The sequence below is a fragment of the Thunnus maccoyii genome, chromosome 2, assembly GCF_910596095.1.
Source record: "Thunnus maccoyii chromosome 2, fThuMac1.1, whole genome shotgun sequence".
Lineage (NCBI taxonomy): Eukaryota > Metazoa > Chordata > Actinopteri > Scombriformes > Scombridae > Thunnus > Thunnus maccoyii.
In genome coordinates this window covers 1,997,125-2,060,797 of record NC_056534.1, presented here as the reverse complement: position 1 = coordinate 2,060,797, position 63,673 = coordinate 1,997,125, and the positions used below count along the sequence as shown (strand labels likewise).

The window sequence follows — 63,673 nt, the reverse complement described above, 5'->3', positions numbered from 1 at the left end:
CAGTCATACTCATAGGCAGTTGTAGGTAATACCCACATGCTGTACAGGTCTTCTGGGTTGTGGTGGATTTTTAGGATTCCTGATCATCTCTATGACATTAACATCAACCAGTTCTATTCAAGCCTTCACTTTTAGAGTCTTTATAGCAGCATAAAGCCATCCATTCTGAAAAGGTCGTGGATCCTCAGGGGACATCACGTCAGCGGACAGGAAGATGACTCGCTTTTACCCGTTTAGGCCAGAGTTTACCCAGCGGGATTCTGAGATAAACAGCGAGTCGATCCAGTTGAAGTGATTAGCAGCTTCCCGTCAGCGGCAGTAAGCTGGACTGTCTGAGTTTATTAGTGTCATTGCTTCATGTTCTCTTACTAAGTTCTGGACAAAATGTTGGTAACTACAAATTTCGTCATCTTCAAGACCGATATTTTGCTCTGACTGGTCCTTGTTGTTGGCGAGTTGCAGTGCACCTATGTAAAAGTACCAGCAATGTAAAAATACTCCATCACTGCAGTAAAAGTACATAAGTATTAGACCAGTGATTTGTTGAATCTTTGCTCCACCCATCCTAGTTATCTCAGGCCAGTCGAAATCATTGTTTCATATAAAGGACATTTGTAGCAACAATGCGATAACATGTTTAGTGATTGGCTGCTAATATTTAAAGAGCTAAAGATGTAAAACCTTATTTGTCCCATTTTACCTGACTTCACCTTAAAGGAAAAAAAAGGTGTAAATGGTTGAAAATACGCCCCACATGTTAAAATATCACAAGATTCACCACAACTTGGAGTTTCCAAAAATTGGACTTCAACCTCACAGCGTGGAATCAACACACAAAGAAAGGAGACGCTGCAAATCCTTTATTTAAACATTATTATTTGTGATGTAAATGATATTATGTGACACACTCAGGTTATATGTTGTTAACACTGAACAACACTGTTCGTTCAGGGAGAAAAGGTCACTTTAGTTAAAAGATTGAATTGTCATCTGTAGATTAAACACGTTTCAGTACAACAGGAAGTGTGTTATTCAGACTTTGTCTCTACTGATGCAGGATGTTTTATAGCTGGACTTTATCACCATCTAGTGGAAACAGCGTCGAACTGCGACTGACTTTCCCTCCTGTTCTCCTTTCACATTCTTCTTCCTTTCCTGTTTCCACTTTCTTTTACTCTCATCCGTTTCTTTTCCCTCCATTTTCATATCATTTCCTGATCTTCCTCTTAACTTTCTCTCTTTTATCAGCTGATGACAGTGAATTGTTTCAGTTTCTACTGAGGACGGTTCATTAACTGGTTCACAGATGTAACTCCATCAAACCTTTCAGCCCGTCCGGGTATCATCACCATAGCAACGGTCGCTGAGGATCATGGGTAGGCTAATGTAGCCGCTTCCGCTATCGTACAAAACTGACAAAAAATACTTGATTTCTAAACCAAACTTGCGCGGTCTTTTGAATTTGGTTTTCTGGATTTTTTTTTTGGGAAATAAAAAGGAATAGATCACGTGATTTTGTTTTTGGTTTAAAATGAAAAAAAGGAAAAAATCACGTGACTTCAGTTTTTGGTTTCAAACGCAAAAACGACTTGTCTGAATGTCCGCAGACCTGCTGGATGTTCAATCCAAAAACCAACAACAGACCGGGTTTGATTGGTTTTTAATTATTTGATTCTGACACCAAAAACAGTTTTTTTTTTAAACAAATAACAGATTTACCGTTTTTTGGTTTTTGAATTATGAATAAATTACGAATTATCCGATGATACCTGGACCATAAAACTACTGTTAGTGTCAGTCTGAACTTCACCTCTGACCTCTACCAGCAGCTCCTCAGTCTGAGTCACCTGCTGCAGGTATATGTAGGTTAATAAAGATCCAATTACATCTGATTATTCAGTTGATAGAAAATGAATTGGGAACAAAACAATTCTCTAGTAGCAGCTTCTTACTTGTGAATTTTTTTTTTGATGTAAAAAATTCATCTTTTAATACATCACTATCATTGTGCAGTTCAAAATATGACAGTAAGTCAAAAGGATAAAAGCACCATCTCACATTGAGCTGTTGTTACCTAATATGCTGTCCAAAATATATCTCCTTAAAAACTTGTATTATAGGAAATATTGTAACTTCAAGGAAATAACCACAAAAACAAGTTTTATATAAAAAATGGTTTTAACAATTTCTTTTTTCAGTATAAAACATAACAGAGTCTGAAGCCAATCAAACAAATTCACTGTCACCATTTGAAATAATCCCCAGTCGAACGTTCTACAATAACATACAAAGGGTTTTCTGTCATTTTTTTTCTAGTTATGGGAAAATATAACAACACAAAGTCTAACAATCACTCTTCATTTGCTATAATATTAATAATAAAAAAGAACAAATGTGAACTCCTGGTCCGATCGAAGCCCAAGCCCTGAAATATCTGGTCAACATGGCATCTATGCAGTCTTCTGCTGGCCCTTCGTCCAACTCCTCCTCACCACTGACGGCCAGCTGCTAATGACGGGGAGTGATACGCTTCACCTTCAAGTCTTTGGAGGCGTTGCTCGCCAACTCTTCAGCGGTGACACATGTGTGAATATTTGCAATATTTTCACAGTTTTCTATGATAATAAACTGAACATCTGACTGTTGATCAGACAAAACAAGTCATCTGAATATTTTCACTTCATTTTTCAGTATTTTCTGACACTTTATACACTGAACAGTCAACGGATTATTACATAAAGTAACAGTTGGTTGCAGTTATCAGTTCTCTGTGTGCGGTTTAATAATCCTCAACCAGAGTCCTTCTTCAAGACCAGGACCAGCAGACGGAGGATGGAGGACGTGTCAGACTGGACTTCACTGCTGCTAATTGATAATTCATTAATGATGAACTAGATAATGTAGATCCAGATGATATGAAGTCAATGTGACTCTGGAAAGGGAACATTTTCTAAAGATCTGAATATTTTCTTTATTACTTTTCCTTTCATATGTGTATTTAGTGTTTATGTGTTTGGTTTCAGGCTCAATATGAATATGAAGGTTCAGTGAGTTCAGCAGCTGAGTTTTACAATATTTATGATCTGTCAACATGCATTTAGTCCTGAAGGTTCAACCACAACAAAGGAAGAACATCCTTTTATATTTTTACATTTGCTAAAACTGTAAAACACTTTGCAAGATTTCTTTTTTTTTTTTAGCTGCATTACAGAAACAAACAATTCATCATCTGTTCTTTGTCTCTTCACTTGTGATTCTTGTATCTAGTTGGTGGTTTTTTATTCTCTTCTGAAGGTGCTGCAGAATTTACTGATTTGACTCATTTTAATAACTTTTTTTTTTTTGTGCGGATTCATACAGTTTTATAACTATCAGAAATATTTGTTTCTTTATCAAAGCTCAGGTTAAAAATAAACAACTGTGTGGACACGTAGATGCTAATCATGATCACATTTTCATACTTTTAACCCTTAGTCTGCAAAAAGAAGCGATGACAAAAAACTAAAAAGGAGCCTCACAGTCTTAGACAATGGACCCACATAGTGATGATGATGATGATGATTATATGATGTAAAACTGGAACATGAAGGAGACTTTCCCAGACTTTCTCGTTTCATCAACTTCTTTATTCAAACAGCATTTGAACATTTATTGAAATGAAAGCATGTGAGAAGTTTAGAGGGAAAAATCGCTATTTGGTGGAGCTGTTAACAACTCATAGACATGTGAAATGTGACCCCGACTACACACTGCTTTTTGTAAGACGTCAAAAGCCAAAAAGGTTGGAAACCACTGGTTTCATCTTTAACAATGTGTTGTATTTTAAAAGCTTGTTATATTATCCATTGTGTCAAATCTTCATCTGAAAAGTAACTAAAGCTGTCAAATAAATGTAGTGGAGTAGAAAGTACAATATTTCCCTCTGAAATGTAGAAAGTAGCATCACATGGAAATACTCCAGTAAAGAACAAGTACCTCTAACTGTACTTAAGTAAATGAAGTATAATCTGATTATCAGGAGGACATTCAGTCACTACATCCTATAAAACATGACGGTGGTAATAAATAATCACATTCATGCTGCAGCAGGACAGATAAAAAGCTTCATTAAAGGTGTTTTTAATAACCGGATCTTTGATTTTTGTTTGAAGCCAAATATCTAAATGATCAGACGTCATCTCGCAGCAGGAAAGGAAAACTAGAGCTGCGAATAAAATCGGAGCTGCAGGAGTGTGTGCGTCTTTGTCGTCAGATGAGACGAGCTGCACAGCATCCCTGATTATCTAACACGACCTGCCTGTTATGTAACAGCAGAGAAGAAGAACCGCAGAGAGAGAAGAAGAAGAAGAGGAGGAGGAGGAGGAGGTTTATATTAGGGTTAGACTGATATCAGGGCCGATACCAGTCATTCACTGAAGCAGAGAGGATGATATATTTACTACACAACTGATCAATACTGCACCAGCTGGGAACTTTACACATTCTATATATTTTAGAAAACACTCAAAAGCTTTAGTTTATGATTTTTCTGCCATGAAAAAGGGCAAATTTTAACATGATTTTCTTCTTCTCGTTGCTGTTTTCACTATAAAATATAAATATTGTACGAATGCTAGAAGTATGTAAGCAAATGTAAATCTACATAAAATGCACTTTGATGCAAGACTGTGGATATTCAAACTGGAGGAAACTGATTCCAGTTCCTACCATGTTTAGTGATAAAGCCTCGTGTTAAAGTGTGTGGGCAGTAGTGAGCTAGCATGCTAGTTAGCAGCATAGCCTTGACAGACTTTGAGCTACATCTTAATTCTATAATTCTCTCCTTTCAGCTGATTCTAGTTCCTACCATGTTTAGTGATAAAGCCTCGTGTTAAAGTGTGTGGGCTGTAGTGAGAGAGCATTGAGCATGCTAGCTCCAGTTGTTGAGCTAGCATGCTAGTTAGCAGCGTAGCCTTGACAGACTTTGAGCTACATTTTAATTCTATTTCAAAATCAGTTATATATATATATCAGTTATATTGACATGTGCAAACCATGACATTGACCGTACTTTTTATTTTAAGTGGGCAGGTGAAAATAATTTTTTGGCTACTTGTTTTCCACTGATGAGAAGTTGGACTGAACCCTCGACTCACGTTGAGCAGATTGAGATGAACAGACTGATAAATAGCCATATTAAATTAATTTAACTGATATACACTCAAATAGAAATAAATTGATATAAATTAATATAAATAGCTAATTATTTAACCCATTTCACTGTTATTGTGGCTGCCTCTGCCGCTACCGCCGTCACAGTACACTATCAAACAAGACTATTATCATTATTACATTATATTGCTGTATTATTATTATTATCATTATTATTATAATAATTATTGACGCTCTCACTTTTTCTTTCTCCCCCTCCTCTCTCTCTCTTCTTCTCTCACTTTCATTCACCCCCCCTTCCCCTTTCCCACAATCAACCCATATTCCTTAGTTGCTTTCTACACTTTACTATCTTTTTCATTGTAATATGATGTTGTCATTGCTGTTGTTTGTCATTATTTTTGTTTGTTTGTCTATTTGCTTGATTTGTCTTTTATTTATTTATTTTTTCCTTCCCACTATGTCTTGTCAACAATATCACCAATAAAAAAAACAAAACAAAAAAAAAAACAGACTGATAAATATATATGTGTGTGTGTCTACATATATATCTGCTTTGTTTTAGTTGCTCTGAAGGCAGATTTTTTTTTTCTCACACTGACAAGTTTAAAAAATGCAGGAAAATTCTTGTTTCACTTAAGAAGGAACGAACTCTTTAAAATAATTTATAGATGAATTAATTCATACATTTGTTCATTTAGTCAATAACTGATTTTCTCATTTAGTCTTTCATAAATTCATTTCCTGTTGTTCATTCACTCAATCATTGAAGTTCATTCATTCATTCATAAATTCCATATAGTGGTTTCACTCATTCACCAGTTCAAAATAATTAATCAAGTAATTAATTCATATATTTATTCATTCAGTCATCTGTTTATTCACTCATTCATTATTAATTAATTCATGTATTCATTCATTCTCTCACTCACTCATTTATCATTAATTCATTCGTTCTCTCTAATTTGTTTGTTTATTCATTCATCAATTCCATTTAAACATTTAATTCATTCATTCAATTTTCAATCATTGTTCACTTGTTCATTTTTAATTTATTCATTTCTTCATTTGTTCTGACATTCATTCATTCACCATCACTTCTGTCACTCATTCGTTCATACTCTCCCTCCTTCCTTTATTCTTCAGTCATGTTTCATTCAACACGTTAATCTAAATCCACCAGTATCTGTGTGATACTGGCCATTTAAAACCAGTATCAGTCAAAGATGAATGACGCTGCTGTGTGTGTGTGTGTGTGTGTGTGTGTGTGTGTGCATGTGCATGCATGCGTGTGTGTGTGTGTGTGTGTGTAGGTTTACCTCTCTCTCCTTCCAGATCCATCTCTCCACCTTCCTCTCCTCTCTGCAGCATCCCTCCTCCTGCTCAGCCAATCGCCTGCTGGGAAGCAGGATCATGTGACCGACAGCCACCAATACTCTCCACCAGGCACCGGCAAAAAGAGGGGCGGTGTCCCTCCTCCTCCTCCTCCTTCTCCTCCTTCTCCTCCTCCTCCTCCTCCTCCTCTCTGAGTCAGACGGTGTGTCTGGATGTTGAAGGATCCGTTTAACGAGCTGAGACACGTTTCTGCTTCTTCCTCCGGAGGTCGAGGGCCACCGGTCTGTCTGTAAGCCCGCTCCCTCCCTCCCTCTCCTGGGGAAACACCGGGGAGATGAATGGGGAGGCGATGGAGGGGAACCCGGCGCAGCAGCAGCAGCAGCAGCAGCAGCATGCCGGCAACGGCACACACCTCCCTCCCCCTCCCACCATCACGCCGGCCATCCCCCCCTACGTGAAGCTGGGTCTGACCATCGCCTACACCATCTTCTACTCGCTGCTCTTCGCCTTCGTGTACGCTCAGCTCTGGCTGGTGCTGCGATACCGACACAAGCGTTTCAGCTACCAGACGGCCTTCCTGTTCCTGTGTCTGCTGTGGGCCGCTCTGCGCGCCCTGCTCTTCTCCTTCTACTTCAGAGACTGCGTGACTGCCAACGCGCTCGGACCCTTCGCCTTCTGGCTGCTCTACTGCTTCCCCGTCTGCCTGCAGTTCTTCACGCTCAGCCTTATGAACCTCTACTGCGCACAGGTGAGGGCGGCACCGGTACTGGTGCCGGTGGAGGAGGTGCTGGTGTAACTGGGTCACTGGTTCTTTAAAGAATAACTTCACAGTGGCTACAAAATCTTGTTTTTGCTGACCTCTGGTGGTCTTACTTCTCACCTTGCTGCCGTGATGTAGCAGCGTACTTGAGGGTGTGGTCAGGACACCGTGACATCACCGTCGGGTGTGGTTACAGGTGCGACAGAGCACACCTCTTACCACAATGACCACACGATGTGAAACCAAGCGGCAGCAATCACGGCTTGAAATTGAAGCCAATGAGGAAGTCCACTGAAGTGCCACCGACAGCTGTTAGCTGCTCCAACTGTCTCCCATTCAAAAAGCTTCAACTTCTCTCTAGAAATAATAAGTCAATCAGACGCTCTAATAAGTGTGCTGGTGGTCATTTTGGAAATTATTGCTCCGTTAATAAGATTTGAAGACTTATAGTAGCTGTGATGTCTGCCGTGTGGATGTTGATTGACAGCTGTGATTGACAGTTGACTCACCTGCTGCTCTCCTCGGCGCCAGGACTCACACTGACTCAGACTACAAGAGTTTAATGTTACTTAATTTACCCGTTACTTGATACCTGTTAGCATAATTTCGCTAAAGTAGCTAACGTTAGCTCAAATGTGCAGCGCTCGGTGTTTCCAGTAAGCTAGCGTTAGCTTGGGTCCGAGGTAGCGGGGCGTGTTTCCAGAGCAATGTGTGACGTCACACCTCGTTACGTCCATCTTTACATACACACTATGTGTGAAACAGTGTTTTTTAGCCTGGTGTTAAAGTTGCCATAATGAATGTCTTCATACTATATTGGTCTGAATATAAAACAATATTCTGGAAATTACATTTGAAAAATTGTGGTCATCTTATATTCGCGGACAAGACAATTCACAAGTTGAGATCTTCTTTTTGAACGGAGAGAGTAAAGCTTGATTTATGTAAGATCAGAGCTGGTTGTGGTCCATGTCAGAAATCTAATGGTGTGTTCAGACAGATCATGAAGCAAACCTTTCGAGGAAGACTACTGTCTTATCTTTGCATTAATAGTCTGTCAAGGAAACCTTCACAGGATGAATGTGTAATGTGTTGGTTGTGGCTCGTAGTGATGAACCTACAGAGAACTATCAGAGACTCTGCAGCTCCTCTCGGCTTTACGGAGCTTTATAGTGAGTTTCAGCTCATTGTTTATCTGTCCGGCTGCAACTTTACTGTTCTGGTTCACTCTCAGCGCTCTATTAGCGCCGTTTTCAGAGAAAAAGCTGTAAAAAGTCACTGTACACTACCTGCTCAGCACCAAACAGACACAGTTAGCTGTAGACTAGCTGGTGAACATAGTGGAGCATTTAGCAGCTAAAGAGCCAGATATTTCCCTCAGGAGTTGGTAGAGAGTAAAAACAGAGCTGAAAGAGAGTGAATATTGGACTTACATTCACCAGGTGGACTGATAAAAGCTTGCTGCAGATGTAGATTCATATGCAGTTTGCCATAATGGCCGCATGCTCTGATATACATAGTTTTATGTTATAGAGATTTCCCAAATCTCTGCAAAGATAATGTGATCCATAGAGCAACAGCTACATTTATGACAGGTTGAAATAAACTGTGGTTTCCTTCAAGCCAAAAGAGTTATGCAACAAAATGGGTCATATCCGACTCAAAACCCAATACTTGGGACCTGTTACGTTCCGGTCGGGTAGCAGAAGACTTTGTAAACTTACATCTTTCAGGAGTGAGATGGTGAGAACTTGAGATTAATTGTTGTTCACAGCACAAACTTACTGCTCCAAGTTGTTTATTGTTGGTCACCTCTTGTGGTTTTGTTGCAAGACGTTTGTTTTCCAGTGGACCAACGTCCCTACATGGTTCTGAAGTTTGTTAAACCCTCGTGATTGACATTACAGATGAAGGACCAGCAGCTTCGCCCTCACAGTGCATTACATTTATTTCCATTGATTTTTAAAGTGAGGAGTGTCTGTTGTTCACTCAAGGATAATGATGCACCCGTCAATCAGATTTCCGTCCGTGCTGAAAGACACAAATGTCAATGCACATGAAGGTTTTCAGGACAAACAGATTTGTGACAGATCATTGCTTTCATTTGGCAGATGAATTTGCTCAAAGCGAGATACATTTTTCCTGCACATATGCATGTCAACAGCAGGGCTGGATTTACCTCCTGTGGGACCCCCCACTACACATGGTAGTACTAAAGAGCTGAAATGATGGTTAATTATGAAAGATGCTCTGAAAGTTCTCAGGTAGAAGCTTCTCAAATGTGAATTTTTGCTAGTTTTACCAGTTTTCCATTATGTAGTCATCTGAATATGTTCACTTGGACTTCAGGGAAGAATGATCCACATTTTATACACTGAACTATCAATGGATTTTTAAATAAAATAATAGTTTGTTGCAGCCTTACAGCACTCCTCTGTTGGAACAATACAACCTGTCTCTCTAAAATTACTAACGTCATGAGAGTCCCTCTTCAAGACCAGAATAACAAGATGTTCAGATTGGACTAATTTGTGATTGATCAGATTATGTAAATCCAAATGATGTGGGGTGAACCTGGGCAGTGCCCCGCTTTTCCCAGTTGGTAATCCAGCCTTGGTCCAGAGTCATTTGGAGTTCAGTGTCTTGCTCAAGAGCAGTTTGACGTGTGGACAGCAGGAGCCAGGGATTGGACCACCAACCCTACGATTATTGGACGAGCCCCTCTACCTCCTGAGGTACAGCTGCCCCTGTTGCCATTCAGCTAATGTTAAGGACTTTATCTCGGGCTAAATGGGAACCAACAGAGTTGGATAAATCGTATAACACTGAACTGAGAGTTCTGTCATAAATTCTGTCATTTTTTGGGGGGTAATCAGTGGAACAGCTGCCTCTCCTCTGCACCCATTTATCCACAGCAGCTGCTGGATTCTGAAATAGACCCAAAAATAAAGACAAGCCTCTTCACCAGCAGCTTTAAATCATGAGAGCTGAGATGACGCAGAATCTTTTCCCAACCAAATACTACGGTGTCTTTTTTCTCTAATGAGGGCACCTTCAGGAAGTGATCAATGAAATGAGTGTTGGCTCAGAGGCAACCTTCTGAAGTGAATACCCTCCACATTCATCAGCCTAAAAGTTGATCTCCACAGCTCTCCTGTAGAGGACCTGGCTCACAGTGGCCCGTGGAAGTTTTTCTAGGACTTTACAGTTAACGGCATCCTGTCACATCTCTCACACCTCTTGCGTACAAGGAGGAATTAGGATCTAATGATTGTATGACAGGAAAGTCAGGGCATCTTTAAAGTCCTTAAAATTAAACCTCTGGGGAGCATTAATATGGGGAGTAGTAGTTGAATTGTCTTGTCATGAACTAGAGCTGTTGCTTTTTCAACAAGTATGAACAAATTCTAACCAACAATTTGTTCAAATTAATTGGAACAAGACCTACATACCGTAATGTGTCTGTGACTGTCATAAGTATATATGGCCAACGATGTCCATCTGTCAGTGGACAGAGAGAGCGTCTTACTGCTCAGTATAGTATTTATATTTTCCTGTGTGGTGTCATACGACCGCACTATGCTGCACTGTGTCAGACGAGGTTGTAGAGTTGATGTTGCTTTGCTCGTTTGATGCCTCCACTGACTCACTTGTTGTCTTGTAGATTAAAGCAGCTCTCTAGAAAATACCTCCACACACTGCTTCCTGCTTCTCAGATCCTTTAGTGTCGTGATTATCCAATCAGGACGGCTTTGCTCCCTACTGTCCTTCTCCATTTTTATTTATTAGCTTTACTTTACTGACAGATCAAAGGCCGTACGATAGGTCAAACTACTTCAAGTGGTCCGTTGCACTTACACCTCATCATGACCCGATGGTTTGAACCACAGCGCTACATCATTACAGGAGAAACACTGTTAGCTAGTTGAGGCAGCTGGAAATTGAGCTGCCCACCTGTACAGCAGGTGTGATGGGGGAAACCTGTGAAGTCTGCAATGTTTTACAAGTCAGAAACAAAATCCTGCAGATGGACTGTGAGACAGTCATGGTCTGTTAACATCCTGCTTGTCATCTGGGACAACGATTGGCCTGAAGCCACATGACCATCTACCCAACCCATCTTTGTGGACGCCCCATTGGTTCATATGTGTCTGGATGTATATGACTGGTTGTCTTTTATATTTTTTTTTAACCTTTTTTCATACCTAACTCACTCTATTTAAATGTTATCTGTAATGTGTCCATAAAAAGTCAGAAAATGAAAAAAACAATAAATTATCAAAATACTTGGTGATTCATTTTTATTGCAATTGACTAGTCGACTAACCAGGAACGAGAGCAAAGGTTTGGAGGTCTGGAACCAGACTGATGTATACGAGTATAATCAGTCTTTGTCTTTCTCACAGGTTTACTTCAAGGCGAAGTCCAAATACACACCTGCACTGCTCAAGTACAGGTAACTTCCTTAAACGTATTGATGAATCAGACCAAACATCATGTTAAAACTGTTTTAAGCATGTTTAAATACCGTTTTTGCTTATAAATGGTACTGTTTGGTTTCAGAGATCTTTCAGAACTGTATCTCATCTTTTCTCATGCAGACTTCCTCTGTACCTGGTCTTCCTGGGTGTCAGTCTTCTCTTCCTGGTGGTTAATCTGGTCTGTGCGTTGTTGGTCAAGATGACCGCCGCCGACGTCAAGACCATCGTCCTGGTGAGGGTAACCATCAACGACAGCCTGTTCGTCCTCTGCGCCGTCTCGCTATCCGTCTGCCTCTACAAGGTCGCCAAGATGTCGCTGGCCAACATCTACCTGGAGTCAAAGGTCAGGCCAACCACGACAGACTTCTCTACCACCTCTGAACCACTAGATTATGTTTACAGCTCCATTCTTTATTAGAGGAGCCATATTATGCTTTTTATGATTTTCTGTTATTTTTATACTGTCATGATGCCGGATGTTAAACATGGACAAAGGTTCAAAACTGCTGCCTGCAAGTCAAAAGTCAGGGCTCCATCCTGCCTTAAATGCATCGTTTGTAACGTTGCCTCTACTTCCTCCTCGTGATGACGTCAGGTTGTTCGCGTAGCCTTTGTTGCTGAGGTTTTTCCATGTCTTTGCTTTGTCCACTCGCATATTTGGGATCAGATTTTGGCTCCAACCATAGACTGTATATAAAGACGTATCAGTCTACAGCTCCAACCTGTACGGATGGATGTGAGAAGTTTCCATTTGGAGTGAAGAAGGAGAAAAAGAAGTGAAATCCTGCTACTATAGTTTGTTTACGTAGCCTCCGGAGCCAGACGAAGCTTCCTGAAGCTGACCAATCAGAACAGAGTGGGCTCATCAGGAGGCGGGGCCTTAAAGAGACAGGAGCTAAAACGTCCTGTTTCAGACAGAGGCTGAACTGAGGGGCTGCATAAAGGACCAGTAGAAGATAAATAAGGAGTTTTTAACTGGAAATCATGCAAAGATATTCCAGTAGAGCCACGGGATATAAATATAGAGCTGGAAATGTGCAATAAATGTTAACTTTATTATATAAAAATATTGTAAACAAACAATTAATCCATTACTGACTGTTTTTTGAACAAAACAGGGAATCTGATAACATCACTTTGGGCTTTTAGGAAACTGTGACAGAACTTTTTCACTGTTTTCTGGTGTTTCATAGACCTAACAATGGTGTATCGATAATGATAATAATAATAATCGTTAGTTGCAACCTATAAATTCAAGATTCACTTACCATCTTTTTTCCTGAGCTTTTCAGGAAATTTGTTCAGGTAACTCTGGGACACGGTTGGAAGCTCTGGAAAAGGTTTGTAAGTGAACCTTAAGTTTACAATATTTTCTCACACATACAGTTTTTATTCTGAAGGAGACGACTGAACCTCCAGCGCAGTATCTCTCTGTATCACGTTCATATCGGACGATTGCGTACGTCACAATTGTGCAATTAACGTCTGACGTGTTATTAACCGTTGCCATGATCTTTCATTAACCTTAACTATACTTTAGTTGCTGTGCGGAGATATTGCAGAATTGTAAAAAACATTGGCAGTGGATGTAAAAAAAACACTTTTCAATCAATTGTCAATTATGAATCTGGGTTTTGCGGAATATCAATGTTCTTGTCCACCATTAAGTTTAATAAGCTGATTCAAAAGGTCCAGTTTATGGCAGAGCATCTGATTAAGGTTTACCTGCTGATTGAATGTCTGTGCTGGATGATAATTAACGATGATACCTCTCTGTGTGTGTGCAGGGGACATCAGTGTGTCAGGTGACTCTGATCGGCATCATGGTGGTGCTGCTGTACTCGTCTCGAGCCTGTTACAACCTGGTGGTGCTCGCTCTGACCGACATCGAGACCATCAACTCCTTCGACTACGACTGGTACAACGTGTCCGACCAGGTGAGGTCTGCTCGTCGACAATGCGTCAACATGAAGAGAACGTATGTAACTCTTTGTTCATTGGCCAGCATGTTAGACGAGCATGGCAGGAGCCAATCAGCTCCTTTGATTGGTTACTTTGTCAGCTAGTCCAGTCCAGACAGTAGCACGGATATGTTTGGAGATGTAAGTGTCTCTCTGGTTCTATAGGAGGTTATTGTGCATGAATGAATATGTAAGTATGCTTTATAGTTTGTGCCATTGTTGTAAATATAAGATCGGTGAGTGTTCAGTGTTTTTATATGTGTAATGTAAAAGAAAACTGAATAACAGGTTATCATTTGATGTATTTCTTCAATATATCATACATGTTTCAGACAGTGTTTCAGTTCAGTTTAGTGTTAGTTTGTGTGTGCTGTGTCTATTCTAAACTTAGTTCTTTGCTGTGTAAGATGAGGCAGTTGTGTGTCCAACAGTTAAGTTTATTCTGTTATACCCTTACCTGAGCCAGTGATAAGATAAACTGTAGTTATGTAGATGTTTATGTGTAAAACTGATAAGCTTTAGAGGATAGTGTGTCTTAATATAGTAGTAATGTTATTTTGTGATGCTACTTGGTGCATACTTATGTACTGTCATATATGGTCGTGAAGAAAGTCTGTTCCTAGGTTAGCTGAACTTTTGACTTATGTTTCTATCTGAGGGTTGCTGACCTGTAAGGTTAGTAAACAGATGTCTTAAATTCTGTACGAGTAGTATTTAAGGGACTGGTTAACCTTTCAGACAAAGAAAAGATATCTAGGTGGTATCTTTGTCTCCAGAACTATGATGCATTATACTTCTGATTGTATTATTTGATTACACTATTTCATAAACTGACAATGCTCTCTTTGTGTGTTTATTGAGTGATCAGCAATTTCCCATTACAGTAACTTGACTTGTTATTGTACATTAACAAAGGTTGCAGTCTTGTTGTTTATTGCTAGTGTGAAAAGTTACTTTGAGCTATACGTTGGCTGTCCACTTAATTCTCTTTGAGACCGTGTGGACAAACTTTATAGGACTTTAATTAACTAATAGTGATTTTCTGTAAATCTCTGTTCTTCTAGAAACCACAAACATTTACCGAGTGTAAACCTGTACAGCCTTTATGTAAAGTATAAGAGACAGTTTTCTAGTCTTCTAGTGCATTTTGACAGATACAACACAGTGATATTAACCATCTTAACACCATCACAACATTTGACCCCTGAGCCCTGACCTCTGACCTCTGCCTGCCTCCAGGCGGACTTGCGGTCGTCGCTGGGAGACGCCGGTTACATCGTGTTCGGGGTGATTCTGTTCGTCTGGGAGCTGCTGCCCACCTCCCTGGTTGTCTTCTTCTTCAGGGTCCGACGGCCGCCGCAGGACAGGGTCAGTCCTCCCCGTCAGGGTCAGATGACCTCTGACCTCTGCAAGATATGCAGTATGCTTTTTATCCAAAGACGTCATCACATATGACTCTTTATTGGTAGCAGTTAAAAAAGAAATCGTGTTATTTTCCTTTGCTTGCAATTTTTCCTTGTTCCTGCAATTTTACTACAAAAAGACATAAAATATTGCATTTTTGGCCACAATAACCACAAAAAAACTGCAAAATCCTGGAGGGGCTGAGTATAGTAGCTACTGTTTGTGTCATTTAACCATTTAGTTTTGTTTTACGGTGACTTTTTGTCTCCACAGAGCACCGCTGGAATACCGAACCACGTTCTGTCCTCCAGAGGATATTTCTTCGACAACCCTCGTCGCTACGACAGCGATGACGACCTGGCGTGGAGCATTCCTCCCCAGAACGGCTCAGCGAGGTACAAACACAGACGGACTCTTGATCTTCTACTGTAACTCTCCAGTAAGAAGAATAATAATAAGTGTGTTCTCTCGTCTCTCTGACAGTCTTTCGTCCGACTGCTACGACTGGGGCAGCCGCCACAGCAGCTTCACTGTGCACACCAACAGTGACGAGCAGCGTCTGACCACCACCACCGCCGCCGCCGCCGCTGCTGCCGCCGCCGGAGAGCTCCACCCCTACCCATGACTCCCCTCTCCACTGTACAGCATCACTCTGCACTTTGACACCGATCAGTTATTGTGTTTGTTTCTATCACTGAATACTGTAGCGCCCCCGTCAGGCCAGTAACCGCAGCTAAAACCACAAAATGCTCCGATAACAGAATCAAAACACGAGAGCTGCAACCAACGATTAATAATTAGTTGTTTGATCCATTAAATTTCATAAAACGGTGAAAAATATTGATCAGTGTTTCCCAGAACACAAGACGACTCAAAGATATTCAGTTTACTGTCAGAGAGACTAAAGAAACCAGAAGCTTTAAGAAGGATTAATAATGGCAGTTAATTTAATAGTTGACAACTAATTGATTAATCGACTAATCGTTGCAGCTCTACACAATCACTCGTAGTTAATACGTGAGTGTTTTATGCTGCAAATTCTGAACATGAAAATGGCTTAAAAGTTAAACTCTTGGAATCAGCTGAATGCAACTCAGTCTGCTGATGAAGACCATGTGATATGGTCAAAAGCCAGTTGGATTGTAACTAAGTACTCTCTCTCTCTTTAGTACTGTACTTGAGTACAATTTTGAGGTACTTCACTTGAGTGTTTCCATGTGATGCTACTTTCTACTCCACTACATTTATTTGACAGCTTTAGTTACTTTCAGATTAAAATTTTACTTAAAATAAAATAATAATCATGATGAGCTCATAAATTACACCACATTGTTAAAGAGCATTAAAGATGGATTAAAGATCAATTAAAGGGGAATTCCAGCAATTAAATATTCCACTTTTATGAATCTGGGGGACTTGCGAGGGAACAGATTAAAGAAAGAATCAAATTTGAAGCTACAGAAGTTGAGATATCTTGTCTTTTAGGTCTTTGTTTGGGTAAAATAAACCCAGAACACTGGATCCTACATTTCCCATAATGCATCTGGATAATGTCTTTAGTTAGAGCCTCCCTGCCTGGTAACAACTGCTTAATTTATAATTCTATATTTTCTGTAATAAATTTGTGGTCTGTAAGCTCAAGCAGAGATAACCCTGATGACATCACCGTGACATCATCGGGGGTTATTTTGCTTTTACTTTGAAAGGCTCCCTCCGGAGCCACAGAAGACGTCATACGACTGTTTCCACAGGATGATTCGTACTCTCGATGACGAGTAAACTGATTTTCATGTGTTAAATGGACGGACTGGCCCTTTAAGTCTGTTGTTTATCAAACATTAAACTCTTTTGACGGCTTCAGCATGAGAGCAGCTTCCGAATTTGACCAAACACCGAGAGCGATAGACAAACAAGTTAATTTCCTGTCCTGAGTGTCCATGAAGAACTGTTTGAGTCATTTTGTTTCTGTTTCTTGACTGTTTGAGACAAAAACCTGTAAAAATTAATCTACAAGAGGTCACACACATGCACTACAATCTATATCCTGTATATATATATCAATACACAGACAGCTAATGTTTTTGATGTACACCTCAAAATATGTACTTCTTAACAAGACGTTTAATTGTGGGTTGAGTCTTAATCTCATTTCTTTGAAGAGTTTTCAAAAAAATGTTCATTGAGAAACATTTTAAATTTAAAGAATTGTGGAAAAAGTGGCGGCTAGTTAGAAAGTTTACAGTCACGAAGCATTTAACATGTTCACTGTGTTGGTTTAGCGTGTTAGCATGCTAACGTTTGCTAATTAGCACTAAAACAACAGTTTGTTTTGCGGGTATTTAATCGTAAATCAAAGTATTGGACAAACTGAACTGTTGACCAGATGATTAATGTTCTGCTGTTGGTTGAAAACGTCCTAAACTTTAATATTTAGTTCTTGCTGGAGATGAAAAGAAGCTAACGTTAAATCTCCTCTCAGATCGATACCGAAGCTTAATGCACAAAACTTTGTAGAAAAGCATCAGAACAAACCTGTAATACAGGTTATTAAAGCAGAGCTGTTCTGCACACATGCATATTTACATTTCTTTACCAGTTTTAATGTAAACAGGAAGCTGCTGATTGTATTAACAGCAGTATTAACACCCTAAACACCTTTTTTTAGCCTGAAAGTTTACACAAAGTGACGCAGAATTTTAAAAAATGGAAATATTTCACAATTTTTACATTTTTTTGTTCAGCTGATACACATTTTTGTAGACTGTAGAGTGTTCTGTGTTCAATTTGTGTTTATCTATTGAAAAATCACATTTTAAAAATGTTCGTCCCATTTAATAACACTTTCGGTAACATAATGAGCTTGTGAAGTTTTTTCTCTATAACAAACAGTATAAAACCTAAAGAATAAACTCTGCAAGCTTCAGTAAAGATTAATCATCCATTTATTATTAACTGATGAAGTTTTTATGAATGAAAAACAGACTTTTGGTTCAGAAGTTTGGTGAAGTTTGTTCCATGATCACAGTTCATCCTCTGGGGAGCGTCGGTTTGTTTCCATTCAGCCTTTTTTAGGCATTTTTTTCAGTTTGCACATCAAAAACTGTGAGCGGAAAAGTGTAAATATAGAAATCAAAAAGAGACAAAATGCGATGGAAACAGATTTAGTGAATAAACGCTGACGTACAGGAAGCATGTGACGTTTTTCAAATTCAAATTCAAATTCAAATAAGCTTTATTGACAGATCAGAAACCTGCCAAAGCAGTACAGAAAATTATAAACATTGACAGATTATTAATAATTTTACAATAACGTAAATATAAACAATAATATTAAATACAATAAAAAGCTTTTTTTTACAGATGTAATCACAGAAACTTTTACTACAGAGCTTATTTCTCTCACATTATGACAAGACTTCATATATTTTGCAGCTTTTACTGCACGTAGATACGACGGTTTCTGAAGATCACAGATATATACGATTTATTTTACTGTGTCCACTCAGTCTGTACGTCGTCAAAGTTTCCTCAGTTTCCTTTCAGTCGCGGTGGTCAGGTACTCTCAGTGTCAGCTCTCTTCTTCTTCTTCTTCTTCTCTTGGTGGCGTTCAGTACGTTTCTGTTACGCTTCCAACAGCAGGAAGCTGTGATGTCATCACCAGGATGTGATGTCACGTTCTCATCGCTTCAGCTCTGACTGTCGCTCTGTTCATGTGACATCATCATCTTCTTCTTCTTCTTGTGTTTTTTACTGCACTCGACAGGAGAATCAACTATTAATATTCACAAAACAGCATTTTCTTTTATCAGTTTTCTGAATTTTAGGTTAAAATTTGCGCTTCATTCGGATGGAAACACGACTTCTGTGAACCAAATTTCACAGAGCAAGAGGAGAAAGTCAGCAGGATTCATCCTCCGGGGAGAAAGAACGAGATATCTGAGACGCTGCCGATATTTTGAGCACAGCTAAAAATCTTTAAAAGAACCTGAAATAACTTCTAAATAAGAAGAAAAAATGATTTTAAGACTCAACACCTCATTAAAGTCTTGTTTGATGGAAATAAAACTTGTGAAAACTGACTTTGCAGTGTTCAGAAAAAAGCTTGAATTCTATATTTCTAACAGACGCAGGTTTTGTAATTATTTGTACAGCTGAAGAGTCTCGCTGATGTGGAGACGATGTATTTTGTTGTTGAGCTTTTTTTTTGTGTGTGTGTTTGTTTGTTTGTGGTCGTGTGTTTGTGACGTGTTGATACGAAAACTAACACTGACAATAAAATGGCGAGTCATGACAACAAACACGCTTCAACATTTCATTTAAAAAAAAAAAAAAGTGACCAACAAGGTTCCAGATTAAACTCATCTTTATATTTTAAATTCTACTGGAATTACTGGCTGAATGCTTGAATATTTAACTCATCAAAACATCATAAAGCCTCAATAAAGAGACGAAATAGTGTGTTTTTTAGTGTAAAAGTAGCTGTACGGATAAAAAAGCAAATGTGTATGAAAAAGTAAAAGTACATAAGTATTATGAGCTTGATGTAGTTAAAGTATTGCAGTAAAAGTACATAAGTATTATGAGCTTGATGTAGTTAAAGTATTGCAGTAAAAGTACATAAGTATTATGAGCTTGATGTAGTTAAAGTATTGCAGTAAAAGTACATAAGTATTATGAGCTTGATGTAGTTAAAGTATTGCAGTAAAAGTACATAATTATTATGAGCTTGATGTAGTTAAAGTATTGCAGTAAAAGTACATAATTATTATGAGCTTGATGTAGTTAAAGTATTGCAGTAAAAGTAGTGGTTTGGTCCCTCTGACTGATATATTATTATATATGACATCATTAGATTATTAATAGTGAAGCATCAGTGTTAGAGCAGCATGTTACTGTTGTAGCTGCTGGAGGTGGAGCTAGTTTACACTACTTTATATACAGTTAGCTAGTTTAGTCCAGTGGTTCCCAACCTAGGGGTCGGGCCCCTCCAAAGGGTCAGCAGATAAATCTGAGGGGTGGTGAGATGATTAATGGGAGAGGAAAGAAGAAAAAACAAAGTTCTGATACACAAATCTGTTTTCAGTTTTTGGACTTTTTCTCTAATCTTTGATTTTTGCTGAAATATTGGATCATTTGAACATTTATTGAAATGAAAGCATGTGAGAAGTTTAGAGGGAAAAATCACTATTTGGTGGAGCTGTTAACAACTCATAGACATGTGAAATGTGACCCCGACTACACACTGCTTTTTGTAAGACGTCAAAAGACAAAAAGGTTGGAAACCACTGGTTTCATCTTTAACAATGTGTTGTATTTTAAAAGCTTGTTATATTATCCATTGTGTCAAATCTTCATCTGAAAAGTAACTAAAGCTGTCAAATAAATGTAGTGGAGTAGAAAGTACAATATTTCCCTCTGACATGTAGAAAGTAGCATCACATGGAAATACTCAAGTAAAGTACAAGTAAATATACTTTAGTAACTTTCCACCGCTGCTCCTGTAAAACCAGAACTTTAGAGGTGATGGTTGGTGAATTATTGACGAGGCTTCATGCTAAGCTAGGCTAACATCCTGACTCCGTCTCTGCAGTGAACACATGAAGAAGATGAAATCTATTTCCCAAAATGCTGAAACACAATATGTGAAGAAAATATTAAACTTGATGCAGATTTGACAAAAAACAAACAAAACAAAAACAAAAGTTCATTCAAGTCCAGAAATATTTATTCCTCTTTTCAAATAAATATCAACAGGTTCACACGTCAACATGGTGCAACTATATATATGCTCTTATAGATCTGAAAGCAAAAGAAATAAAACTTTATAACCTGTGCTGCCTTTTACAAACTGTACAGATGTGGACCGAACGTGACGAGCGTGAAGATCTGAAGCAGGTTTGTTTTTAAAGATTTAAAGGTGCAGTGCGCAGAATTTAGCGGCATCTAGCAGAACGGAAACAGTTTTAATTAGTATCTAATCAGCTGGAAATAAGAATCGTCGTGTTTTCGTCATCTTACAACGAGCCCTTTATATCTACAGAGGGAGCAGGTCCTCTTCCGTGTCGCACCGCCATGTTTCTACGGTAGCCCAGAGCGGACAAACCAAACACCTCACCGCTAGATGCCATTAAATCCTTCATACTGGTCCTTTGATGTTGAGGAGACTGTACAGGACGTCCAGCCGCTGGAGGGCATGCAAGGCTCAGAGGAAGGCATGCACACACACACACACACACACACACGCACACACACGCACACACACACACACACGCTTCGTATTTAGCAGATATAAATAAATAAACTCTCTCAGTCCGTCGTCTCGTCTCGTTCAGTTCGTTCCAGTTCAGATCGCAGCTTCACTGTTTCTGTTTATTTGTTTGTTCTTCAGTTGAAATGTTAGAAACATTCAGATTTAAATAAACTTTTTTGTGAGTTTTAGTTCGACCCTGCGGTCAGTTTAAACACTTCCTGCCCCCTTCACAATAAAAGCACAGACAGGTCAGAGTTTATACAGACAAACTAAACATGCTGCATTTCTTTAAGGTTTGATTCTCAAATATTTTCTTAAACTTAATAGATCTAAATGTGACTGTTTGTAGATAATAATAATTAAATTCACTTCATTCAGCATTTCCTCACCAGTTATATAGAATTATATCACCATCAGTGAGCAAACAGCATTTAGACCAAAGCTCACAAAACAAATATGTAAATAATAAAATAAATAAAATACAGGATTTTTTGTAGTTAATCAAGTAAATGTAAACAATTGGTGCTGAAACAATTATTATTTATATGATTGCCAATTTTAATGCATATTAATACTTTAAATGTCAAATAACATCAAACATTTGCTAATTTTGTTTTTGCTTTTTTGTTTTTTTTAGTGTTTATTGATTAGATGAAGAAGTTTAACGGAGCTCCTCATTCGTTCTGCTACCAGCAGTGATGCATAAAAACAAAAAAAAATATTTCTCACTATGAATCCAAAGAAGAAGAAAGAAGAAGAGCTACTGTGAGGATTTTACTGTGAAGGTGCAAACAGGAAGGTTCAGATCAGTTTGAAACACTCCAGCAGAGACACGGTTATGATAAAGATTCATCCCAGTGAAGGAGGCGGGAAGGATCTGCCTGCGAGACAAGACTCAGGGCGAAGCTCCAGCCTGAGAGTTTCACTTCCTCTTTAAGGAGAAACTTCCTGTTCACATTCAGCGTCACTGACGGCAGTTTTGTTTGTGATGAACAGATATTTATATCTTAACTTTAACCACCAACGAAAAAGCCTCTGAAGCAGTAAAGACAGGAAGTAGCAGAAGCTCAGTTTCTAACCGTTATTGTTATTTTATACATTTTTATTATTGAATCGTGATTTATTTATTTATTTATTTATTAGGCAAAAAAAAAAAACACTTAAACAAACTTATCAGTCGGTCTGAGAACTTATTGTAGCATCATAACTTAAACTGTACAGCTCAGCTGATCAAAGAATCAATAAGGTCAAAACAAACAAAAAATACACAATAACATGCAGGCAACTGAAAACTCTTTGGTCCAACTTTAAACTTTCTGCTGCAAAACAAACAAACGTCCAGAAAACAACTCAGATAGAAACGACTGACTGAATAAATCAATCATTACATTGATTAAAAACACTGAATCCACCACAGCTGACGAAACAAAACAAAACGCTGCAGTTCCTCAAAACGTCCACTAGATGCCGACCTTACCGACAAAGAAAAGAAAAGAAATATTAAAGTCTCCACTCAGGTCTGTTTTCACATTCAGCTACTAGACGTAGAAAGTTTTTTTTGTGCATTTACAGATATTTGCTGCGTGTTAGCAGCGAAACACCGAGCAGGATTTGTGACATCACAGCTCGTTTGGAGCCTCCGGTGCACAAACGCTGGAGTTTCTCCAGCTGTTCAACTTCTCAAATGAACAATATTTGGATTTTTAACGAAGGGGGGGGGGGGGGGGGGGGGGGCGTCACTTTAACAACTTCTAGTGGAGTAATCGAACTTATTCAATGGAAAAAAATCATATCAGACACAAATTATTATTCAAAGCAAATAGTTTTTATGTGTTTTTTCCTTCAGCTGTGGTGGATACATGCAGGAAACGTCACGCTTTGCTTGTTTGTTGTTGCTTACTGATCGTAACAATCTGCTGGTTCAGCACTTTATTCAGCAGACAGACGTTTGTGATAACGAACGCTGCAAAAAAAAAAAACATCATCTTAACAAGTCATTTAGTTCAGTTTACGTCCGTAAATCTGACTTTCTTAAACAACATACGAATCGTTTTGTTTCAGGAATTTTCCGGAATCAAACGTTATTTTTGTGCTCCGTCGTTCTCTAAAGGCGAACACACACCTGAATCACACCTGGAGACCAGAACGAGTCCGTCTCATTGGTCGGTGGGAGGTCGTATAAAGCAGCACAAAGTGAAACTCCTGAAGCTTCTCTTCTGTTCCGTTAACTTCCTGCTGACTGTTTTTACACCATAAAACAAGATTTACGAGGGAAAATAAAACTCTAACTCCACTTCCACGTCTCTGTTGCGGAGCAGTTTTTCTACGACAGCTTCCTCCATTATGACCTCATCGTCCTATCAAAGGTCAGCTCTGAGCAGACGGTTTTGTTCAACGCCAAAGTTCAGATCTTCTTCTTCAGCTCCTGCAGGGAATCAACTGATTGCTGCCGTTTATTGAGTTTGCTGCAACAGTTTTTAAATCCTGGTGTGTTAACGCCTTCAGACGGAGTTCAGGGAGAAAACAACACATTCCTGGTAGATTAACGCCGTATTTCTACTGTTTAAGATAAAATAACTGCCTCCATGATAATTCTCCTCTTAATATTACGCCGCTATGCAGCGTTTTGGTGTCTGATAAACCTTCAAACTCACAAGATCTGCGACTCAAAGCAACTTTCTTCCATCATATAATCACAGAGCTGTTTTCAGGTAAGTAAGTAAATGTGCACAGAGGTCAGAGGTCGCTCAGAGACGTTTTTCGTCTCCGTTTCTGACAACAGCAACCGAATCAACTGAATCAACGTCCGCGCTACGTGTCGTTGAGACGACAGCACTACACAGCAAAGATCGACCTGCTGCTGTGTTGCAGGAAAAAATCCAGTTTGAAGGTTCATTAAGTAGCAAAGCAACCGCAGCAGCAGTTTATCCTCCCGTGAGATTTAAAACTCTTTAATTCGCTCACGTGTGTTTGGTTTCATTGTAAGAGCTGCTTGAAGAAAATGAGGCTGAAAATGAGATTAAATGACTTGTTAAGACGGATGTTTTTTTTTTGCAGCGTGTTGATCCCGTCACTACACCTCAACCTCACTTATGAGGAAATTATATCTGTTAACCGTCTCCATAAAAACAAAAGTTACAGCGTTAAATGATATATATATATATATATATTACATATATTTACGCAATAGTTCATCTCAAGAGAATCTAATAACTCCTAGTTTTTCCTGTTTAAATAAATCTATCATGATTAAAGTTGTGCTTTAAGACAACAAGGCTGAAGCAAAAATAATGCTGGAAACAAACAAACAAACAAACAAACTAGGAGGCACTTTTACAAACAACTACAGCAACTAGAGACAGACAGAAACATGAGACACTCGTCCAAACGCACAGAATCACTACTGGTATCAAGTTTATGGTTATTTGAGTACAAATCAAGTCAAAGTCTATTATGTTATAGCTGCAACTGTTGATGACCTACACACACACACACATACACACACACACACCAGCAATGTGTTTCAGATCCCTCAACTGTGTTCGCTTCCTTTTATTTTACCAAAAGTGAACAATTACTGCTTTACTTCCTGTTTGAACCCTGCTGGTTCAATCATTTATTTAATTTAATAGCTTCAACTAACGATAACTTTCATTTATCGGTTGATTACTTACTCAATTAAATTAAATCGATTAATCGTTGGTCTAAAAAATGTCAGAAAATAGTAAAAAAAAATGTCACAATATGACAAAAAAAAGCAGCGAATCTTCTAAATTAAGAGGCTGAAAAACTAATGAACGAATAAATTAATTTGCTGGAAAACAAATGACATTAATAGTTCGTATAATTGATTGGTTGTTTCAGCTCTAGATCTTTGGGTTGTGTAGTTTTCTGCTCATGATCTGGGTTTTAAATAAAGTTTCTTTATCGCTGCTCATGTGCTCAGTGGGAAGAGATGGTTTAAAACTCATAAAATACCCCCCAGACAAGTTTCTACCAACGTTCAACATCACTGAAGAAGAAAAAAAACGATGTTAACTCCAGATATATGAAGAGTTCTTGTAGGAAGCAGAATCCCTTTTTATGCAGAAAGCTGACGTCACAACTCACTGATCATTTTCACATTTTAACAGTCAAACAGATGTTTTAAAGCATAAGTCTGCTGATTTTCTATATTTTTCTTCTTGTAAAAAAAATCTCATGTTTGGATCCAAACCAACAATGAACTGATCTACTAACAAGTATTGTGTGTGTATCAAAGCTGATATATCTTATTAAAAACACATCAGTGAGTAACACCGCTGCACTGGGTGACATGTTCCTTCATCGTGAAGAGTTTGGTCACGTTAGTTTGTTTAGAAACGGCTCCAAAGACTAATAACAGCATCATGTTTTCAGTCTCTGGAGAGTAGTTCTGTGTAAGGCAGATGCTACTGAGCATGTGTGAGAATGTGGTTCTGTTTACAGCTTTGCTAGCTTGTTGTGCTACATATCACAATCTCGACTTTGTACTACATTGTAAGTTTCTCAGGACAAATTCCAGCCTTACACAGAACTACTCTCCAGAGACTGAAAACATGTTTGCTTAGAAACGGCTCCAAACACTAATAACAGCGTCATGTTTTCAGTCTCCGGAGAGTAGTTCCGTGTCTCGTGATAACAACAGACGCTACTGGTCTGTTGATATCACTCTGCTAGCTTGTTGTGCTACGTATCAAAGTCTTGACTTTGTACTAAACTTCTTTGAGAAATTTACAATGTTTGGGTCAGAATCTGATCAATATGACAAGCATGAAAAAAAAAAAAAGGTGATTGTTCACCGTAAAGACAACTGCATCCTCGTGCATGCACGGTGGCTTCTTAAAGACACAGAACTACTCTCCAGAGACTGAAAACGTGATGCTGTTATTAGTCTTTGGAGCCGTTTCTAAACAAACTAACGTGACCAAACTCTTCATGATGAAGGAACATGTGACCCAGTGCAGCGGTGTGACTCACTGACAGGTTTTTAATCAGATATATCAGCTTTGATAGACACATAATACTTGTTAGTAGATCAGTTCATTGTTGTTTTGGATTCAAATTTGTTGACAAGAAGAAAAATTGATTTCTTGATTTGCCTCCAGTCCTGCAACGGTTCTTAAAGTGAGATTTTTGTAACTTTTGAAAGAGGAAAACGTCACAAACTTTCTTCACAAATGAAAAGTTGAACTGATAAAACGATTTAACGCACTCTGGCTGTCAGCGTTAGTCGGTCTGGTACGACCAGGAGCTCATGATGGTTACTATCAAACACCAGTTAGTCGTCCTCGACTTGAGCTGCTGTTTTATCAGATCCATCAAGTCATGATCAAAAGTTACACAGTCTCACTTTGGACATGTGACATCCAGCAAGCAGCTGCTGTGCATCTGACCAATCAGAGCCGCCGCAGCAGCCACGATGAAGTAATACACTTCTGTGTCGCAGCAGAAGATTCACATGTTCATAACATGAAATTAAAGCAGGAGTGGAGGTGAGATCATCGGAGAATTTAGTGGAATCAAGTCATCTTTTGTTAACTTAAATAAACAAATTTAAGTTTATCCAATTTAAAGTTTCAGATCATTTCTTATAAACATGAGTTCTTCTGATCTGAATGAATGTGCTGCTGAGAGTTCACTCAACTCGTTAAATCAAGTTTCTTGAAAGAAATATGAACAGGATTATTATTATTATTATTATTATTATTATTATCCCAAAAACTGATGAGATGACTTTGAACTTATTATTAAACTTAAGTTCAGTTAAATCACATTTTTAAGGCAGCAGGGGAACTTTAGTTTCTAAATTGAACCACCTGAACATGTTTTACAGACTTTGTTTCAGGTATCAAGAAAACCTCTGAATTAGTTTCGTTCTTCTTCACAGATCAGTGAGAAGCAGCGACGTGAGAGATAAACAATGACTTTGTCGCCTGTATTTATAGTAAAATCAGCTGCCTACTCGGCAGGTAGCGACAAGCCGACGTCACAGGAGTCGACTTCTTATAAGCTACGGCAAAAATCCACCAACATGTGACTAGTGGTAACACACACACACACTAAAACACACACACACCTCCTAGCAAGCTGACATGATCGAGGCCTGAGATGGTAAACACAGAGCAGATTGGTCCAGATCCTCAGGCTGTGAGCAATGATCCTCTCTACAAACAACAGGAGGAGGTTAGAAGGGAGAGGAAACAAACAAACAAACAAACAAACAGGAGAGGCAGCAGCGTCCCGACGGTTTCGGACGCACTTTCATCTGGACAAACGATGTCTGTCATGATGGAGTCCTTCATCAGGACAAAGTGTTTCTACATCCTTACAGAAGAGCCGTAAAAGGTCTGACTCGGGTTCACATAGTTGTAAAAATCCAACAGGATGTGATGTCAGCAGGGGGCGGGGTCAGTAAAGGAGGAGGACTTTCCGCGCCGTGACTGCTTCAAATCAAACTCGACGTGAACGCGTCACTTCCTGTTGGCCACAGTTTGATCTGCATCCAGGCTTCATGAGAGGCCGTCTAGTCATCGACAGTTTGGTCACGTTCCCCCCCGTTAAACCGCCGTCTAATCACTTCCCTTCAGGTCGTCAAATTTCACAACCGATGATTTCTCAAAAGAGACTCAAAAAAAAAAAAGAAAAAAGAAAAAGAATGAAAACACGTTGAGATTCGTCACAAGCGGACAAGATTCACAACAGAAAAACAAAAAAAGTTAGAGACGTTTCCGACGTAAGCGAGAGAGGAAGCGGAGGAGTGAACGTTCATGTCGCAGCAGGAAAACGAGAGATTTATGGGATAAGATCGAGTGGTTGAGGGGAGGAAGGAGGAAGAGGAGGAGGAGCGGTTCACTGCTGATCCGGATGTCCGTTAAAAGGCCTTCTTCTTCTTCTTCTGAGCGAGGATTAGACTATTGCAGTTCTCAGTGGGCTGGCGCCGCCTGCTGGCCAGGTGGAGCGTCACTCACTTCCTGTTACCTGTTCTCCTCCAACAGCAGGCGGAAGTTGTGGAGCTGATGTATACTGGTGGACAACCTGAGAGAGAGAGAGAGACTGATGATTACTGATGCTCTCTAGTGATGTCACTTGAGTCAGCGTCGGCTTAAATCGGCAAAAGTCCGACAATCTTATAGGAGACTGACGCTAAATCTTTACTTAATCATGACAAACAGGTACGATATTTGTGTAGGTCTACATACTGAACATAAATATGCAGGACAACAGCATTTTACCCAGTAGTTGTTTTTAGCTTAATTAGTAGTCATGGTAACCGCAATCAAACTAGCACATGGTATCTGCTGTTGATTGATGTTGTTTCACAGATAAAAACAGTTGGATCTTCTTTAGAGTCGATCTGAAAGTCGCTAACTGAGCCACGGGTTAGAGGTTAGGGTTGGGGTTGGGGTTAGGGTTGGGGTTGGGGTTAGGGGTTAGGGGTTAGGGGTTAGGATTAGGGATTAGGGGTTGGGGTTAGGGTTAGGGGTTAGGGGTTAGGGGTTAGGATTAGGGATTAGGGGTTGGGGTTAGGGTTAGGATTAGGGATTAGGGGTTGGGGTTAGGGTTAGGGTTAGGGGTTAGGGGTTAGGGTTAGGATTAGGGATTAGGGGTTGGGGTTAGGGTTGGCTTTAGGGTTAGGGTTAGGGGTTGGGGTTAGGGTCGGGTCAGGGTTAGGGATCAGGGGTTAGGGTCAGGGTTAGGGGTTAGGGGTTAGGAGTTAGGGTCGGGGTCAGGGTCAGGGGTTAGGGTTAGGGGTTAGGGGTCAGGGTTAGGGGTTAGACTATACTAGGGTTAGGGTTAGAATTAGGGGTTGGGGTTGGGGTTGGGGTCAGGGTGGGGGTCAGGGTTGGGGTCAGGGTTAGGGGTTAGACTATACTGTTCTGTGTTTGTTTGTTGAACTGGTTGGTTGATTTTTTTTTGACCAAACTGCCTTTTTAAATTTCTTTCTCTGGACGTTGGTTAAAGATTTGCCCTCGATCCTGATTCAATCTCTCGTCTATCACGGCTTCTTCAGACACCTTTCAGTAGCTTTTTTTTCCTCCACAGAGAGGTGAACGTACCTGCCGAAGCCGTTCAGTAAGGCCACGATCTCCTGTCGGGTGAGCTGGAAGCCTTTAGAGGGGCTGTGTTCAGGAAGGTTCTTGATCTCCTTCTCTGAGAAGAGGATCTTCAGCGCCGTGCCCAGACCTTGAGTCTGCAGACGAACACATGAAGTCAGTCAACTGAAAACTGTACGAGAACTCAGGTTGATTTTTATAAAGTTACTGTGTGAAGCAGGAAAACATGTTTTCAGTGATTTATCCAACAAACTAGTTCAATGTCATCTTCAGAAGCAGTGTTGGTTGTTTTTCTTGATTCTCCATCAAAGAAGAAATGACTTTAAACTGACAAGACATTTCCTCAAAATACCAGAAGCCTCAAACCTTAAAGGAACAGTTTGACACTTTGGGAAATAAGATTAAGACCATTAATATGAAGCTACAACCAGCAGTGGAAAGTAACTAAGTACATTTACGGAAGTACAGTTTTGAGGTACTTGTACTTTACTTGAGTATTTCCATGTGATGCTACTTTCTACATTTCAGAGGGAAATATTGTACTTTCTACTCCACTACATTTATTTGACAGCTTTAGTTACTTTTCAGATGAAGATTTGACACAATGGATAGTATAACAAGCTTTTAAAATACAACACATTGTTAAAGATGAAACCAGTGGTTTCCAACCTTTTTGGCTTTTGACGTCTTACAAAAAGCAGTGTGTAGTCGGGGTCACATTTCACATGTCTATGAGTTGTTAACAGCTCCACCAAATAGTGATTTTTCCCTCTAAACTTCTCACATGCTTTCATTTCAATAAATGTTCAAATGATCCAATATTTCAGCAAAAATCAAAGATTAGAGAAAAAGTCCAAAAACTGAAAACAGATTTGTGTATCAGAACTTTGTTTTTTCTTCTTTCCTCTCCCATTAATCATCTCACCACCCCTCAGATTTATCTGCTGACCCTTTGGAGGGGCCCGACCCCTAGGTTGGGAACCACTGGACTAAACTAGCTAACTGTATATAAAGTAGTGTAAACTAGCTCCACCTCCAGCAGCTACAACAGTAACATGCTGCTCTAACACTGATGCTTCACTATTAATAATCTAATGATGTCATATATAATAATATATCAGTCAGAGGGACCAAACCACTACTTTTACTGCAATACTTTAACTACATCAAGCTCATAATACTTATGTACTTTTACTGCAATACTTTAACTACATCAAGCTCATAATACTTATGTACTTTTACTGCAATACTTTAACTACATCAAGCTCATAATACTTATGTACTTTTACTGCAATACTTTAACTACATCAAGCTCATAATACTTATGTACTTTTACTGCAATACTTTAACTACATCAAGCTCATAATACTTATGTACTTTTACTGTAGTAGGGTTTTTCATGCAGGAGTATTTTTACTTTACTGTATTGGTACAGAGGATGTGAATACTTCTTCCACCGCTGGATTAGTTTAGCATAAAGGCTGATTAACACGTTACATGTTGTTTGTTTCTTCATAGTGTAAAAACATTGACGTTGGTCGGGTGCAGCGATATTTACAGATATGAGATTGGTCTCAATCTTTTCATCAAACTGTGAAGTTAAACTCTGAATCCCATGAAGAGAACAGCAGACGGTTTTTAAACATTATTTTTTTTAAATGTTCTCAGTTCATCAACAGCTGTGTCAACTTTATCTGTAGCCGTCATCACATTTATTTGATTCAGTTTCTTACAAACTTTAATGAAATTAATTAACTTTAATAAAGGTTTTGATTGGTTCGGCTGTTTCTATAAGTGCAGCAACTAAATTTGAGATAAACCAGTATTCTGTGTTTCTCTATAGTTACTGCAGTCGCGGCTGCATCTTCCTTGTAAAAGACATTTGGAATCACAAAGGGATCTTAACAATAATCAATTATAAAAAAAAATCGGAACATCAAATCAGTTTGAATCTAAACAGTCACCTGTAGTTTTCCCCACAGTCGACATTTACTGCAGCCGACACAGTCCATGATCCTGGAGATGTTTTTAAAGTGGAGGCGGAATTCCTCCTGCAGGGAAAAAGAGCCCGATGTTGATCATTGAAGACAGAAACTATGATGATAAGACATAAAACAGAGATGGTCTCTTCCATCTATGAGTGTGTGTATGAGTCTGATTTATTACCATCAACACATTTTAACAGCAGACGTGTGAATCATCGTGTTTAAAGCTCAGCTGTGGAATAAAAACACACATGTTGCAACACAAACTTCCTCAAACTTGAAATCTAGATTCGCAGAGCTCATTAAGTGAGACAAATGACTTGAAACTTGTATGTTGAGATAAAGCGTTAAAACATCCTGACAGATGGTTTTTGTCCTGTATTTCCTCCGTTGGACCCTGGGATTCCACCGGGCGTGTTTGCGCCGCGTTCCGGCTCCGACGCGGTTTTGCTCCGTCCTCTGCACGGCGCCCTATTCCACCGGGAGCGTGTCGGAAGCGGAGCGTCTTCACTGCGGGGAAGCCTTCCGCCGTTTAAAGTCAGGTGCTCTCCTACTACAGTAATTACAGCAGCCTTGTCAAAGCTGATAGTCCCTTAAGGCTACCGTAATTACTGCAGTAGCAGGGCAACTAAACTGCCCGATTTTGTTAACTTGCTCAGCTTTCATTGATTTGCTACGCAGTTAAACGGTTTCTTTATTCATCTGCTTTAATTGTGTTTATTGTTGATATACGACCAGGAGTCTGCACGGGGTGTTTTATTTTGAAAATTGACCAGATGCTCAATGCTGTTTCTGTGTCTGACTTCCTGCCCAGCTCCATCTGCTCTGTGCTGCTTTACGCGGCCTCCGTAAAAAATAGACGAAGCGCCTACGACTTTAAATTCTATTCTACTTTATGTCCCAATGTTTTAGATATTTATTTCTTTTTCAGGGTTTTTTGTCTCAGTTGTATCTTGTTGCTACAGTCGTTCGATTTGTAACTTGTTGCTTGTTTTAATGAGACGAGCACAATAAAGTGAATTCTATTCTGTTCTTGATAAACTTCACGTTATTATTGGTGAGATTTCTTTATAAGAACTTTTTGGTTATTTAATGTTATATATTTATATCATATGAGAGGTTATAGATTATTAAAGCACTGCTGTTTACACAGAGAGACTTGAACTAATGACAGATGGTTTGTCTTCTTTTATCCTGATGAACATGTTGGTTTTATTTTCACCTTTAATGTTTTGGCCTCCATCTTGTGTCCGGCGAACATGGACTTCTCATCAAAGTGCATCGGGAAAGTTCTGCAAGACAAACACAAGACAAAAAATAGACAATTTTTAACTCAGAATGATGCTGAAATACATGTTTTTATTACAAGTCGCTTAGATTACTGCAATTCTGTTTTTACTGATCTCACAAAAAGTTTAAGAAAATAACAGTTAATTCAGAAGCAGCAATACAAAAAAAAAAGATCCCATCTCTCCACTGGTTACCTGTATCCTATAGAACTGAGTTTAAGTCCTTTTACTCGTCTATAAAGTCTTATAAAACCAACTACCTTTCATTTTATGTCCCAACAAGAACTCTGAGATCTTCTGTTCTTTTAGAAGTTCCCAAAAAATGTCCCACAATGAATCTGGTGAGACTTTGTTCTGTTTTTATGGCTCTAAACCAGTAGTCACTAACTGGCGGACCGCGGTACAGCCAAGACAGAAGGTCATGATTTAAAACCTGACGGGGTGCTTCTGTTTTAACTGGTGCAGCTTTTGTAGTCTTTACGGTAGACGGTGAAAGGAAGAGAAAGTCAAGATGTGAAACAGAAAAGCTTTTCCTCCCTTTATTTTATTTTTCTGAAGTTAAGCACTTTATTTATTTTCTCTTATTTTGAAATGCAGCCCTATTCTATTTAGTAGATATTATTATTATTATTACATTAAACAGCAGTCATACATATATGTTCAGCTCTATATTGTTGATTTGACAGTCAGGTATTGATTACATGCAGGTGTTGATACGACTACGAGGCTGCTTAAATATATATCACACTGAATAGTTGTAGACGTTATGATCTTCTGGACCTTTGCTTCAGGAAATTTTCTCTAACTATAAACCTTCTTCGGACCCTGCTTACTTGATCTCTTTGAAGACCTGCAGCAGCAGCTCCTTGGTGGCTCCGTCCTCCTGAGCGTTTCCTGTGTACAGGTTGACGAAGGCTCGTTCAAAGTATGAAGACACCTTGTAGAGCGCCCGCAGCTCGATCAGGTACAGGAAGTAGAGGTTCTTCAGCCGCCGGGTGCCTTCGCCCTTCGTCTCCGCCGTGTCGAAACGCTGCCTGAACTCCTGAACGTTCGGACCCCAAACTGACCTTCCCCAACCCTCTGAGGAGACAACGACAACGGCGACACTTTACTACGTTATGTAGCATAATTTAAATGTAATCATAAGTCATCATTTGGCCAGATTTGACTTCTCACTGTTATTTGACTCTACAATCTGTTCAGTTTAATTTTTAAGTCCGTGTTACCTGGTCCGTACGTTTCTTGGTCTATCTAGACTAATCTAGACTGAATCTGGATTTATTTCTAATAATCTCACCGTCCAGCAGGTACTCGGCACACAGGTGGATGTTGATGCTGCTGTGGAGGCCGGAGATGAGTCGGTAGAAAACTCTCTTCTCTAAACACAAACCTGCAGAGAGAAACAACAGCGAGAACACGTTTAACCTCTTTAATCAATGCAAACTGACAACAAACACAATATTATTACTAAAACATGTTCTGATTCAGGTTTTTTGGAGGTATCAGTCTCTGAGATGGATGAAAGTCCTTGTTACTCTGTATATTATGTACTAACTTTGTTGTTGAGTCTTGTGTTGTAATGTATGCTCATGTATTTTATTTTAATTGTTGAGTTTTATGTGTTGTAAAAACCCATCAAGGGACTTTGCATTGTGAACTAGCTTAGGCTAGAAAATGCTGTGGTATGTGGCATCAATTCATGTTATATACAAATAAACATAAACATGCCATCAACAGTTTTCACTGGAGCTACTTTCTACCCAAAAAAAAATAGTATGAATGAAAACCATTAACTCCATTTTATAGTGCCAAAATATTTCTCATAAATAAAGCAAAAGGAACGTATCTGCTTGGCTGGACGTCACATAGGTTCAGTGTTTTATTGCAGTTTGGGTGAACTTTATAAAGCTGTTTTTATAACTGGATATTATTAAAATTTCAAGTGCTGTCATTTATTAGGAGCTTCTACCAGGAGCTTATTAGGAGCGGTTACCACGGTGACCGCTGTCCGACAACATCAGTGATGTGTATTGTGTATCTACTAACAACCGTAACCGTGCACAACAGGCCGCTGATGTCCACCGACTGTAATCTGAGCATGTGGATAGCAGATTTAGACAGTTTTGTTGACTAATATCATAAACGTTGTTCATTGGATAATAAAGATCTGAAGCTGATGTTGCTCCGAAACAGTTTCTGTTAAACTTCACTGATTAATCATCACACTCCTAAAACGCTGTCAGACTCTCCTTTTAAAAAAAGGAGAAAACTGGATACAGCAGAATCATACAGATCTTTTTTTTTTCCCTCCACTCATTCTTCTTGCTTGTCAAAACCTGCCGCCTACATTACCCACACTGCACCTGGGAACTGTGGTGTGTTATGCTAGTAGCAGCAGCTAATGTAGCCTGGAGCTGCTAGCCTCCAGCAGACATGAGAAACAGGCTACAGGTCTGCTAACCTCACTTCTTTCTAACCACATTACTTTCATTTTCACACTTGAAGTCTTCAGACCTGCACTGACTATTTTTGCTCTCTAACAACTCCTGAGGGAAATATCTGGCTCTTTAGCTGCTAAATGCTCCACTATGTTCACCAGCTAGTCTACAGCTAACTGTGTCTGTCTGTTTGGTGCTGAGCAGGTAGTGTACAGCGGCTTTTTAGAGCTTTTATTCTGAAAACGACGCTATGAGAGCACTGAGAGTGAACTAGAACAGTACACATTACACACTAACAGATTAGGCTCTTATTTTGAAAATATAGTCACTTAAAACACTTAGTAAACGTGTCGTATGATCAGCTGAAACTTTACTGTTTAAAGCTTTGATGTTTGTGATATATATGTGTGCGTGATTTAACAGTGTTTCCCTTTTAATAATTTCAACTACACGACACCAAAACTCTCCAGCTGTCAGTTTCACTTCTGTCTGTGCGGTCTGGTTGAGTCAGGACTGTAACTTAGAGACTTCGTGTTGATTTTAGCCGTTTACTACTAGATGATTAACAGCTCTCTCTCTCTCTGTAAAGCCGTTTACACCCAACAAACAAGATTTTATCAGTCGACAGTCTGCAGAGACACATGAGGAGGAAGCAGAGAGGAGATAAAAGAAGCTCGACTGCACAGAATGACGAGGCTGCCGAAGGTGACAGGAAACGTGACGGATATCTGTGGTCGAGCACGAGAAGCTTTCTAGTAGTTAGATGTAAAACCACGTAAAAACTGTCAGAGAAATAAAGATAAACACATGATTTACCTTCCAGCCACGTGTAGAAACCTTCTCCTGCAACGATCCAGCGACATGAGAGAAAAGAGATGTGATCAGTTTCAACACAACTTCAAAATAAAATTCACATGGAAGCCCGTTTTGGTTTTTACTCACCGTCGTCGTCTCCTGAATGCAGACAAACATAAAGAGGAGAAAAAATAAAGCTGTTAGATTTGTCAAAATGAGCTGAAAGTGTCAACTGATGGCAGATATTGATTTTTTTTCCAGACTGACCTCTGCTGGGAGCCAGAGGGTTCAGAGGTCGGTACACCGATCTGGGCCTGTCGACAAATACATGAAGTCAATATAAAGAACGACAAATCATGACGGCTGGAGAGTCAAACTGATTGACTTCATCGTTTTCTAGCAGATAAAACGACACAACTAGTTTGAAATTTAGTATTTTATCACTGCAGCGTCTCTTGTTTTGGCCTCATAATTTTCTGAAATCTGAAAAATCCCCCAAAAGTACTGAAAGAAGTGTCGTCTTCTTTCAAAATAAGATAAAAATGATCTGAACTGTTGCACTACGAAGAAAACACAACTATAAAAAACTAAAATTTAATAAGTTAAAAATCAAGAAATAATAAACGCTAATATAAACAAACATAAACAACAACACACACGTCAACTGGATCAACCATGTTTACTGGTTTCTAAACCAGTTCATTACCAGGAGACAAATATTAATAAATAAATGAATGAAACTGATAAAGATCTAGAGCTGAAACAACCAATCAATTAGTTGATCAACAGGAAATTAATCAACTAAGCGACTATTAATAATTAATTCATTTATTAATTCATTAGTTTTTCAGCCTCTTAATTTTGAAGATTTGCTGTTTATTTTCTGACATTTTATAGACCAACGATTAATCGATTAATTGAGTAAATAATCAACCGATAAATGAAAGTTATCGTTAGTTGAAGCTACAATACAAAAATTATAATAACATTGAATTTAATTAAATAAATGATTGAACCAGCAGGGTTCAAACAGGAAGTAAAGCAGTAATTGTTCACTTTTGGTAAAATAAAAGGAGGCGAATACAGTGTGTGTGTGTGTTACTGTATGTGTGTGTGTGTGTGTGTTACTGTGTGTGTGTGTGTGTGTTACTGTGTGTGTGTGTTACTGTGTGTGTGTGTGTGTGTCTCACTTGAAGCAGTTTTCCTCGTAGATGCTGTTCCAGACCCTCCAGGCTGAAGGACCCTTGTATCCGGTGAAACGCTCCGGGTTCAGCAGCAGATCCACGTACTCGGCATCTGGAGAGGTTTCATCTGAAACACACACACACACACACACACACACACATATACACACACACACACACAGTCAGTGACTTGGTCTCACTAATCTAAAAGAACAAACAACATCCTGAAGCTTTATTGGTTAAGTCTGACCCGTACTGGAGCTCAGACTTTTTAAGACAGTTAATAAAAGAGCTGCAGCAGCTGCAGGCTGACGTCAAGTTATCACTCACAGCTACTGACTGTCAGAACCAGACGCTTCATCTAACCACAGCTAAGTTTCAGTTTGATTATCAGTTTCATCACAGACGAAGAGACAGTCCGCTCATTAACAGACTGCTGCTAGTTAGCGTTAGCTCCCAGCAGGTAGAGACCAGAGAAGATCCTCTGCGCTCCTCTTTCCTGGTGGATGATCGGGGAGTCTGTGGTGGAAGTTGTAAATGAAAGATCTGACAGCACAGCTGCAAATTCAGGAGGCTTATCTCCACCCGGTTACCACAGTTACAGTCAAATCAAGCGCACCTGCAGAGCAGCCGCCCCACGCTACACTGATATACCAGCCGCATGTTTTACCTGCAGGACTCCTGTTTTAATGCTCGTTGATTTCACTCATCAACATCCCAGCATGCAAAGCTGCTCCTGGCTATGGGATGGAGACGGAGGTCAGATCACCACAAACGAACGGGGCCGAGACCACTCCACTGTTTCAGTCTGTATACGACTGCTGAATCATAACGAGTCCAGTTCAACCAGACTAATTAGAATAGTTAGTTAATTAGAGACATGTTCAGATGTTGACCAGATGAATATAAACACTCACCATCCAGCTCACAGAAGTGGTCCTGAGCGTCGTCGTGCCTCGCCCAGTCAGCGAACGCCTCTTTACTCTGGTTACTACAACAGGGAATAATATCAACTGAAACGACTGCAAAAGAAGAGCAGTGACACTGTAGCAGGAAAGACAACGATGCTGTATAAGAATACGATGAAACAGACATATCGTCCATCCGATTGGATAAAAATCATTCTTACTTACAAGTTTCTGGGATGAAATGTGTGTTTTTATGTGTCACTCTGACATAACGTATATTGTTTCTAACAGGACAGGTTAAGCTATTTTGCATGTGAGTAGTATTATATATATTATATATATATATAGTATATATACCTGCTCTAATAAGCTTTTTAGGGGATTATGTCCAACAGTTTTCAATAAAGCAAAAATCTCCACATATGAACGTATAGAGCAGATTGTCGAGGTTGCCGGGATACAAGAACCATGGCGATGGGACGTTCTGATGTCAAAACGTGTCAATTTTTATTGATTTGATCACTCTGATTGTTTTTTTGCTGATTGTAATTGTTCTGTATCGAGCCAGCGAGGATCAATAGTTTAGTTTAGTGACATCATCCTGATTGATATCAAGTTGTGATGTCACGTTTTGTTTTGTCTCCACGATGGTGACGCTGCGTTGTGTGTGTGTTAGCGGTACGTTATTCGGCAAAGCACAAATAGTGGCGTTTTTTTTTTTTTTACGAATATTTGTTTCATACAAATATTTTTAAAATTATTTGTTCTCGGGAAGAAAAAATAAAACGTTTAATACCAGCGTGCAGGTCGGTTACATCACTATCTCAGTGTCTCTCCTCTGCTCCGCTGTGACGTCTATCAGCAGGTCTCAATGAGGGGAGTCACATCCACCTGCTGCATGACGCACATTTCCTAATTTGGACATCAGTCCTGGAGATAAAGCTGAGCTTCTGACACACGCTTCATGAGCGCTTATTGTAACACTTTAATTTTCTAAAATTAAAAAGGATTTTTAAATCTCTGTCCACTTTTATTCGAACACAAATACAAACACTGGGCTCTCTGCACATCCCGAGTGTGTGTGATGTCTGTGTTTGAGTTATGATGTTGAGATTAAAGGGTTAAGAGACATGTCTAAGAATAAACACACAGAGAATAAGTATGATATCGATGGCCGAAGAGCAAAACCTCCTATCTGATCTGAAAAATGCACTTTTTTTGAGAAAACTTGTTTAAGCCTCCTGTTGTCTTCGGGTCAAATTTGACCCGATTTCAAATGTTTTTATATCAGAAATTTCTTTCATCTAATCGCCTGAAAATCACACTGATGGTTCCATAACACACACTTTGCAAGTAAAAGTAATGATCACCACTTTCATTGAATTTTGGGTGTTTTATTAAAGTTTATAGCATCTGTGGACTTTTGTTCTCCTGAGTCAAAATTGACCCGGGAGGATAAAAGTTACATGATTGACAGGAAGACAACAGGAGGGTTAAAAAAAACTTGTTTTCTTGCAGAATGCTATTTGTTAAGGATATGTGGTATTGTTTACTGTATTGTTTACTGTATGTTTGTATAGTTATTACAGTATTGTTAACACATAATATAGTAATATAGTACAAAAACAGTGTATTATGTGTTGGATTTTTCGGATAGGAGGTTTTGCTCTTCAGCCATCGATATGTAGGACACGTATACAGTCGTCCAGGTTTGATGTGAAACTGTACAGAGTTCGTGGGATCAGGAGTTTGTGTCTCTCTCGGGTTATTTTTAGGTTGCAGCGAGTTGAGCAGGTTTTTCACACCGGCGAGAGAGAGAGAGTTGCATCATCTCTGTTTTTTCAGCACAAACTCATCTGTGGTCGAACGTTTTTCCTCTGTGTGCAGCCACTCGCTCTGATTGGTCGACAGACTTCAGCGGAGAACAGAATCTCTGACACGACTGTCGGTGGGAGAGTTGCATTGTGGGTAACGTAGGCGCCGGGTTTTTGACAATCTGGTGCATCATTGTGAGTCTGATAATGACCTAGGTTTTACTTTTTATTTGTCATGTACAGATGTTTTTGTCCAACAAACATTCTCAAATAAAGTGTCCCTTTAAGAAAAGTCCCTGATTTTCATTCAGTAAAGTAAATTGATGGGATTCTCTTTGCTCTGGACCTGTGATGACTCTACAGATCTCCCCCCTGGCAGAGGTGCAGTGAAGGTCAGTGTGCTGTTTTGGGAAACTTCCAGCAGCTTCCAGTCAGGCGTTAGTAAATGTTTGACCTGGTTACTATCAGCTGCGGTCGCCTGAAAGCTGCTTTGCATTTTTTTTTTTTTTTAAATGAGCTGCTTGAAAGTGTCTGCAGCCGGCAGATAGGAAGGTGTGTCGTCTCACCTCAGGGTGCTGTTGATGGCGCCCAGCTCTTTGGCCTGCTCACACTCCGTCATGTCCGATATGGTGTTGGCTGCCTGGGAGTACTGGAGACAGAGAGAGGAAGAGGAGGAGGAAGAGGAGGAGGAGGAGGAGGGTTGTTAGTAAGATTATTACAGCCAGTGTTGTCATGCTAATAACAACAAGAATAAATCCCCTTTTTCAATGTCTTATAATGTCGTCAATGTTCCTCTTCTGACTGTCAATTTAAATTATTTCAACTTTGTTTCTATAAAATGAGTCAGTTTGTCAGCGAGGATCATGTGACCTGCAGCCACATGTGGTAATTACAGGATAACAGAACATTAAATGATCTTTACTCATTTGCTTTAGAGACTGATGAAACCATAGTGACATCACAACTAGTTCAGATGTAACTTTAGACGAGCGTGATGACAGATTGCAGAGACGTAATGTTGATGTAAAAAAAAAAAAAGGATTTTAACGAGAAAATTGAACTTTTTATGTGTAAAACCATATTAAACACAAATTATTATTCAAAGTAAAGTATTTTATATCCATCTTAAAACATGTCTGGAGGGAATCTTTAAGTTTGCTGACATTAAACTGTTGGTCATCCCGAACCAACCAAAGCTGCAGCAGCAGAACTACATGTTGAGGTTAGATTGTCTTATTTGACTTTGCAAAAGCAGTTTAGCTTTAAATGTCTGAACACAAGCAGTCGTAGAAGAACTTTGACTAAATAAAATGCAGCCGCAAAATGACGTTACTATCAAACATCTACGCAGCCGTGTTACTTTTCTTTATAGGAGCTATAGGCTCAGGTCAGCCAGAATCAGGGTGTTTAGCCATATTTTGGTGAAATGTGAGTGTTTTCTCGCATCATTTGAGAAGTTTTTATGGACAATTTGATATTTTTCTGTCATGAAATCCTTTGAAATCTCACTGTGAAAACCACCAGACTGAACACAGCCCCTGTCCTCTGTCTCCAGCCTACACAGGTGCAGTGTTTGATCATCAAAATACAGCTTTCCGGTGGAGGCCTCATGCTTACTATCCAATGAACCTGTGTAACTGATGGTTTAGGATTTTTTACACTCTGGTAGCCTGAGACTCTCCTCACGCTCTGCTGAGGTGGCACGTATTCATGTTTCCTTTCTAACAGCGACTGCTGAGTTTCCAGCTCGACCTTCACTGAGACGAGAGCAGATGTCCAAACACTTCTGGTTCATTACGAGACAAACATCAGGCTGTGAGCCAAGAGCTGCCTGGCAAACACTCAGCACTCGGTCGCTACGTGGAAACTATCAGAGGAGATAAGCTGAGTGGTCTGAGCTGAGTTCAGATGTGTGTGTGTGTGTGTGTGTTCAGTGAATCAGCTGATGAGACAGAATGTGCTGAACAAATGCAGCTGGTCCTAAACTCCATCAAACAAGTTGTCTAAGAACAGGTACGAACATCAGCCGACTTCATTTAACCTCTGCTGATATGAAAAATCCATAGTAGGACGACTTGTGAGGAAACTATTTCATCATGTGCTGTGTAGACAAGCTTGTAATGTAAACTTTGTCAGATGGTCTCACCTTGTTGTAGTTCCCAGACTTGATGCCCACTGGGATCTTACTCTGTAAAACACATCAATAAACTGTCAATAATCCACAAACAAACAAGAGTATAATATAGTATAGTAAGTGTAATATAGAATAGATACTATACTATAGTGAAGTATAGTAAAGTAAGTATAATATAGTATAGTTAGTATAGTATAGCAAGTATAGTAAGTATAATATAGTATAGTATAGTTAGTATAGTATAGTAAGTAAGTATAATATAGTATAGTATAGTTAGTATAGTATAGTAAGTAAGTATAATATAGTATAGTATAGTTAGTATAGTATAGTAAGTGTAATATAGAATAGATACTATACTATAGTGAAGTATAGTAAAGTAAGTATAATATAGTATAGTTAGTATAGTATAGCAAGTATAGTAAGTATAATATAGCATATATACCATAGTACACTTTAACTAGTATAGTATATTATACTATAGTATAATAAAGTATGGTATAGTATAGTAAGTATAATATAGCATATGTACCATAGTATAGTATAGTAAGTATAATAAAGTATAGTATAGTATAGTTAGTATAGTATAGTAAGTATAATATCGCATATATACCACAGTTAGTATAGTGTAGTATAGTAAGTATAGTATAGTATAGTAAAGTATAGTATAGTATAGTAAGTATAATATAGCATATATACCATAGTTAGTATAGTGTAGTATAGTAAATATAGTATAGTATAGTAAAGTATAGTATAGTAAGTATAATATAGCATATATACCATAGTTAGTATAGTGTAGTATAGTAAATATAGTATAGTATAGTAAAGTATAGTATAGTAAGTATAATATAGCATATATACCATAGTAAGTATAGTATAGTATAGTAAAGTATAGTATAGTACAGTCAAGTATAGTATAGTAAGTATAATATAGTATAGTATAGTAAGTATAGTAAGTATAATATAGTATAGTATAGTTAGTATAGTATAGTATAGTAAGTATAGTATAGTATATTCAAGTATAGTACGTATAGTATAGCAAGTGTTGTAAAAGATAACATTTGTCAGTTAACTGGGTTATACTGAGGTAATTCACAGGTAATGTTCACTAGAACGTCATATATATTAGTTTATGACATTATAGTACATCTATAATGATGTCAGTGACCAGACAGATGTTGGGGGTTACACCGTGTGAGGCAGGTGTGAGTGTTGACCTCTGACCTCTGGGCAGGGCTCCACATGGCAGTCTTTGATGGAGCAGTGTCCGTCGTCCGGCCAGAAGGGACACGGTCGCTTCAAGTTTACCTGCAGACATCATAATGACATCATTATTATTAAACATGGGTAAAATTAAATGGAATTAAACAACACAAAGAATAAAGTTGAAGTTAAATTAAATAAAGGCTCATCTTGTGTGTTAGAATGTGTAGAAATGTGTTTCCACTCTGCATCCACTCTGACCAGAGGATGAGAGCCTTCAGCTGACAGTGTGAGAAGCTGAACTTGATATTCATATCTAGCCTGGTTTACATTCAGACCTCTGAATAACCCCCTCGCTCTATCTCAGATTCTTTTTATTCAGATAGGTGGGTGTTTGTGTTCATTGCTGCGTTTCCCTGGTTTGAAAACAACCAAACCAATCAGAGCTTTTGTTGGTAGATTTAAAGAGACGACACGCAGCTTATCTTCTTGTGCCAGAGCCAAACCAACGCTTGTTGTTAAATCAACATATTTCTTTGATGCTGCTCCTAGCAACCACCTTTGCTTTGTGTCGACTGAAAGGTGACGTCGACTAGTCACTCACTGCTGATTGGTTTGAGCAAAATAACCCAATAGGATCCAATAACTGTGCAGAGTTTCCCTCTGACTGCCGGAGCTGCTGTGGGGTTTTTCCACGGCCTCGGCTCGTCTGCTTCAGTCGCGTCGTGCCAAGTCGACCTGTGATGACATGCGTCTACACTTCAGCCTCACAGCGGGAGACGGCTGCGCTGAGACACGCTGCTGTATTCAGCTCTCCGTACTTTTGTAACTTTGACCTGAATCTCTGTGGTTTGGAGTTTAGTTTATCATCCTGTTTGTACTTGAAATCAACCTCAGTTCACTGTTCACTGACAGCTTTCACATTACTGCTAATAGAGAACCAATACTTCCTGCTGCAGGATGCTTTTATTGTTCGGCTATAGGAAACGCACTGTTTGTGTCGCCAAGTTGGTGGCACTACACCTCAATAAAACAGGTCTGATCAACCACATACGCACGTATTTGCACATATTCTGTGCTGTTTGGTCAGTGGATCGGTTTTAACAGTACGAGCAGAAACAGCCACAGTGATATTTAGATGAAGAGAGAGACATTCACACATGCGGCCTTGAAAGCTGGGACGATGACGGCTGCTATTCACTGTGAATGAGACCTGCCCCCCCCCCCCCCCTCTCCCGCTGAGCTAGAGAGGCTCAAAAAGCGCCCAGCAACACTACAGGGGAAAGTTAAGAGAGGCTCATGCAAATGTCCTCTGACACAGTGTGAACAACAACCAGCGAGAGCCAATCACACCTGCTCCCTGAAATAACTTTAAAACAAAGTAGAGGAAAAGCTGCAGTCTCTGGTTTGTGTTTAATGAGCTACCGGGAACATTAAAAGAACGACGACGTGTGGAAACAAACTGTCGACGTTTGTGGTTCATCAGTACAGTGACTACATCAGAGCGGAGGGCGTAACACACAGAGCTACGGATTGTGTGTGAACGCACCGTTACTGTGGTTTAGTAACCAGCGAACCTCCAGCACATCATCAAGGTTTTACAACTTCACCTTCCTGTGCTTGCAGTACAAAAACAGTTTGGCTAAAAATATCCCTCACTATAACATAAACAAAACCAAACTGGTCTCATAGTTGCCTCGTTGACTGAGGCGTTAGATACTAGACGCACCAGAACGGGCTCTAAAAGAGTTTCACACTGGCTTTACCGCAGCAGTAATCGCTGCAAACATCAGTTCATGGACGTCAGTCGCGATCGTCCGCAGATTATTTCATCAACACAGCAGCCTTCCTTCCTATTGTGTAACATCCTCGTAACCAACTCCAGACAAGAAGAAGCTCAATGTGAAAAATAAAATACTTGTACTGTCGTCTGCTTTCTGCAGGTACAGCAGTGTTTTGTTTAACATTAGCATGAACATCTAAGAGCTCTTCACCAAATGACAAAGTGAACAAAGAATATCCAGATTACAGTTAAAGTAGCATTTCTTACAAATGTGGTGTGATTTTATTTTGAAAGTTTGATTGACACTTCTTGTGAAATATCCTCGTAAATCCCATGACTTTGGCCAAATCTTACATTAAAAATCATTTTTTTGTAGGAAATTTCGTGGCGAATCCATTGATACAGGTTTGAAAGTGGTCAGACTTATAGTTTAGACATCAGAAGCCTCTGTTTGACACAAAGTTCATGCCCATAGATTGCCTCCCCATTGGTTTACATTGTAATGTGCGATGTGGCACTGTAACTTTCAGGGCTTATAAAATCCAAACCGTTCGAGTTATTACAAAGTTTTTAACAACTTTTTTCAGCATAGTGTCATATGTCACCTATTACAGTTTGAAGTCGATACCATTAACGTCCTTGGAGGAGATAGCGTTTGTTCAAGGTCCAAAATTGGAGCAAAGTCTTATTTTGAAAGTCTGATTGTGGACTTCCTGTTGGATTTAGGTCAGGGGAGTCAGTGTATGATTTGTAGATCTTGATGAGACAAATAATTGAGTTTTGGTTTGATCTCTCTACGACATTCCTACAGGCCGTGGCGGCCATTTTAGTTACATAGGTGGCGCTAGAGAGCACATTTTGGCACTTTAGGGGTTAATTTTTACATTTTATCAAATTTTATACCAGACCTGATGTGTGTGCCAAATTTGGTGAGTTCTTGAGCATGTTTAGGGGATCAAATTAAGGGTTTAAGTGGTATAATAACAAAGAAAGAAACAAAGAAAGAAAGAAACAAACAAACACACGAAAAACAGAAGGGTCCTCGCCCTTAAGCCTTCTGGGCTCGGTCCCTAATAATAACTATCCTCTGCACATACAGGAGAATGACCCGTCTAAATGTAGACGGACATATTTACAGAAACCAGCTGTGGACGCGTGTTGATTTTGCACTAAAACGTAATCTCAGAAAATATTCACAGAAAGTGAAAAAGGGAAAGAAAACGTTTGTGTATTGGCGGTGAAGGAGCAGCTCTCACCCTGTAGTATCTGAAGTAGTCTCTCTCCGTCAGTTTCTTGATACGAGGGTAAATCTTGAAGTTGTTGAAGACGTCGATGCTTTCAACGTCACAGAAGCAGTCGTCCAGGACTCCCGTCAGCTGAAACAGAGCAGAGAGAAAAAAGGCTTTTTATGTATCGCATGACGACGACGACAACGTTTCTCTCAAATATCGACGTTTAACCAAACAACGTTTCATAAGAAGTCACGTTACTCGTTCAGGACGCTAAACTGGAGTGTTGCAGTATGTAACATAAAGCTTTATTGTGTTGCAGAGTTGTTCAGTGATTGATTCCTTGTTAAAGTGTCCGTGCAGCTGCAGTCATGTGATGTTATGTGAGTGTTGTTTTTACTGTGTGTAAGAGATATGCAAATACTGAATAAGTTAGAGTTTGACATATCGTGGACAAGCTGCAACATCCGAGACTGAAACATGAAGCCAAAACCTGCAGTTCCTCCGATGACCTCTGGAGGCTCCAAAAGCAAATCGATCCCCAACATCGACCCTGAAATAAACATGTTTACAGCCTGGTATAAAAAACGGTTTTGGTCTCTAAAGCTAATTTCTCGCTTCATGACAACTGCACTGGGGTTAGCCTATTTTTATAGAAGTCACCTGTTGTGGATTTCATGTAATCTGATTTAATAATAAGATGTATTTCTGGTGAAGTAATGAAATGCTGTGTGTCTGTTAGAGATCGTTTTGTTACCAGTGTATGAATATAAATGTTTATAATAAACATTATAGTTTTTATTTATCGCATTATTTCCACTGCGCTCTACGTTTAGTCTTTATTCCCATGTGCAGCTTCAAGATGATCGTTATCGATTAATCTGTCGATTTCTTTTCCTCAAAGCCTGAGATGCAACATCAACAACTCAAGATATTCAGTTTACTCTCACATTGGACTAAAGAAACCAGAAAATATTCACATTTAAGAAGCTGGAATCTGAGAATTTTAGGATTTTGTTATTAAAAAATGACTCAAAGTGATTAATTGATATCATCACATGCTAGAGCCTTTTACTTTGAGGAAACGTACATCAATGTTTAAGACTTTTCGAGACCTGCAGATACTCTGTAAATGTAGGAAATCTCCAGATACAGCAGCTCCACCACTGAACACTGAGCCTCCACTTCCACAGCAGGAGGCCCACAGACAGACAGACCCCCCCTCCCCTCACCCCCCCTCCCCTCCATACATAATACATCCACCACACAGCGTTCTGTTACCTGAACCCGTGCAGGGCACAAACGCTGCCATCTTCATCTCTGAAACTAAATCTGAGCCCTTGAATGACTCGTGTAAACAGGTATTTCAGGGCATTAACACCATCAGGGTGTAGTGAGGAGGCTCTGCTTGTTTTTTAAAAGGATGTCACCCTGCTAAACTAACAAACGTGACAGGTAACCAACACACACCTGTAGTCTTAATCCACTGGAAACACCTGGTTTTAACTGGCTGGAGACAAGTGTCAGCTGCTCCCAACACGGTTTAACACGAGTTAAATCAACTTTATACCTTAAAAGATCTGATTATAACACAATGTTTTATTTGCATGAATAAAAAGTCTGAGTCACAGGCTGTAAAATCTAAAACGAGCCAGTTGCAGCATAAAATGTTTCCTAAAGCACAAAGACGACGTCATCAAATGTCTTGTTTTATCCACAACTCAAAGATCTTCAGTTTACTGTCACAGAGACTAAAGAAACTAGAAAATATTCACATTTAAGAAGCTTTTCTTTAAAAACAAATCACTCAAAATGATTAACCAATTATCAAAATACTTCATTTTCTGTCCATCAACTACTTCTTTTAAGGAAATTCCTGTTTTACCTTTAATAAGAGCCCAATTTTATAATTCCATCTTTTTCTTCTAATGTAAATAAACACATTTTTATACATCTTATAAGTTATAATCTGATGCAGCATATGGAGCCAGCTGCTGCTACCAGCTGCTGCTAGAATTTCATATGAAATAATAAACGATAAGCTTATAAAATACAAAAAAAAGTTAAAGATTAAACCAGCGGTTGCTTCACTGTTTGTTGTGTATCTCCTGTGTGTAGCTGTGACCTTCTGTCATGTTTCATGTTACAGATGTTTGACTTGTTGAGCAGTTCCACAAAATAAATAATTGTTTTGACGCCCCCCCCCCCACCAAAAAAAAGGTAAAAACTTTCCAACATTTCACAATAAAAGAAAAGTTTAGAGAAAAGTCTGAAAAACTAAATCAAATTTTGTTTTATTCTTATTTCCTGTACTGAGCTGATATCAGTCACAGTCACAGTAAAACAAGTACTTTTACTTTTAAAACTTTAATACAGCTGAAAATACTTAAACGCTTTGCTTAAGTCGGATCTTAAATGAGTTATACGTTGTGGTATTGCTATTTTTACTTAAGTAAAGCTATAAGAACACTTCCTCCGTCTCTGCTGGAGCCCATGCGATGGGTGAGAGCTAAAATATGAAATGGTTCTCCTCTCTTACGACTTACAAGCTTTTTTTCTGGCGTCGCAGTAAGTGAGAATTGTGTCTCCGGTCTTTCTGAAAGAAACACCTGAAAGTCTACAAACAAATCATATGACATAAAGTGAGCCACAGCTGACCTCTGAGTGCAGCAGTCCACCGAGCGCCAGGACAGGCAGGAAGAGGCACATTTGTCTCAACATCCTGCTGTTTTGGTTCCACTTCTGTTTTTCTCTGCTTTTAAAACTTCCCCCTCAGTGAACTTGGTTCCCCATGTGTCAGCGGAGCAGCTCTGCCTGTCTGTCTGTCTGTCTGTCTGATGGCTGAGCTGTCATTACAGGCTACCAGCTCCATGCCCGCCCGCTCCCCGCCTCCAAACAATCAGCTGTCAAAATAAACCCCGCCCGGCTACCGGCGAATCACACTTTGTAGTCCTTTCATCACTCTGAGGCCGTTAGACTAGCCGGTTCGCTGTGTTTCAAAAGACTACAACTCCCACGAGGGGGCAGGAGGTGGCCAGCCAATCACAGCACACCACGCTTTGTTACTCGGTAATGGAAATAACAGCAGCTGGACTGAAAAGCACAACCTGTGTCTGAATTCAAGACGTGTAATTTTGCATATTTAAGCTTCTTTCAATAAGTCCTCGTCACCGCTTTTACTGTAAACCCGTGAAAATGGCGGCAAAGTGAAGATGAACTGAGGGAAGTTGGTCACATAAACCATCAGCAGAGAGATGAACATGTGAAACTTTTTTTTAAAATATATAATGTGACGGTTTAACAGAACATCTTCCGGTAATGAGTCTCGAAACAGTTTTAATTAGAAGCATAAAGAAGAGGGAGAAAACAAAATGTCAGTCGTGTCCGGTGTTTCGGTTCAACGGGTGGCCGTGTTAACTGGTGACTGGTTGTCATAGTGACGGCAGCTGTTAAAAACACGAATAGAAAAAAAACCTTAAATCCTCTTGAACTGAATGTTTAATACAGTATCTGTCTGATACTTTTTTGTTTCTTACATTATGTTAATTAAATTGAGTCGCCAACAAGAAGCATTCACCTTTCTTAAAGTTACTTTTCTATGTTGGGGAAAATATCGAGATTTGACAGTATTCTGTAAAAAAAAGTGACTCAAACACCAACGTTAATTAATGTTAATAGACTGACCAGCCAGTGTAATAACAACTTTACTGTGCTCTTTGGAGTATCAGTCAAATATATTTAGTAGCCTGAACAGTTTGAATGTAATATGTTAAATATTTTAACTCATGTCGCATTAAGACAACGTCGGTGGTTGCAGATAAACAGACCGGGTGGCTACTGACCGTGTGACCACGCAGTTTGTACACAATATTTAGCCGCAAACTGGACATATAGTGTTTAATTCATGACAAATATATAACGGTGTAAAATCCCAAAATAGGCTTTAGCTGCACTGTTAGCTTATGGTTTAGTTTCCCACATTATAAGAAACGTTACGACGGGTGAAAGCTTCTTGTTGAGCACATTTAACTTCCTCAAACTTATTAGATAATAAACACAGATGAGTATGTATTGAAAACAGATTGAAGTAAAATTAACTTTTTTACGAGCAGCAGTCACCAGTTAACACGGTCACTCGTTGAAGCGTAACACCGGCATAAATATAAAGACTAACTTGCATTTGTATAACTGCCAGAGGATTATAAAACATTTAAAATAGTGTAATTATGGGACTTTGACACACAGATGGAGGTGTCGCTGCTAGCATCACACACACGCACACACACACACACACACACACGGTGACGTCAAATTAAGATGACAGCAGAAAATGCTAGAAGATTTCCTGAATGGGTCGCTGCTGTCGTGTCGCCACGTTAAAAGCTTATTAAAGAACCGTTTGGACTTCAGGGTGGCCCCGGCTCTGTGGAGCTGACTGACCTGGCAGAAGCAGCTCTGGTCCGGGCTGTCCGCAGCTGCAGCTCCGCTCCGACGCTCGCTGTGCTGCGTTTGAGGCTTCACGTTGTTGTGTTGAAACCAGCCCAGAACAAAGTTCCCGAAGAACCAGGCCAACAGCAAAACACCGAAAGCCTGCAAAGTTACTTTCCACATCACTCACTGTGCTGCAGGCGCGACGGCGGGAGAAGAAAACAAACAATAAGTCAGAAGCAGTTCTGTTAGCTTCAGGCTAGCTGAAGTTAGCTTCCGCAGGCTAACAGTGGCTGTTAAAAAGTCAGAGCGGGTCGGTTAAGCTGAGCAGCCCGGTGTCTGAGGACCCTCACACGGACACGTAGACCTCTCACTCCCCTGAGAAAAGCGGGGTCAGCGTGTAAAGATCGTACATGACTGGAGAAGTTTTCTGTCCAACAGCTTCCTTCACTGTGAAGTTAGCAAACACTAGTTAGCTGTACTTCCGGTTAGATATTCCAAAATAAAATGCTTGGAATTGAGTAGAATAGAATAAAATAAAAGAATAGAATGAAGTAAAAAATGACAGAGCCCCTAAAGTCCTAAAAGGTAGTTTTTTTAATCTTGTACGCACAAGATAATAACTCGTGCCCACATGATATTAACTTGTGCGCATAAGATAAAAAAAAAAAACCTTTTGAGACTTTACAGGCTCCGTAAAAAACATGGTAAAAACAAAGCAAATTGATTATTCAAATAAAGCAATGAACGCCGCCATGTTTCTAACATACTTGAGAAATCAACAAACTATTAAAAGCTATAAATGCAATTTACCCCCGTGTTCTTCAATATTACCTTTTGGGATTTTAAGGGCTCCGTAAAAAAATAGAATGAACAGTGTTGACACTACTTTTAAAACTGTAGTTTACAAACTACTAGCTACTTCACAATAAAAACTAGTTAAACTACATCTTAACTTCTCTCAAAAAGATTAGCTTGTCAAATTAAAACTACTTTCAAAAAAGTAATTAAGCCACATCCGAACTACATCACTCATATTGTTACACGGAGGCACAACTGGGCAGCCCGAGGATGTGTTTCAAGGAGAGCAGAGGGAGCAACTTTTGAGCTGGAATCAGGAAAATGATCAGTTTCTAGGGAAATTCATAGTATTCAATTTTTAGTTTGTAATTAACTAAATTACATGACCCAAAGATATAGTTCACTACTGAAAAAGCTGCTGAGAAATGAATGTAGTTCCCCAACACTGAGAACAGAATAGAATAGAATAGAATAGAATGCCTTTATTGTCATTTCACGGCAGTACAATGAGACTGAAGGTCCGAGGGGCAGATTTAGTGATTTCAGGGACCCCATGCAGGAAAACGCTGTATTGCTTTATTTTCACTCTTTCTCTAACTGGGAGTGTTGGTATTTCCTGTTGACTGTAAATATGGATGACGCGTCTCCACTTCCTGCTGTTATGTAAAAGTGAAGCCAAAATATATTCTTTCAGAGAGCGGCCATCTTGCCTGTGTGACGTCATTTGGAGCCAAAGTCTTCGCAGCGGAGGGATGACGGCCCACGGGACAATCATGATGTCACACCCCCCCCCCTTTTTTATATTATCAAATAAGTAATTAAAAACAAACTTGTCAGACAACCATATACTTTTACTTCCTAACTGGAAGTAAAAGTATATGGTTATATGGACGCAGAGGGAAACTGTTAAATGAAATCTGTTACGTGAGACGTGAGAACAGATCGATGCTATACACTTACTGTTAAAGCTTTCTCTGTTCACCTTCACTTCTATAAGAATCGTTTTAAAAGTTGTACACCATCATCTGATCAGTTCATGTATTTGTAGTTTTTGTCTTTATTTGATTGTGGAAAGTTTGAAAGAAACAGGAAACAAAGGGAGAAAGAGAGAGGGAATCATACAGAACAAAGGTCAACAATTATGTATGTAGCACCAAATCACAACAGAGGTTATCTCAGGGCAGTTTTCACATAGAGCAGGTCGAGACCGAACTCTTTAATTTACAGAGACCCAACATTCCTCCATGAGCAGCACTTGGCGACTGCGGTGAGGAAAAACTCCCCTTTAACGGGAAGAAACTTCAAGCAGAACCCTGCTCTTTCTAGGCGCCCATCTGCTTTGACCGGTTGGGTTGAGAAAGAAGAAGAAGGGAGGCGGGGGAGACACAGAGAAGCATAAGAACAACAATAATAACAATAACAATGATAATAATAATAATAGAAATATGACTAACAGCAGTGGGTGTCAAAGCTGGACAGTAGCTGGTCCACAGCCGAATGTCTCCTGTGAGATGAGAAAGCACAAAACCACAGAGAAGAAGCCAAGTTAGCGACATGCATTAACAGTAGTTGAATGCATATAGATGGAGAGGAAGAGGAGGAGGGAGGAGCTCAGTGCATTATGGGTGTCTGCCTCCTGGACCGAAACTGGAAGATGGTTCCAGAGGAGAGGTGCCTGATAGCTGAAGGCTCTGCCCCCCATTATATTAAATGACTAGGCCACCGAGAAGCCCCTTTTTATTTTATTTTCAGTGTTTTATGTAAAACATTTTTAATGCCAATTGAAATTAGCATTAATATAATGCTTCTTTTCAATTTGGACATTTAATAAGTTTATTTCCACTTTAAATATGCACCCAAGTATCCTATTTTCACATGAGAAATGGTTTTTATGATCTATTCTGAAAAATATACTCTTCGTCTGGTCAAACTGTGGTTGCTCCGAGGAAACAAAATCGTCTGTGGTAAGCAAAAAGGTTCCTGAAGGTTCATGTTGGGTTGTTTTAAGCAAGTCACGTAGTCCAGCATCAAGTTGAAATCTTATTCGTAAAAGACAGAGAATGTTCATATAACACAGACTGCATACACCTCTCAACGTCCTCATCTGATTTAGCAACAACTTTTAAGTTGTGATGTATGAACTGAGCTGGACAGTGTCCCTTGTTGTTTGAATAATCTGAATTTAAAAAAAAAAAAAGACTTATTTATGGTAAGTTCTTCAATATGTTAACATTAGTTCACTAATGTATCGTTACAACTTTGGTAACTTTACTCTTGCTGCTAACGTTACCCTTTTCAAAGTCTGTTTATTTTATTAGCAACTTGTTACTGAGCAATGCTAACTAGCTTAAAGTTAAGTTAGTATGCTAACAATTGTGTCTGTATCATTAGCTTTAATGCTACTGACACTAAAACGCTACGTGATTGTTAACTATACTAGAGATACCAAGATAAACTACAGCCTGCATGCTTAACTATATTTTAGTAATCTGCACCAGATTAATCCTCACTGACTGCATACTGTGAACTTTACAGGCAATGAACACATCCGCTGTAGCGTTGTGACACTGGGAAGAAGATAGTTACATAGTTTTGAACAGCTTGTTGACATAAAAAAACACAAGAACGTACAAACAAACAAATACACCAAGGAGCTAAAATGTGGAATAAAATTAGAGAGTTAAGTTCCTACAATAGTTAAAATAATTACCAGAATATTGTCACCAAGAGGTTAACTAAACTTCTGTGGACAAAGCTCTGCTGAGAACTGCAGTGTTTGAGATTAAAAAGTGACCTTTCCTCTGGGCGGGTTTGGATTGCCCAGCTTCATAGGCTCCTACCGCGCTGCTAATACCAACAAGACCATGTTCTGGTTTCCTTCGCCTCAAAGCAGCTGGTGTCAGATTGAGGCAAAGTCATGCTCCTCTTCTTCACTCCAAGCTCTTGCGCCATTTTGGTTGGTCCTCAAGGGAGTCCGGTGTGTAACAATCACTAGTTTATGCCAGCCAAGATAGATCCTTGGTACTCCTCTCTAGAGGGAGAGACCTCCGCTGCCTGGGAGACTTGTATATAATCGGTCTGTTTTCCAGTTTCGATCAACTGTGTGAAGCTTTTAACTTGGATCACTCAGATTTTTTTAGATACTTTCAGCTACCTAACTTCAGTAAGACTCACTCCCCCCTCTTCCCTTAGATCCCCCTCCCAGTGGAACATATCTGTTACTCAAAGCAGGAACCTTATCCGAGGGTCATGTCTCAGTCGTTAATAAAATTAGAGTTTGCTGGAAAAAAGAACTTTTTCAGATGATTTCTGGAAAAAGGCTCTGGGAGCTGTCAACTCCTCCTCTACCTATGTTAGGCTCAGCCTTATACAGTTGTGCGTAGTTCATAGACTCTATTACTGTAAGGCTAAACCCTCCAAACTTTACCCGGATAAAGTGAATGAAAAATGTGAAAGATGCTCCCAAGCCCTCCTGTGATTTGACTTGTCTCAGTCTATCTGGCCTCTGGCGTTTGTTCTTTAACACGATTTGGGAAATTTTGGAGTTGAGAATCTGTTCTTCCTCTCACATAGCAATCTTTGGCAGACCCCTGGACGAAATCACCACGATGGCCACCCAATCTAATGTTATTGCCTTTGCCTCTTTAATCGCCTGTAGAAAAATTCTTTGGAAATCCTCCCAGCCACCCTCTTTTAAAGCCTGGCTATGGGATATTTTGTTTCTACTTATATTGGAAAAAATAAAGTCTCATTCATTCTCACTGGAGGCCATTGATTGATTATGTTGATTACCTTCCTCCTGGTGAAACGGCACCATAGACATCGGGCTTGGGCCCGTCTGGTGTGGACGGGTGCCTCGCTGTCAGCCCACCACATACACATGAAGCCTAAACAGGCCAGAAAAATGGTCTGGATGCTAGTAAATATAAACCCTTGTCCTCCATTTGTGATTTGGAGATTTAAATGGGTGGTTATTCATGAGTAGACATCCATTTATTCACTTACTCGCTTATTGACCTTTTATTGTTATTATTCTTTACGTACTTAACTGTTTATTTAGTCTTTTTTTCTCTTCCATTTTTCTCCTTGATCACTTGTATTTATTCTTACGCAATGTGGTCCAATTCTGTTCTGGGAAGGGGTCTGTGGGATGGGGTAGGAGTAGGTGGAGGGGAGGTGGGCTTCTTTAAAAGGGATTTTGGGGATGTTAAAACGTTAAAAAGAAAATATTGACTCTCTCAATTGCATTGTGCATTTTGCCCTGTTTTCTGTTAATAATGTGATAAAAAGTGGTCTTTACACCACAACAATAGATCTGTGTCCTGTCAGAACTCTGCAGTGTCCCACAATACAGAAATACCAACTAGGTCACAGCGAGAGAAAATTGACTTTCAAAGACCTATTTTGGTCAATAGTGTGGCATAAATAATGTCTTTCACAAAGATTACTGAACCTCATTTGGTAACACATAACAATAAGGTGTTAAACACTGTATTTCATTATTTGCATTCAGAGTGACCAGCTTACTGTACCAGGTCACTCTGACCAGAACTGAATACAACATTATTGGTCAGCTGCCAAATATTTTTCCAGCCTGCCAAGATGATCAGAGCTTATCTGACACCAGCCATCTTGATAGATATTATTATACACTATGGATGTGCAGAGATCCCAGTATTTGTATTTGTATCTGTATTTGTATTCGAATAAAATTGGAAAGAGGCTTAAAAATCCTGTTTTTGCTTTAATTTTAGAAAATTTAAGTGTTACAATAAGTGTTCATGAATAAACTACCTTATGAAGGAGGTCCCCACATCAGGTCTTGAACTGGAGTCTCCCAGATCACAGACGACTGCGCTGACTACTGAGCTAAAACTTTACTCATTGCCTCATTGCAGACAGACCTCTACCTATTTATACACCCATAACTTCAAAGGCAATTCTTGCTTTGCACTTTTCATTTATTGCCTATTTTTTACAACCTAACTTTGTGGAAAGGAGAAGAGGAACAACAGGTTATGCAAAGTCCATTGGGAGAACTTTGCTTGTGTCAGTAGCTCAGCTTTATCTCTGGGGAACACCCCCAACAAATCATTTTTAAAATATTTGTATGAAACAAATATTCATATAAAACCCACTATTTGTACTTTGCCGAATAATGTATTTGTATTCGGGCACACCCCTACTATACACACAACGTTACTTTAAAGCTCTGTCGTTAATGTATTATATTAATGTTGTAGAGTTGTTCTGAATGTTGGATTAAGAAAAAAGTGAACTCTACTGGCTGACACTTATGTTGTTCTCTCATTGGCTGAGATCCTTTGCATGAACTGTAATACCATCAATGATATTTTCAATGTTCCTGCTAAAAACATACACACTTCATTTAAACAGATGGACATTTGCTAGTCTCAGTTAATTTATTTTCAGATAGATATCTTGAAATGCTGATCTATAGAATTTAAAATAAAAACTGCATAAGAGTTACGAATGTGCAGTCCATTACAACTTATTGCACACTGCAGACATGCAAAGTGACTTTTGCATGTATAAATTATGACAATTTAACAAAGAAGTGATTTCAGATTTAAATTCTAAAAAAGGTTCTATTTACATTTTAAGACCCAGACGGTCTAAATGTTAGCAGAAACAAGGCTAAAGCTCTTCATGTGTTTAATTAAATATGTGACTGTCTATGAGTTGGTCATCCTGTCTTTGAACGTAGGTTACAGTAGAGAGACGTCAGTGAACCATGTCAGCCTTTGGGGTTGCAGGATGTCCAGATGTGAGTCCACTGCAGCTGATCTCGCGCTCTTCACAGCTTGTCTAACAAATAAATACAAAATATCAGACAATGCTGCTGCCTTTTCAAAAATCTATGTGTCACATTGGTTTTAAAGGTTTATAACTTTATTTTACATGTGTATTTAATACAAACTACTCTTGCAAAATGTTATATAAAGTTGCTTATGAGGCAGTGTTCACATCTACTTCTTGTATTTGACTGTATTTGACTAGTGACAATACAGCAGGTTGAGCTGAAAATCACATGATGAAATGCTAACATAATATCAACAGCTGAGTAATTAATTACTGTTTCTCATAAATCTGTATGTTGTGACCTTATCTTTTCTGATGTCTTCTGTGTTAGAACAACAATATTACCTGTTATTAAAAACTACTGCTGTAGATCAGGGAATCTGTTAGCTGGATGTCTTCTACTAGTTGATCAGATGACAACAGCTCCCTCACTCTGCATACAACACAGAAAAAGCTTTAGTGATCAGTTCACTGAAGGTTGCAGGTCCTAAATACATACAGCTATTGGCAAATTTAAGGTATCCAACTGCAGTAGATATAAAGTATAAGGAAATATGAAGACCCTAAGATATATTCTTAAATGTATGACTGACCTCTCTTTGTGAAAACTATTCAGCAACAACTAAAGGAAAGAAGAAAATACTAGAATCACATGAGGAGGTTAAATTTTACAGGATAAACAGTGAGCTGAACTTTGGACTGGCAATAGGATTTCATCAGAGCTGCAGAGGACCTGATCTGTTTTTGTGAAAACTGTTCTACGAGCTGCAATAAACAAACACTGCAGAAAAAGGAACATAACAGAAGTTATATGTCTCCCTAAAGATCAAACTCATAGTGTGCCGGATGAATGTAACTACAGTCATATCTAAACCTGAGAGAGGAAACAAGACCTCACAAACAAGCTGCAGTAAAAAGTGGAGCCACGATGCAATGAGGAGGGCTTCAACTTCACAATCGTCAAATGAAACTGAAAGTTTGTCAGAAACACGAGGAGCTGCAGTCGACACAACTGTCTCTTTTTCTGTCTGAAGAAAAATTTAACCGAATTCTTCAGTTCTTTCTCAACAACTGACTCAAACACCGGTGAGTACAGCTGATAATATTTACTGTGTTTCAACAACCAGCAGTAACACAAAACTTACAGTTCAACAAAGATAATTACACTTTTTTCGTTTCATATTGACAATTGTCAAGTGAAGTTAAGTGACATTAAACTACAGAACTCAACATTATTTTTGTCCATGATGACAATACACAAAAAATAATGAATAATTCTGTGATGAAATATATATTTTTTCACACTTTACCTTTTGTTCTCAGTGTGTAGATATGTCTGCTGCCAGCTGTCTGCAATCTAAACATCAGTTTCTGTGCTGCATCTGTCTGGATGTGTTCACTGATCCAGTCACCACATCATGTGGACACAACTTCTGCAAAAACTGCATCACTGAACACTGGAACAGTAATGTCCAGTACCTGTGTCCAATGTGTAAAAAAGTTTTCAACACAAAACCTGAGCTTCATGTCAACACTTTGCTCTCTGAGATGGTTTCTCAGTTCAGACAGGAAGCTCAACAGAAAGCCAGCAGCAGCATCTCAGAGCAACAAGCTGCCAAACCAGGAGAAGTTCCCTGTGACGTCTGTACTGGAACCAAACTGAAGGCCCTGAAGTCCTGTCTGGTGTGTCTGACCTCCTACTGTGAGACTCACCTGGAGCCTCATCTGACAATGTCAGGTCTGAAAAGACATCAGCTGATGGACCCTGTGGAGAACCTGGAAGACAGGATGTGTATGAAGCACGATAAACCTCTGGAGCTGTTCTGTAAGACCAACCAGACATGTGTCTGCATGCTCTGCACCTATTCTGACCACAAGACACATGAGTTTGTTCCTCTGAAAGAAGAATATGAAGGAAAGAAGGCAGAGCTGGGGAAGACAGAGGCTGAAATTCAGCAGATGATCCAGAAGAGACGATTGAAGATACAAAAGATCAAACAGTCAGTTGAGCTCAGTAAGGAAGCTGCAGACAGAGAGACAGCAGAAGGTGTTCAGGTCTTCACCGCTCTGAAGGAGTCTGTTGAGCGAGGTCAAGCAAAACTCATCAACTCAATTAAAAAAAGACAGAAAAAATCAGAGAAACAGGCTGAAGACTTCATCAAAGAGCTGGAACAGGAAATCTCTGAGCTGATGAAGAGAAGTTCTGAAGTGGAGAAGCTCTCACACTCTGAAGACCACCTCCACCTCCTCCAAAACTTCTCATCCCTGAAAGCTGCTCCACCCACCAAAGACTGGACAGAGGTCAGCATCCGTCCACCATCATATGAGGGGACTGTGGTGAGAGCTGTGGCTCAACTGGAGGATACGCTCAGTGAAGAGATGAAGAAGCTGGTTAAAGCTGAGCTGAAGAGGGTCCAGAAGTATGCAGTGGATGTGACTCTTGATCCTGATACAGCATATCCTGAACTCATCCTGTCTGATGATGGAAAACAAGTGAATCATGGCGATAAGAGGAAGAATCTTCCAGACAACCCAAAGAGATTTTCCGATTGTGCTAATGTTTTAGGAAAGCAGAGTTTCTCTTCAGGCAGATTTTACTTTGAGGTTCAGGTTAAAAGGAAGACTGAGTGGACTTTAGGAGTGGCCAGAGAGTCGATCAACAGGAAGGGACAAATCACTCTGAGACCTCAGGATGGTTACTGGACTATATGGATGAGAAATGGAAATGAGTACAAAGCTCTTGCTGGGCCTGATGTCGATCTCTCTCTGAAGTCTCAGCCTCAGAAGGTGGGGGTGTTTGTGGATTATGAGGAGGGTCTGGTCTCCTTTTATGACATAGACACTGTAGATCTTATCTGCAGCTTTACTGGCTGCTCCTTCACTGAGAAACTCTACCCATACTTCAGTCCCTGTCCTCATGATGGCGGTAAAAACTCCGCCCCTCTGATCATCTGTCCTGTCAATCACACTGCCTGATCTCTTTGTATTGATTACTATTATTAAATTTATCTTTACATTGTACGGCCACTCTGTAAGTATACACCAGACAAAGTATTGATACTACAATACTGACACAGCAGTCAGGACTTACATGGCGATGGATTAGAGACATAAAAACACACCAAACAATGATAAACTGATACATTTTTAAAAGATTCAAGGTCATTCATGTTAAAAAAAAAATTACATATTCAGTAATGTACTGTGTGAACTTGTTTCATTCAGGATATGACCAATGTGGTCATTCCTGTGTGACTTGTTACATCATTATTGTTTTTTGTTGTTTTCTTTTATTTTTACATGTTGGATTTTTACCTTTTACTTGTCTTTTTACTGATTCTCCCCCACTATTCATTCATTAACCTCTTCACTAGTCATGGATCCATCATGACAAATGCATGTGGAGAAAATGTGTTCAAACCAACAGAACTGTAAAATCTATTTACTTGGAAACAAGAGAGTATGGTTTACTCAACTGAAATTTAAATATTTCAATTAAAATATATAATCATATGTATCTAATAATACATTTCTCAATCATTTAGAAATTACCAATAACTCTACAATTTAAGTTTATTAAACTTTTAAAAAGAAGCGTCTTGGTCTGTGTTTTTTTCTGTCTTGTCTTTAGATCCAGTCTCTAGATTGGTTATCCACCTATGCACCAACACTCTGAGAAAGGCATCTGGATGTTTGAGTTCTCTTCTTAACATGAAAAGAAGAAAGAAACTTTTGACTCAAATAATGGAGCAAAATTATATCGCAGCAGACTGCTTTTCTGACAGTAAAATATTGTTTTGTGTCAGCTGTCAAAAAGCAGATTTTCATGCTAAAGACATACTTGAAAATGAACACATGCAAACAGTTCAATTCAATTCAATTCAATACTTCATTGCCATATCAACACTGTTGATTTTTATAGTTTTTGTTAGTACTCGTGCAGCTGCATTCTGGACCAGCTGGAGAGTCTTTAGAGACTTGTTAGGGCAGCCTGATAATAAGGAATTGCAATAATCCAGCCTAGAAGTAACAAATGCGTGAACTAGTTTTTCTGCATCTTTTAGGGACAGGATGTGCCTGATTTTTGTGATATTACATAAGTGAAAAATGCAGTCCTTGAGATTTGTTTTTTTTGGGAGTTAAAGGACATATCCTGATCAAAGATAACTCCCAGATTCTTTACAGTGGTACTGAGGCCAGGGTAATGCCATCAAGAGTAGTTATATCATTAGATAATGTGTTTCTAAGGTGTTTAGGACCAAGCACAATAACTTCAGTTTTGTCTGAGTTTAGTAGCAGAAAATTGCAGGTCATCCAAGTCTTTATATCCTTAAGGCAAGCTTAGAGTTTAGTTAACTGATTGGTTTCATCTGGCTTCATTGATAAATATAATTGGGTATCATCTGCATAACAATGAAAACTTATGGAGTGCTCCGAATAATATTACCTAAAGGGAGCATATATGAGGTGAATAGTATTGGTCTAAGCACAGAACCTTGTGGAACTCCATGTCTAACTTTTGCATGCGTGGAGAATTCATCATTAACGTGTACAAACTGGAATCGATCTGATAAATAGGACTTAAACCAGTTTAATGCAGTTCCTTTAATGCCAATTAAATGTTCCAGTCTCTGTAATAGAATGTGATGGTCAATGGTGTCAAAATTACCCATTATCATCTTGTGGGGAAAAAAACCTAAAGAGCTTTGTGCTGCTACATTTGTTTTAAAGTGCTTGTTGTGTTGTGCTGCTACCTACCTACTTTTAAAGTGCTTGTTGACCATGCTTGCTCTGCTACTGCAAGTTCTTGTGTGTCAGAGATCAAGAATTGAACAGCCTCAGGACATGTGCTGTTTCTGAGGCGAGACGTCCTACACTGAAGACTCTGGAGTTTCCTTCATGAGGGGAGGGGTTTGAAGAGGGAGCTAGCAGTGTAAGAGGGGTTGATTACCACCTCCTGCAATTTGCGTCTGATACGTGTGGCTTATAGGTCACAGCCAATGATCTTAGAAGCTGTGCGCACCACTCTTTCAAACTGTCCCCTCTCAAGGACGGTTGTGTTGCCATTCCACACTGTGACTGAGAATTTGAGGACACTCTCCACAGTAGCACTGAAGAAGTGCAGCATCGCCTCCCTAGTCACACCAAACTTTTTAAGCTGGCATAGAAAGTGAAGCCTCTGGTGGGCCTTATTGATTATGTGGCTGATGTTAACCTCCCACACAGTGTGTGGCATATGGTGGTGCCAAGGAATTTAAAAGTGTCAACCCTCTCCACTATCTAATCATTGATGACCAATGGAGGGAGGACCTCCTCACCCCTCCAGAAGTCAACTATCATTTATTTTTTATTAGCAATGTTTAAAACCAGGTTGTTTGCCTTACACCACTCCACTAGGGCTCCAACCTCAGCACTATAACCTGATTAGTCACCATTCCTTACCATACTTGACACTGTTGTGTCATTAACAAATTTAATAATCTGCACAGATTCAGAATGATATAGACAATCGCTAGTATAAGGAGTACAGCAGAGGTGAGAGATCACAAACCTGAGGGGCCCCAGTGTTGAGGGTCGTAGGCCTAGAGGACATGTTACCTACCTTAACCACCTACTTCATATCAGATAGAAAATTTAAAATCCAGTTGCATAAACACTGATTAATTCCCAACACCTGGAGTTTATAGTTTATAAATAGTTAGTAAACATATATAAGGTATTTTCACAATGTTCATGTAGAAATATTTCTTTTTCTAATGCTGTCTAGAATAAAATATGTATTAAATAAACAAACAATCATATTCTACATACTGTATAATCAGTCATCTACCACATATCCTGTTAACATCCATAAACTGTTTATATTCTAAATTTGTTATTATTCTATTTTAGATAGCCTACATCAATGTGATTTCTACAGTTCAATATCCAAATCATCATCATATTATGTGGGACATGACTGGAAACTCCCATTTCATCTCCACCACCACCAAACAGGCATCTTCAGATTAAACTAAAAATTTGTCAGAGTGACACAAAACTGCAGTCAAGACATGTCTCTGTGTTTCTGTTGTTGGGTCTCACCAGCCGACCACATGTTTCAAGACTCCAAGGAACAAAGGGAGTCCTCAAGAAACTTTCTCCAGGCATTGGTTGTTCACACCCAAGCATGACCTCCACCCATGGACCCAGGTTAACAAAACTAGAGGTTCCCCTCTTCTCTTCTTTCTTTCCCCTCACATCTGCCGTGGGAGCAGCCCTGCTGCCCAGCTCTCTGCTCTCTCTGCTCTCTCGTGTGGCCTGCTCACAGCAGACACATACAGACACAAACTCTTTTCTTTACGGCAGAAGACGTGAAAGCCTGCCTAAGACTGAGTAACTAAGTTATCTAGTGCCAGCTGCTACCACACCAGTCTGCTGGTTGATTTAACAAGCACATGAGCCA

The 63,673-nt window shown here is 39.3% G+C and overlaps 3 protein-coding genes across 5 annotated transcripts; 2 read left to right on the top strand and 1 right to left on the bottom strand.

Annotated features, from left to right (window-relative positions):
• The first annotated feature begins 6,477 nt into the window (after positions 1–6,477).
• gpr137bb (G protein-coupled receptor 137Bb) lies at positions 6,478–29,869 on the top strand. Of its 2 annotated transcripts, XM_042427123.1 has the most exons (8): positions 6,478–7,234; positions 11,653–11,702; positions 11,848–12,070; positions 13,515–13,664; positions 14,928–15,056; positions 15,366–15,487; positions 15,576–15,731; positions 29,407–29,869. In XM_042427123.1, the coding sequence occupies exons 1-7, from the start codon at positions 6,821–6,823 to the stop codon at positions 15,715–15,717; spliced, it is 1,230 nt and encodes a 409-aa protein (XP_042283057.1). In that variant the 5' UTR covers positions 6,478–6,820; the 3' UTR covers positions 15,718–15,731; positions 29,407–29,869. The 2 variants fall into 2 exon arrangements, with proteins under 2 accessions (XP_042283057.1, XP_042283048.1); XM_042427114.1 differs by lacking the exon at positions 29,407–29,869 and having other exon boundaries at positions 15,576–16,321.
• On the bottom strand, positions 26,388–51,450 carry ero1b (endoplasmic reticulum oxidoreductase 1 beta). 2 transcript variants are annotated; one of them, XM_042427097.1, is made up of 16 exons: positions 50,617–51,450; positions 46,204–46,323; positions 43,186–43,269; positions 41,977–42,018; positions 40,397–40,479; positions 38,026–38,099; positions 37,115–37,235; positions 36,192–36,238; positions 36,072–36,083; positions 35,946–35,972; positions 33,989–34,081; positions 33,525–33,771; positions 32,625–32,694; positions 31,382–31,468; positions 29,421–29,554; positions 26,388–28,398 (listed from the first exon to the last, which is right to left on the bottom strand). In XM_042427097.1, the coding sequence occupies exons 1-16, from the start codon at positions 50,785–50,787 to the stop codon at positions 28,338–28,340; spliced, it is 1,473 nt and encodes a 490-aa protein (XP_042283031.1). In that variant the 5' UTR covers positions 50,788–51,450; the 3' UTR covers positions 26,388–28,337. The 2 variants fall into 2 exon arrangements, with proteins under 2 accessions (XP_042283031.1, XP_042283037.1); XM_042427103.1 differs by lacking the exon at positions 50,617–51,450 and adding an exon at positions 48,835–49,084.
• A 7,094-nt stretch (positions 51,451–58,544) lies between these two features.
• Positions 58,545–60,383, top strand: LOC121882642 (zinc finger protein RFP-like). Its single transcript, XM_042391024.1, has one exon. The coding sequence runs from the start codon at positions 58,561–58,563 to the stop codon at positions 60,202–60,204; it is 1,644 nt and encodes a 547-aa protein (XP_042246958.1). The 5' UTR covers positions 58,545–58,560; the 3' UTR covers positions 60,205–60,383.
• Positions 60,384–63,673: the final 3,290 nt, after the last annotated feature.

Excerpts from the sequence above, each read along its gene's own strand:
- LOC121882642 (XM_042391024.1), top strand. The coding sequence starts at position 58,561 with ATGTCTGCTGCCAGCTGTCTGCAATCTAAACATCAGTTTCTGTGCTGC.
- ero1b (XM_042427097.1), bottom strand. The coding sequence starts at position 50,787 with ATGTGGAAAGTAACTTTGCAGGCTTTCGGTGTTTTGCTGTTGGCCTGG. Across the intron at positions 43,270-46,203 it reads ACTACTTCAGATACTACAGG|GTAAACTTGAAGCGACCGTG; the intron begins GTGAGAGCTGCT and ends TGATGTCTGCAG. Across the intron at positions 33,772-33,988 it reads TGCCGAGTACCTGCTGGACG|AGGGTTGGGGAAGGTCAGTT; the intron begins GTGAGATTATTA and ends TTGTCTCCTCAG.
- gpr137bb (XM_042427123.1), top strand. The coding sequence starts at position 6,821 with ATGAATGGGGAGGCGATGGAGGGGAACCCGGCGCAGCAGCAGCAGCAG. Across the intron at positions 13,665-14,927 it reads GGTACAACGTGTCCGACCAG|GCGGACTTGCGGTCGTCGCT; the intron begins GTGAGGTCTGCT and ends GCCTGCCTCCAG. Across the intron at positions 15,057-15,365 it reads GACGGCCGCCGCAGGACAGG|AGCACCGCTGGAATACCGAA; the intron begins GTCAGTCCTCCC and ends TTGTCTCCACAG.